The 72,089-nt window shown below is 38.1% G+C and overlaps 2 protein-coding genes across 2 annotated transcripts; both read left to right on the top strand.

Moving 5' to 3' along the window:
* Positions 1–7,168: 7,168 nt before the first annotated feature.
* LOC122006614 (2-alkenal reductase (NADP(+)-dependent)-like) lies at positions 7,169–12,515 on the top strand. Its single transcript, XM_042562181.1, has 5 exons — positions 7,169–7,488; positions 9,517–9,694; positions 10,402–10,568; positions 10,974–11,056; positions 11,916–12,515. Exons 1-5 carry the CDS (start codon positions 7,243–7,245, stop codon positions 12,292–12,294), a joined length of 1,053 nt encoding a protein of 350 aa, XP_042418115.1. The 5' UTR covers positions 7,169–7,242; the 3' UTR covers positions 12,295–12,515.
* A 52,601-nt stretch (positions 12,516–65,116) lies between these two features.
* On the top strand, positions 65,117–70,022 carry LOC122006613 (2-alkenal reductase (NADP(+)-dependent)-like). The gene is made up of 5 exons (XM_042562180.1): positions 65,117–65,480; positions 67,145–67,322; positions 68,058–68,224; positions 68,609–68,691; positions 69,433–70,022. Exons 1-5 carry the CDS (start codon positions 65,235–65,237, stop codon positions 69,809–69,811), a joined length of 1,053 nt encoding a protein of 350 aa, XP_042418114.1. The 5' UTR covers positions 65,117–65,234; the 3' UTR covers positions 69,812–70,022.
* Positions 70,023–72,089: the final 2,067 nt, after the last annotated feature.

Raw genomic sequence — 72,089 nt, 5'->3', positions numbered from 1 at the left:
TCCCGACAACAAGATGAAGCTAGGGCTTGAATCCGTAGTCACGTAGAAAGAATGGGGAAGGGCGCCGGCTCGGAGAGGAAGAACACAAGGCAATATGAGGAGATCAACAAACAATGGAATCGAGGAAAGCTCAGGAAACCTACCTTTATCGCCGACTCACGCACTCGGCTCCCGGCGAGTTCTTGGTGTCCGCGGCTAGGGCTGGCACCGGTTGAGCTCCGGCGACACTTTCCCTCCGATAACGCGACGAAGCCGAGATCGCAGTGGAAGAATGCCTCTCCGTCGGTGTCGGGTCGCCCGTGCGCGAGAGAGAAAGGGGAGGGAACTAGCGCTCGGCGTGGCTCCTCGCTCGTCGACGTTGTTGCCCGGCAACAGATCGAGTTCCCGAGAGTCAGTGGTGAGGTGAAGAAGGCGAGGATCAGGAAAAGGCAGAGGCATTCGGGATCGGGGAAGGAAAGAAGATGAAAATCGATTATATTTTAAGGCTACGTTTGGTTGGGTGTAATGTAATCGAGCTTGTAATGTAATCAAATTTGTAATGTAATGTAATCAAATTTGTAATGTAATGTAATCAAATTTGTAATGTAATGTAATCATATTTGTAATGTAATGTAATGTAATCTTGATTACATTACTACGTTTGGTAATATAATGTATGTAATCTTTGATTACAAGGGTGATTACATTCTTTTGTTTGGTATCCATTATTTTTTATAAGGAATGTAATTCATATTATTATAAAATGACAAAAATATCCTGCGATTTCTACCGACGGGTCGCTGCACCTCTGTCGGAGTTTGCGTCCAGTGACCGACGGCGGCGGCGGCGGCGACGGGCAGCGACCGGTGGGCGGGCGACGGTTGACGGGCGGTCGACTAACTAGGGGTATATTCGGCATTCAAATTTTGGTTAAACAGTGACCTCGTAATGTAATCGGATTACATAGTATTTGCTTTGTAATCCAGATTACAAAACTTTACTACCTTTTGTAATCGAGATTACATTACATTACAGGTTTAAAGTTAAAACAAACAAAATAATCAACCTTGTAATGTAATCCTGATTACATTACAAGGTAGATTACACCCTACCAAACGTAGCCTAAAGGAATAAGATTAATATCCTCTTATACTTAGGTTTAAACAAATTAAACCCTAAGTTACTTCTTTAATCAACTCCCATTTGATTTGGGTATTCCAAATAGGCCTTCACTGTACCCCGAATCCATCTCCTCAAAACGGGTCATACGGACTCCATTTAAATTTCGAAAAATTTCTAAAAATTCTCAAAAATTCCAATAAGATTTTTCGTCCAATAACATTTATTATTTAATTTTACGATATTTTACATATATAATATATTTTATCTTTGGGTATGTAATATTGTTTAATTCTTATTTGTGTAGTTAAGCACGCTTTCGGAACCCAAGCTTTATTTTGTTGTTTATGTTGGGTTATTAATGACTTAAATGTTTTATTTGAACTTGACTTGTAGCCAAGTCCGGTTTTATTGTAAACTGCTTATTGACTATTTAAAATTAAATCTAAATTCTTAGATCTTGTTGTAAATTTTTCTAACATACTTTTTAATTTATTATTTTCTATTTTTAGTGTTAAATTTTCCTCCTCAAGTGTTAGGTCTTGAGTTGGATTGGAATTTATGATTTGTTCCTTGTGGTTTTGGTTTTCCTCAAGGAGAAATTTATTTTCATTTTCTATTGTAGTTAATTTTTTATTTAAACAAGCAATAATTCTAAAAAATTTCTTATTCAAATTAAAATTTACCTCTTCGGGACCTTCAGAAACGAGTACCGACTCGTGGCTCGATTCGGGTTCGGACCCGTCTTTCGATTCGTCCTCCGATTCTTCTTCGCGGGCCATCAACGCAAGGTGACTCTGGTGCTTCTGATCTTCGTCCTCTGATTCTTCTGAGGATGAGTCGTCCCAGGTCAGTTTGAGAGTCTTCTTCTTGGATGTCTTCGACTTGTCACTCTTCAATCTTGGACACTCGTTCTTATAGTGGCCTTTCTTATTGCATCCGAAGCAGGCCACGTGCCTTGGTTCAGTCAGGGATTTATCTTCTGCAGGTCCTTTTTGTTGAAGCTCTTCTTCTTCTTGGTGAACATCTTCTTACCAGGTTCACCAGGTACTCTTCATCTTCAAAATCCTGATCCAACTCGACTACAGGTTCAAGCTTGGTCTTTGTCCTTTCCTTGGAGGAATCTGCAACAAGGCAATACCTTTCTCGGTTCCGGCGTTAGTCTGCTCGTGTAATTCTAGTTCACAGAATAATTCATCTAATTTCAATTTAGATAAATTTTTTAAAATTTTGTAGGCATCCACGATAGATCCCCACATTGAATTGCGTGAAAAAACATTTAATGCGTACTTGATTAAATCCCGATTTTCCATTTGGTGGCCTATCGCGTGGAGTCCGTTGAGAATGTCTTTGATCCTCGCATGAAGCTGACTTGCTGTTTCTCCTTCCTGCATTTTGATATTAAATAATTTATTTAACAAAAGGTCATGCTTTGTTACCTTGGTGTCGCTCGTTCCTTCGTGTAGTTCGATCAACTTGTCCCATAACTCTTTAGCATTTTAGTGTAGTCCTACTCGGTTCATCTCTTCCTTTGTCAGCCCGCATTGCAACGTGTTGAGAGCTTTGTAGTCCGTCGAGGACTTCTTTCTCATGTTCGGAGTCCACTGTTCCGGGTCTAGTTAGGGATGGCAATGAGTCGGGTTCGGGTCGGATTCTATATCCTCCGTCCCCATACTCATCGGATATAGGATCTCCGATCGGTATACCCATACCCATTAAATGATCGGATATCTTTTATAGTTATAATTTTTCTTCTTTCTTTCCAACTATTATCATTCAACAAAAATATATTAAAATTAACAACTTATTAAAATATATATATATATAATTAAAAAATAGATTAAACATCTATATAGTCTCCTCCTAATATCAACAAAAATAGTAAGTTGATTTTGAGAAAAGAAAATGTTCTTTAATATATGTATATATATATTATTTAATCGAGTATTCGGGTCAGGTATCGGGTATTGATAGTCCCTCCATACCCGCCTCCATTCGGGTCGGATGCCGGATCCTCCATCGGGTTCGGGTGAAATTGCCATCCCTAGGTCTAGTGGGTTTCCGGAGTTGTCGACTGGCACCTTGTATCCTCTGGTGACGCTGAACCACTGGTCGAAGTCGGTTTTTAAGTAAACCTCCATTCGCTTCTTCTAGTAGGGGAAGTCGTCCCTGTTGAATAGGAGGGACGTACTGTGCTGAAGTCTTTGACTTGAGACATGTTTATCTGCACACAAATAAACAAAAAGTCGAGAAATCCCAAGACTTGGTCTTGGATTAGTAGTGCGGAACAAAATTAAAGAGAAACTGAATTGGTGTTGCACCAATTCAGCTTAATTACTACGGAAAAAAATTTCAAAAAAACAACGATACCAGTTTGGATTTTTAACGAAAAACTGAAAATCGAAAAAAATAAAAACGAATTTCACCCCTTGTTTGATTGGTGGTTGCACCGAATCAGAGCGGTACCTGCTCTGATACCACTTGTTGGATCGTGAAAATTAATAGAGGGGGTGAATATCGACCGGAAAAAATTATCGTAGAGTAAGCAGCAGAAAAGTAGAAAAATAAAATGCTAACACGAACCATTTTACTTGGTTCGGAGCCTTGGTCGACTCCTACTCCAAGGCCCACACTCATCGAGTGTTTTCGTTGGGCAATCCACTAGCAATCCGAAAAGATGATTACAGAATTTGAAGTACAGAGATGCGAAAATGAAATAAGTACCAACAACTAATAAAGAAAAAGAAATCAGCGCATTGTCGAAAAAGCTTCGTCGTAGGAGCACAGCGCAGGATCACAAGCCTTATAAGACGTAGTCGTGAGTTGATTCTTTGCTCCAGGGTGCATCCTCCTTATATAGGAGGCTCCGGGCGCTTGGATCCTTTCCGGGCGCCTGGAATGTGACGTAGCTCGTCAAAACATGAAACTCCACGTGGCGACGCGGCGAAGGGATAAAGTTTGCATCTCGGGCGCCTGAATCCCTTCCGGGCGCCCGGACCTTTGTTTTCCACCAACCTGCAAAAAACATTAGTCCGAGGCAAAATACAAAACTACCCTACAAAATGAAGTGTTAGCATAGTACAGTTATAATAGTAATAAACGTAGTAATTAGATTCCGTCTCCTCGAGACCGGAATCTAGTCACGATCTCAACTTAGATTTCTGAAATGGATCTAAATTGGATCGACGCCTAATGTTCCCTTCTTGGAACGCGTCCTCACAGTCACTCCCCTCCAGTAACTTACCTTCACTTACCTGCCAGACGTCCGACCAACCCTTTGACTCGTCTGGACTTCGTGCCAGCTATCAGGTCAGCCCATAGACCTAGCTGGACTTTGTGTCAGACGTCAGGTCAGCCCGTCGATCCTTCTGGACTTCGTGCCAGCTATCAGGTCAGCCCATCGACCTAGCTGGACTTCGTGCCAAATGACAAGTCAGCCTGTCAACCCGTCTGGACTTCTCCTGCACACTTCATAGAAGTGTTAGATCAATATGAAACTAACTTAACCTACTTTGTCATTCATCAAAACTTGAGTTAGACTGTTAGTGCCACCAACAAAAAGTCTACTGAGTGATTAGTTCTAACTGGAGGATAGGCAAGGAGGAAGTCCTGGTGAGTGAAGTCAGACTCTAGTGAGTGAAGCTAGGTGGTGGAAGTCCTGGTGAGTGAAGCCAGACCCTAGTGAGTGAAGCTAGGTAGTGAAAGTCCTAGTGAGTGAAAGTCCTAGTGAGTGAAGCTAGGTGGTGGAAGTCCTAGTGAGTGAAGCCAGACCCTAATGAATGAAGCTAGGTGGTAGAAGTCCTAGTGAGTGAAGCGGGGCCCTAGTGAGTGAAGCTAGGTGGAGGAAGTCCTAGTGAGTGAAGCCAGGCAATGGAAATCCTAGTGAGTGAAGCTAGGCAACCCTAGGGGGAGATAACCCTAGGTTATACTTGAATTCTGTTAACACTGTTTTGCCTTATCTATTATGCTAACTCAGTGTTGTAGGGGAGTTCAGCTAGGTCGACGGGCTGACCAGGTAGCTGGCATAAGGTCCAGACAGGTCGACGGACTGACCGAATGTCTGGCAGGTAAGTTAAGGTAAGTCACTGGAGGGGAGTGACTTGGTGAGGGTGCGTTCCTCGTTCGAGGGAATAGTAGGTATCGATCCAACTTAGAACTATTTCAGGAATCTAAGTTGAGATCGTGACTAGATTCTGGTCTCGGGGAGAGAGAATATAATTACTATCATTTTTAATATAATTGTACTAACACTTTGTTTTACAGGGTAGTATAATTTTTATTTTACCTCAGACTAACATTTTCTTGCAGGAAAATGAATTTTTGAAAAATGATGGTCTGGGCGTCCGGAAGGGATCTGGGCGCCCAGAGTTAGTCCAGGTGTCCGGAAGGCAAAAGTCTATCTCGTTGCAAACGTGGAGTGTGCTGATTGGTCTGATCGACATCACGGTCCGAGCGCTCGGAAGAGATCCGGATGTCCGGAGCACTTCTATAAAAGGAGCCTTCCTCCAGAGCTACAGACAACAACTTCTTTCCACGACTGCTCTGTTGCGCCCTGCATGCTCTTGCGATGTTGCGAAACTTTTCTGGTAACCCGCGGCTCAAGTTTTTTTTAATTGTTGTCGATATTTTTTTTAAGAATTCCTGTACTTATCTTTGTATTTTTTTTTGCGAACTGCCAGTGAATTGCCAACGAAAGCACTCGACAAATGCGGGCCTTGGAGTAGGAGTCGAAAAAGACTCCGAACCAAGTAAAATTGGTTTGTGTTAGCATTGTGCCTTTTACTTTTCGACTGCGTACTCGATTTAATAACGATTTGTTTAACGATTGTTATTCCCCCCTCCTCCTCCCTCTAGCGAACTCTACGATAAAAAAAAAATAAATGAATCTATTTGGTTAGAGAGTGGGAAAGTATTTTTTTTCTAATTCGAGGACTCATAAGGAAGTTGAAATTATTATTAGGGATTGAAGGACAACTTGTCCAAGAAAAAAAATGTAAACACATGAAATAAAATACATGAGCAAGTGATAAAAAGGAACTTTAGCTACCATACAACTAACTAGATATAACTAAAATATTATTATTCACCATTTCCTCGAATTACAAAAGTCTACTTTACTAAGTGCCCCGAGAGCTGATTAGTTGATTACATAGGACATTAATTAATCCTATATAATTAATTTGCTTACGTCATGAATGACATTTGATTTGAATTTTGTTAAAAATGGTCTGTCATGATTAATTAATTGAGATAAAATAACAAATGCAAATTTTGTAGGTAGTATGTCAATTTCAGAACCAAGTCAGGCGTCAATCCCACTATCACAAACGTCCAATTCATCGACATGAAAATAATAATAAAAAAAAGGTGGTAAAATTTTATTTTTTATTTTCCTCCTTCGTTTCTAATGTTGTGGTGTAAAACAAGCGAGCGTCGATTTCACAATAATTCATCACAGCGTTTATTTCGTCTCTCTCTAGAAGCATCTAATTTCAATCAAGACTTTGTATGATTGATTTTTTTTTCTTGACCAACAAACGTGCGACACAGATTTTAAAAAAAAAAAAAATCAAATCACACCTCACTTCTTTTCTAAAATACCCTTCAATCCATCACACTTATTTGAACGAAATCGTATTGGATTAAAAAAGTAAAACTTTAATTATTCCAATTAATAATTTTATTTTTTTTTATATTTTAAAATTAAAGTGTTAAATGAAATAATTAAAATTTTATTTTATTTTAATTATTTTAATTTAATTATTCAAATAAAAATGATTATATATTATTATTTTTACTTTGATTTAAGATTGTAATAGATAGAAGGGCATTTTAGGGTTAATAACTTAATACGATTCTACCGGACAGTAGTGTGCTAATGCAAATCTAAAAAAAATAATCCGATTTAAATTTTTTTTATTTAATATTATAATTCAACATTTGAATTTTTTTTATGTGTTTAATATTATAACCTAATTTCTACACGTCAAATCTAAGAATTAAAAAATAATAATAAAAAACTACTGCGCGCGACTGCTCACAGTCTCGCACGGTAAGTAGGATCGAATTAACCGTATTTTATTGACAGGCGCAGGAAAGGGAGGGAGAGAGAGTGTAGAGAGAGAGCGGTTGGTGAGCAGGGCGATGGCATCGGCGGAGGATGTGGTGGTAGTGAACAAGCAGGTGTTGCTGAAGCACTTCATCCCGGAAGGGGCGCCCAAGGAGACGGACATGGAGCTGGTGACGACGGGCACCATCCGGCTGCGGGTGCCGGAGGGTTCCAACGCCGTGCTCCTCAAGAACCTCTACCTCTCCTGCGACCCTTACATGCGAATGCGCATGACTAAGCACGAGGAAGCAAGCTACGTAGATGACTTCGTCCCCGGCGCGGTATACAACCGCTCACGCCACTCAACAATCACTCCATTTATTTAAAATTCTACTAAAAAGGAGTTTTTGGAGATCTTGCAAAGTGTTTCCCCCTTTTTTTTATTATTTATAAAGAGAAGGACCTCTATTGGAAAGACTGTAGAGATGGAACGCTTTAGGTGAAGAGTTCCATGATTCTTATTTCTTGTGACTAGAGACACTTGATTCATGTGACAGGGATACGTTACTTTAGTCCGAGGGAAAAGGGAGAAAAAAAAAGTATTTTTATAATTTTTAAAAGAGTATGTGCATGGAAGATACTATTGATTCATAGGAATTAGAAGTATCTTACATTAGCCTGCACATGTCTCAGGAACCTTGCCAAGGGAATGAAGATAATGAGTGGGGAGTAAAGAAAGGGCTTTTTAGTTTTATCTGATCTTCGTCGAGGACAGAGCTGTTGGATTCTTAGTAAATAGTGTATGCTTTCATCTTGCATAGAGTGTTATTTTTTAGCTTTGAAAAGTTTGGAATTTTGGATTGTCAGTAGGATGAGCGATTGCTAGATCTTGAAAAATTAGTGATTCAACCAGCCTGATGCTCTTATTGTGGAAGTGAGTACAAAATGAATTGAGAAGGATAACATACTGCAAAGAGAATAAGGGATAGTTTCGATTGGCTACTACATGTGGCCTAAATTTTGAAAATCTCTCTCACAAGGATACCAGTGTTTATTTCGAGTTTCACAAATTTGATGGCCTTTTAATTTGGCTTGTTTGATGTCCCAGACTAACTGATCCTTTTGTGATTTTACTAAGAAATTACAGACATATTCTTTATCGTCAGAGTTTACTGAGAGTATGCATCTGTCATAGTCAATATTAGTCCCCTGATCTCTTTTCTAAAATTAACTTTATATGAAAATAGAACTCAAAGAAATAGCGAAGCCTTGGATAGCTAGATCCAGTCAGATCTATGTGAATTTAGCTGTACAAATATAATTTTTCAAGGCTTGACAATAGTTTGTGTAAAGAAGTGAAACTTGAGCAAAATCGATGAACTGACAAGGCAAACATTCCAGGAATTCTCTATCTGGAACACTTACACAGCTAATGTCCTGAATCGACTGGTTGTCTCTCTTTAATAAGACAAAAAAAAATATTTACATGTTCTTCCGGTTTCAAGATCATGGGTTGACAATGTCTTAGTAGTCCCACTCTAACTTAATGGTAATTCATTTGCTTTAGGGACTTGATAAGATGTGAAGGCAAAAAGTAAGTATGGATTGAAGGTAATCATAGGCTTTCATGTCAGAAGCATCAGCTTATGAACATTCTAAGTCATACTTCAGGTGTAACGATAAGCATAAATGATATAGTCATACAAAACATTGATTCAATTTTAAAATGTGTTTCTGTACCTTAGAAGTTTCCCTTGAACAATGCAATGGTGACAATGTAAAAGCAGTTACACATGTTGGCATGGGTTGCCAGCTACAACTAAAATTCATTTGAATACTAGAAGATTTAGTTCATAAATGACAGGAGCAGCGGTCACTTAGACAAGTCTATTTTAAGCTTTCATATAAAGCTTCACTGTATCATTTCTACATGCTTCAATTTTGTTTTATCCTGATAGTACTAAATTTTCCATCATTGCTTGCATTCATTATCCTCCAGTCAATGCATATCCCTCTTCCCCACATTTGTTTTTTTTATTTTTATTTTTATTTTTCCTCATTCATACTATAGATTCCTTGGGACAAGAAGTGCTCGGTTTAATTGAGTACATTTAACACAGAGCTTCTTCACAACTAGCCATTTCGTTGTAGTGTAGTTGCAAAGCTTTAATTTTGAAAGGCTGTGCTCTACTAGCTTTGTTATTTTCATTAGTAATTCATTACTCAAGAGAATCAATTACAGAATAATTCTCTTTTAGATACTGTAATAACAACAATACAGGTGAGTGATAATTGTAATAATACTAATATGCCTTAGTTTTGGTTAGTTTTCATATCTGGATTTTGATGTCATTTTTGTTCTTGTACAGCCTATAACTGGCTTCGGTGTTGGAAAAGTTGTGGACTCCAGCCACCCTGATTTTAAAACTGGTGACTATGTGTGGGGCCTCATTGGTTGGGAAGAATATAGTCTCATTACAAAGCCACAAGGACTTTTCAAAATTCATCACACTGAAATTCCACTTTCTTACTATACTGGTATTCTTGGTGAGTGCTATTTTCTGTATAATTTTAATGAATATCGTGCATTCTGTCCTTTCTAATGTGATAACCGCATGTTAATTTGTCTGCAAAATGATTATTTAGTAGCAGTCATATTGAGATAAAAAACTAGTTGATTACTTTCTAGTTCAATCAAACTGATACTAGTCAACCAAAAATACACTAATATTAATGTTTCCTTTGTGGCTGTACTTCTTTTTAGATTGATTTTTCACTGAAGAAAGAATAGACAAACAATATGAAGTGATAGAGAACAGTTTCGGTATCCATGCTTGTGCCTCCATTTCAAGCTTGGGCTAAAGTGCAGAACATTGTTTCTTTTTCAAATTTCATAAAGCATCAAGTTTACTAATATTAATCACACCTGTTATCTTTTATGTGACATTAATCACATGCATGAACACCATGTTAGTCCTATACTAGAAGTTTTAGTTGGCAAACTTAAAAGTCGGCTCTTAGTTTGTTGTTATGCAGATACTTTAGTCAACAGATTCATACTCTAATAATAATTTTGTGGTATATACTTACTTTGTGTTGGGCAACAAATCCATACTCTAATATTAATTTTGCAGTATGAGTTTACTTAAAGGCGAACAACAACGATGTCACTTCAAAACGAACTACCATTTTCTGAATTGAGATGAACTATCATTTTCTCACTCTAATAACAGTTCTACTGTTGTAATCTGTAGGTATGGTAGGTCTTACAGCTTATGTTGGATTTTACGACATTTGCTCTCCAAAGAAGGGGGAGCGCGTTTTTGTATCTGCAGCAGCAGGTGCTGTTGGCCAAATTGTGGGACAATTTGCCAAACAATTTGGCTGTTATGTTGTCGGAAGTGCTGGTTCTGACGAAAAGGTTTGACAAGCTGTGAATTGGTGTTTACTTCCATGAATAAATTAGTTTGTGGCATACTCATTCAAAGCAATTATTAAAAATTGAATGCATATTCAGATCAAAATACTGTGTCGAGTCAGATTAGGAAGGCTATTACAAATCACTTTTTTACAATAAAAACTGAATGCAAAGACAAAGGCTTTGTGTTTACATGGATAGATCATAGATGAATGAAGTACTCATATTTATTTGATTATCGTTAGAGAATTTTAATCTTTACTTTCTAGCATCCAACATTTAATACATTGACATTTGGCAAAATGGAAAATACTAGTATAACATACTATTGTATAGTAAACTTACAAAGACACATCAACTTATATTATTTGTAAATTGTTTAATGTTCCTTTTCTTATTGTTCATTAGGTAAATCTTCTGAAGACTAAGTTTGGCTTCGACGAGGCTTTTAACTATAAGAAGGAACCTGATCTGACTAAAGCTTTGAAGAGGTTGGTCACTTGTCTGAATATGATTTTCTGTTTTGAATGTCATGCAGCTGTTTGCATAATGCATGCTCTGTTATAGATGATACTGACTCCTGAGACCATTTAAAAGGTATGTGAGAATGGAAACTAAAACTAATATTCTGTTTTTTGATGCTTCTGAGCCAAACAGGGTGTTTATTATGAAAAGTAGAACAACATAAGAGCCTTCTATGATTATCCACAAAATTGATACTTTCTAGAATAAGCATTTTATTCAAAGAGTCATGTTTGTTAGATTTGAAGGGGAGCTTGGTGTGTGACCTAAAAGGTCACGGGTTCGAGTCTCGAAAATCGCCTCTTGCAAAACGTGTATGGCTGTATACAATAACTCTTCTTCAGGACCCCATATTGGCTGAAGCTTCGTTTGTTAGTTTGTATGTCATACAAAATGGATGAATTTAGCTTTAAAATAGAATGTTGTTTTAGCAATGCTAGTAGTGTCTACATCATCTTGTAAAGGGTTGCCTGTGGCTCAATGTAAGGTTGCTTCATTGCATTATCGACAATGAGATTCGGTTCACAACTAGTCTCTTTACAATGCAAGGGTAAGATTAGTTACATTGAACTTTCCTTAGGTGGAATTTGTTGCATTTGGAAAACCTTCCTAGTCTATAAAATGATGATGGGCTACCAAAAGTATTTCGTAGAACTCTTTTTGCGGTGACTTATGGTTCAATCTTACGAGGTTTGGTTATGGCATCTCACGGACTTGTAAAAATACACTAAATTTTCAATTATACATTTCAGTTTCTTTTTTTTTTTAATCTTTGCTAGTTAAAAGAGCTCTCTAATTTGTATGTTATTAATAAAATCTATTCTGCAGGTACTTCCCAGAAGGCATTGATATCTACTTTGAGAATGTAGGTGGTCCAATGCTTGAAGCTGTTCTTCATAACATGAGAATCAAAGGTCGAATTGCGGCTTGTGGGATGATTTCTCAGTACAACCTTGAGAAACCTGAAGGGGTGCACAACTTGTTCCTCATTGTTGGCAAGCGCATCCGCCTTGAAGGGTTCTTGGTATTTGATCACTATGGCAGCTATCCAGAGTTTGAAGAGAAGGTTGTGCAATTGATAAAGGAAGAGAAAATTAAGTATTTGGAAGACATAGTTGAAGGCCTTGAGAATGCCCCTGCAGCACTTATAGGCCTCTTTGAAGGGCGAAATGTCGGAAAACAGGTGGTTGTAGTCTCCCGCGAGTAACCAATTGGGAAAATTCGCATTGAGCCAATAAAATTGAGGATTGTAGAACAACAAGAAGTTTGTGGTGGTTATTAGTATATTCAAACCTTGTTTCTTTATGAAACTTTAATGGAAGAAGAGGATATTCTCTTCATATATGACTTATGCATCTTTAGTTGCGGTTTGTGGATCTTGTGGCAAATAATAAATAAAATTTGCAACTTGGTTTTGTTTTTTTTGTTTCTAGTTGCTTCGTCAATAGTTTTTAATGGGTATCAAACTAGCTAAGTAGATTTATCATACTGATGCTTGGATTGAGGTAAGTTCTTTTTTTATTATTTTTCCCCTTAAGAAAATCTACCTACAAGAGTAAATAATAAGTTTGAATTTCTCACTTTTAATTTTGACAAAAAAAATATATAAAACTCATAAAGAAACTGTTGGTGCAACGGGATCCGCAAGAGGAGGTGAATTGCCTGAAAAATCAAAGTATATCCTCCTCAAGACTTTCAACTCAAAAATGCAACACTAAGCAAATAAAATAAGCAGAAATAAAAAGGAGACCAGAAATTAACTTGGTTACAACCAAGACGGTTGTTAATCCAGTTGAACAGCTCTACTAGAATATCTCATTCACGGTAGGCAGAGAAGCCTTTTTACACACTTAAAAGAGCTCACAAGTTGCTAGGAATTGATTGCTTGAATGATTGATTATTTCCTAACTCCAGGGGTCTTTAAATAGCTCCTGGAAATCCTATCTCGATGGTCCAAGGCGTCTCCAACAAGGTCCAAAGCGCCTCCAACCAAGTCAAGCGAATAAAACTTTATCCGCGCTCAAACGGTCGAATTGACCTGGGCTGAGGCGCCTCAAACAAGATTGAAGGCGCCTCCAGTGTGGAGGCGCCTCCAATGTTGAGGCGCCTCCAATATCTGATGAAGGCGCCTTGAGCTGCATTTCCAGCATCCTTTCTCTTTTGTTTTGACTTCCGAAGTTTCATGAGTTTGGGTGATTCCGACCAACCGAAATAGGACTCGCCCGAACTCAATTTTTGGCCTTCTCCTCGAGCAGGCTTTCGTCCGGCTTCTCATCCCTCGAATGCCGTGCACGTTTTTCTCGTCTACCGGAGTACTGTTCCGCGGCTCTCTCGTCCTTCGGACGTATCGAGCCCGTCGGCTCCCTTCCGTGTCGTCCTTCTCGCTAGCCGTGTCTTCCGCTCCACTTCCTGCGCTCTTAAGTTCCTGCACACTTAGACACAGGGATCAAATAACAAGCAGGACCTAACTAACTTGGTTGATCACATCAAAATAACTACGGGGTCCAACAATCTCCCCCTTTTTGATATGCATTAACCCAAGTTCAAGTTAGGGTCAAACAGACAAGTTGTAATTTTAAGGAAATTACCAAACTAACATTTTTAGGCACAAAAATTGCAATAATGTGATTTGCAACATAAGTTTGAAAAAATTAAAGAAAATTTTTAACTCCCCCTCAACTTGTACCTAACTCTCCCCCTTTGATCACAGCAAAAACGGGGTATAAAACATGTTTAAAGAAAATTCTAGGTCTTTTTAAAACAATTTGTTTTGAGACTTAAGTAAGAAAAACTAAATTCTAAGGCAAAACAATTTAAGAATTTTCTAAGTTAAAACTTAGGTAAGAAAAAAATTTCTAATTTAGTTCTAATTTTAGAAGAAATTTTAACTTAAGCAAAAAATATTATTTTAGAATTTTCCTAAATAAAAATTTTATGCAAGAAATATTTTTCTAACTTAAAAAAATATTTTGTTGAAAAAAATGTTAAAGAAAAAACTTTCTAAAGCATTATTTAATTCCAATTTTAATGCTTTTCCAAAAAGTTAATTAAACATTTTATTTCAATATTTTGGCTTCCAGGTCGTGGCGAGGCACTAGACCTTCTTGGTTATTGGAACAACAACCACTTCCTTAGACAAAGCCTCATAAAGAAACTAATTGTTTAATTTTCTCGCTGTAAGCTCTAACTTAAGAAAAATTTAGTCTAGAAATGATTTTAGAACCCAGTAAAGGTTCATTCCTACTGGATTAATTAAGAACTGAAGGGGTACAGAGTTTCTAGAAACTTTTCTAAGTTGTCCCTGATGCTTTTTAATGTACCAATTTAATTTTCCATAAACTCTAAGTTTTGATTTTGGAAATTTAATTAAGCATGCATGATTATTTTTAATTTTTGAATTTCAATTTTCATTTTCTCATTTTCTAATTTTAAATTGTTAAATAATTCTAATGGGCATGAATTTAATAGTTTCAATTTTAATTCAGTATTTTCTTTTTCTAATTTTGCTAGATCTTTCCTAAGCACTTTGATAAACTGAAAAGATTGAGTAGGGGTGAGATCACATACCTTACTTACCTCACTTGGTGATGCTCCCCCTTCGTCGCAGCTTTCTTCTGATTCTCCCCCTTGATCTATGCTCACCTCTGAGTCCTAATCATCTTCAAAGAGATGGTTGGCCATCAACGCTAGTCCCGAGAATTCTTCGACTTCATATTCGGAGGACGTCGAATCGTCCCAAGTGGCCTTTAGGATTTTGTGCTTGGAGGAATTTGACTTGTACTTTACCTTCTCCTTGTCTTTTGTCTTTAGCTTTATCTTTGGGCAGTCATCCTTGATGTGCCCTTTTTCGTTGCAATTGTAGCACCGGACCGTCCTTCTATTGCGTGGATGCTTCCTCGACTGCGATTTAAATTTATTAGTTTTAAGAAATTTATTGAAACGTCTTACCAATAGTGCTGCTTCGGTTTCGTCGATCGACGCTTCGGAATCAGGATCGTCCTTTTCGGCTTGTAGGGTAATGTTGAGGTTCGACTTCTCTACTTGTTTAGGCTCTGCAAGTCTAGACTCGTGAAGTTCGAAGGTAGAAAATAAACTTTCTAAACTACTTACCTCAAAGTCCTTAGAGATGTAGTAAGCATATACTAAGGGCGCCCACTCTAGAGTCCTTGGGAAGGCGTTTAGTGCATACCAGATGGAATCTCGGTTTGTTACCGTTTCACCGAGATTTGTCAGTTGCGTTATCAGCTCCTTGATCCTCGCTTGAAGTTACACAACCTTCTCGTCGTTGTTCATCCGGAGATTTGTTAGTTGTGTCCGGAGGATGTCGCGCCTTGCTAGCTTCGCTTCTGAGGTGCCCTCGTGGAGCTCCAGGAATTTATCCCAAAGGTCTTTGGCGGAGTCGTAGCTTCTGATCCGACTTACCTCCTAGGGCGGCAGAACACTGAGCAGGTGAAATTCTGCCTTTCCTTGGCCACGCAATCGGCCTGCTCCTTCTTCGTCCAGTTGCATTCTTCTTTGTCTTTTGGCGTTATATATCCATATTTTATTATTAAAAGAATATCGAATTCGGTCTTAAAAAATACCTCCATTTTGCGTTTCCAGGTAGCAAAGTCTTCGTCGAACTTTGTGGGATGAATGTTCGCTCCGGCCATTGTCCTGATCTTTGTGCTTCAGTTGGCGGTTAGTCCTTCTGAGGCGGTCGGACTCTGATACCACTTGTTGGTGCAGCAGGGCCGGCAAGAGGGGGGTGAATTGTCTGAAAAATCAAAGTATACCCTCCTCAAGACTTTCAACTCAAAAATGCAACACTAAGCAAATAAAATAAGCATAAATAAAAAGGAGACCAGAAATTAACTTGGTTACAACCAAGACGGTTGTTAATCCACGGCAGTTGAACAACTCTACTAGAATGTCTCCTTCACTGTAGGTGGAGAAGCCTTTTTACACACTTAAAAGAGTTCACAAGTTGCTAGGAATTGATTGCTTGAATGATTGATTATTTTCTAGCTCCAGGGGCCTTTAAATAACTCCTGGAAATCCTATCTCGAAGGTCTAAGGTGCCTCCAACCAAGTCAAGCGGATAAAACTCTATCCACGCTCAAACGGCTGAATTGACCCGGGCTGAGGCGCCTCAAACAAGATTGAAGGCGCCTCCAGTGTGGAGGTGCCTCCAATGCTGATTGAGGTGCCTCCAATGTTGAGGCGCCTCCAATATCTGATGAAGGCGCCTTGAGCTGCATTTTCAGCATCCTTTCTCCTTTGTTTTGACTTCCGAAGCTTCATGAGTTTGGGTGATTCCGGCCAACTGAAATAGGGCTCACCCGAACTCAATTTCTGGCCTTCTCGTCGAGCAGGCTTCCGTCCGGCCTCTCGTCCCTCGAACGCCGCGCACATTCTTCTCGTCCACCGGAGTACTCTTCCTCAGTTCTCTCGTCCTTCGGACGTACCAAGCCCGTCGGCTCCCTTCCCGTGCCGTCCTTCTCGCTAGCTGCATCTTCCGCTCGACTTCCTGCGCTCTTAAGTTCCTGCACACTTAGACACATGGATTAAATAACAAGCAGGACCTAACTAACTTAGTTGATCATATCAAAACAACCACGTGGTCTTACAGAAACAATCGAATGTTTTAGATATGCTCACAATTATCTTAATTCACATAAGGTGATTCTTATGATAAACAGAAGAATGTAATCATGTCATTGTTAAAAAAAGCATCTAAAAATATGGGCCACTAAGAATCAAAAGAAAGAAGTTTATGGCAATTACTATAAATTTAATAAACAAAATAAATAAGGACTTGAAGCAACCTCAACAAATGTGCATGCCAAATGGCCCAAAATATGAAAAGCTAGTGGACCCATTCAGTCGATCATATTGATGAGATTAGCTTTGACAAAGTCAACAAATCCTTATTGAAATGGAATGTGAGTTGTTACCAGGTTGACCATAAGACAACCTCCGATCAGCAACGCCTATTAGGCAAAGAGAGAGAGAGAGAGAGAGAGAGAGAGAGAGAGAGAGAGAGAGAGAGGAGAAGGAACGTTAGGAGGATATCTAGGGGATGCCTAGTCGCGGTCACTCCGATGTTTAAATCAGTGAGGAAGATGAAATAAATAAATAGTAATGGAAGAATGAGTGTGCGTATATAAAAAAGCATATCTGTGCTCGTAGAAGCGGGCTCCTTTTATAATGTCAGTAAGATGACAATCTCTTTTCATTAATGAGATATCCTGTTACCATAAAAGAAACATTACATCATTGTATATTTGTTGTATCAATCAGTTCTATCACTCATATCCTATATCTATATAATTATACCGTCCCCTGTGCTTTGACACTCCACGTGTAGTATTTATTGTGATATTAGCCCATGAAACACAAACATGTTGGGCCTCCGGGGTCTAGTACAATTAAGAGGCGTCGAATGATGGGGGCCTTGGTAGAACAAAATAGGATGTAAGAAAAGAGGGGCAGAGAGCCCCTAGAGTCGAGCGAGCAATTTGATTGAATGCATGTTCATCTTTGAGCAAGGGAGAGCAGAGCCCCTAGGGTCGACAGAGTCCGACTGGCTGGGCACATTTGATCTGATTGAGTCGGCACCGAGTCGAGGGAGCTATGCCCCTAGGGTTCGAATAAGATGACCGGCTAAATGTATCTGGACTGACTAAATGTCCATCTTAAGGGACCTAAGACTAGGGTCGGGATAAGCCAACTAGGTGAATGTTTCTGAGCTAGTTAAGCAGAGAATGATCAAGGGAGCAGAGCCCTTTGAGTAGAGTGGATTGATTAGCACTGACTAAGCAAAGTGGGATGGAATCTGGGGAGCTGAGCCCCTGGAGTCAGGAGCATCCGATCGACTGAACGTATATGGACTAACTAAGTGTCTATCTTAGAGAGAGAAACCTTGGGAGAGCCCAGCAAAGCTAGCTGCCCCAGCGGTGACCCTAACTGGAACTAATCGGGGAGTTGTCTCGGATGTCCTAATTGGATCTTACTAACCCTCTTGTCATGAGCAAACCAACCAAGAATCAAATAAGTTGACCTATCATGGCTTTGACCTTCAGCTATGCGAGAAAAATAACTTTTCCAGCTTATATGTAAGCTTCCGATATTTTTCATATCACAAGTATTTCCTTCAAGTCTAGTCGAAAGAGACTCAACCTGACTGCTAGACAAGGTGTGACTAGGTCTACCCCCTGACTCAACCTGACTGCTAGACAAGGTGTGACGAGGTCTACCCCCGACTCAGCTTCTAGGGCTAACATGTAAAGGACTGTTGTTCATTCGTGTGCCTTGTGAGTCAAGCGCCATAAATATTGGTGATACACGTGTAGGAGTATCTGAATGATGATTGTGTTGGTTAGTCCTAGGAAAATGTATCGGTTCCACTGTACAAAATTTTTTTGTACAAGTGTCGAACCTTTCCTTAAATAACCTATTGTATTCTTTAGAAATTAAATTAGGAATCATAGACGGAACTTAACATCATTGATTCCAAATTTAACTTATCTGTTCTTAATGGTTTAGATTTAAATCGCAAGCGGAACTTAACACTATTGATTCAAATCTACCTAAGTTATTAATTCCATAAATATTAATTTCCAAAATGGGCTTCCAGGACTGCATGGCGAGGCACATGGCCTTCTTGGATATGGGAGCAACCACCACCGCCTAGGCAAAGCCTTTTAAGGAAAGCTAATATTTATTTCCTTAAATAACTCTAGGTTAACCAAAAAGAACAATCGAATCATAAATTTGAAAAAGAAGAAAACACAAACTCGAAAAAACTATTTCGAAAACTCTAGAATCATATGCCTCTTGTGTTTGGTATTTTCATAAATAACTATACAAAGAAAACTAGTATGATGCGGAAAACAATTACTAGTTATACCTTTCTTTATAAGTAAAAATAACCTCTTGATCTTCTACCGTATTCCTCTTCTAATCTCGGACGTTGTGTGGGCAACGATCTTCCGAGACGAGAACCACCAAGCTCCTTCTTCTCCAAGCTAGATTCGACCACCATAATTCTCCAAGAGAAGTAGAGGTCCGACCACCACCACCAAGCTCCAAGGGATGCTTCGTTTCTCTCCTTCTTCTCCAAGCTAGAATCCGGTCACCTTCAAGCTCCATGAGATGATGAGGTTCGGCCAATGAAGAAGAAAGAAAAGGAAGAAGAGAAAACCAATATAGTCGGCCACCACCAAGGAAGAAAAGAGAGGAAGAAAAATAAATAGAGTCGTTCACCTTGAAGGCACCTCTACCTCCTCTTTTATATTCCTTAGTATTGGCAAATAAGGAAATATAATTAAAAACTTCCTTAATTCTTTTGTCATGAAAAGGAAAATTTTATTTAATTAAAAACAATTTTCCTTTTCATTATTACATGGCCGACCACTTATTTCCCCAAAACAAGGAGAGTTTTAATTAAAACAAAAATTAAAACTTAATAATTTGTTTCCGGAAATTTATAAAAAAATTCACCAATAATTTTTCCCTTCATGGTGGATTATAAAAAGGAAATTTTATAAATTAAAATCTTTCTTTTAAACATGTGGATAATTTTCAAAAAGGAAAGTTATCTCTAAAAATTAAAATATCTTTTCAATCTACAAATAAGGAAAGATATCAAATCTTTTCTTAATCTTTTGTAGAAACTAATAAAAGAGAATTTTTAATTTTTAATTTTTAAAACTCTCTTTTAAATTATGATCATGGTTAAAAAGGAAAGTTTTCTCAAAATTAAAATCTCCTTTCAATCTACAAATAAAGAAAGATTTCAAATCTTTTCTTAATCTTTTGTAAAAAGCTATAAAAGGAAAGATTTAAATTTTAAACTCTCTTTTAAAACCATGACATCCACATAAGAAATAATTTTAATAAAAATCCTTTTTAATATTCTAGTGGCCGACCACCTAAGCTTGGGACCCAAGCTTTGGCAGGCCACCAACTTGGCTCATCCACTTGGTCTTGGCCGGCCCTAGCTTGGGTTCCAAGCTAGCTTGGCCGCGCCGGCCCCATTAGGATGGGTAAGGGTGGGTATGTGGTGGGTATAAATCTCTATATACAAGAGGCTACGATAGGGACCGAGAGGAGGAATTGATTTTGGACTCCGATGAAATTAAGCATCCCGTGTTTGTTGGAACCCCAAGGTGTTTTGATGTGATCAACCAAGTTAAGTTAGATCCTGCGTTTGTTTAACCCTTGTGTCTAAGTGTGCAGGAGCTTAGGAACACAGGAAGTTGAGCGGAAGACGCGACTAGCGAGAAGGACGGCACGGGGAGAGAGCCGACGGGCTCGGTGCGTCCGAGGGATGAGGTGACCGCGGAAGAGTACACCGGTGGACGAGAAGAACGTGTGCGGCGTTCGAGGGACGAGAAATCGGAAAGGAAGGCTGCTCGAGGAGAAGGCTGGAACTTGGGTTCGGGTGAGCCCTATTCCGGATGGCCGAGATCACCCAAGCTAGCGGAGCCGGAGCGAACAAGACCCGGACCGAGACGAGCTGAACCGGAGGTGAAAAAGTCAACGTTGTTGACTTTGGGCTCCGGGGCGCCCGGAGCCCTCCAGGGCGCCCGGAACCCTCCGGGGCGCCCTGAGCAGTGAAATTGACCTGATCGAGTTTTGACTCGATCTGAACGTTGGAGGATAAGTTTTATCCCCCCTAGGGCGCCCGGAACCCTTCCAGGCGCCCCGACCAAGGCTATAAATATAGCCTTGGTCCAGAATCTTTGGAATGAACTCACTGATTGTAAATCAAGTGCTTGCACGCTCTCTTTTAGTCTAAGCTTCTGTTTTCTGCGCTACATTGCTGTACGAGGCTTCTCCGCCTGAAGGAGATTTTTATTTGAGCTTAATCTTCCTTGGATTAACAACCACATCGGTTGTAACCAAGTAAATACTTTTGCCTCGCTTTTTCTTTATGCTTTTAATTTACTGCTTAGTTTATTTATGCAAGTGTTAGCTTAAAGAGTTCGAGGAGGGTTTGTTTTTCTTTTGTGTTAGCAGGATATCCAACAACCCCTTCCTAGCCGGCCCAACGGTCCTACAAGTGGTATCAGAGCCGAGACGCCTCAGAAGGACTAACCGCCGTCTGAAGCAACAAAACAATGGCCGGAGCTAGCGACTACCCACCAACATTCGAGGGGGAGCTTGCTTCTTGGAAGCAACAAATGACGGTATTTCTTAACTCTGATATTGGTATTTCTCTAATAATGAAAACAGGTTATGAAGCACCAAAGACAACGAATGGAGAAGAACTTGATCTACGCCTATGGAACAAGAAGCAACGTGACGAGTCAATGGCAAACGTTTTAACAACAATACCAAACGAAGACTTTGATAGAGTTGGCGAATACAACAGCGCAAAAGAACTTTGGGAAAAGTTCTTAAAACTCTACGAAGAACCGATTGAAGTCGTCCCCTCAATAGACATCGAGCCGTCATCAGAAGAATCCGAGACGGAAGAAATTACCGAGACAGCCCCAACAGCCGAAGTACATCCCGAGATCAAGGAAGGGGGAGAATCTTCGGAAGAAGTTAATTCAACAGGGGGAGAACCAACGGCCAACGAGGTAAGTAAGGTATGGTCTCTACCTTCTGAACAACCGGTTAATTCAATAGAAAAATTGTCTGAAGATTTTTGCGATTTAAAAATTGAATTACCGAAAAAGTTTTTAAATTAGAAAATCAATTGTCAAATTTGTCTTGCAAATTAGAAATATTATCAAAAGAAATTTGCATATTTAAAAATATTTTGACAAAAGACTTATGCAAATTAGAAGAATTTTTCGAATTACAAATTACTCTCTCGAAAGAATTTTGCGATTTAGAAATTGAGTCACCGAAAAGGTGTTTCGGATTAAGAAATCTATTGTTAATAGATTCCTGTAAATTAGAATTTTTGTTGTTAAAAAATTCTTGCAAATTACAAAATATTCTTTCGAACGAATTTTGCACATTGCCGAAAGAATTTTTTATATTGTCGAAAAATTTTATCAAGTTAGAATCTATGCTATTTGAATATTTTTGTGAAGTTGCAATTCAAAAAATAATAGAAATTAACATGATACAAATTATTGCATGTTTAATATCTGTGACTTTAAATTTGAAAAAGTGTAATTTGAGAAGTTATGAAAAATTGAAATGGAAATTTAAAACTTGCTGATATAAGTATCAGTATAAAATAAATAAATAAATGCATAGAAATTTTTTTTTAATGCTATCAATTTTGTTAAATATTCCTGCATAAATTTTTGGGCTTAGAAAGTTTTATTTCTGGTGAAAACTTAGAAATTTTTCAAGAGTTATTCTTTGACTTAGAAATTTTGTTTAACTTGGAAATATTTTTTTTCTCCGAAAAACATTGAAATAGATTTCTATAATTTTTCTAAGTGTCAAACCTTAGATTTTTTTTTTGAAGCCCCATTTTTATTGTGATCAAAGGGGGAGAAGTATGTTAAGTCTAGGGGGAGGTAATATAATTTTTCATTTGAAAAATATTTGGACTTATTTGAATATAAATTATTTTTATTGCATATGGTTACCCTAACTTAACTTGGGTTGCTCACATCAAAAAGGGGGAGATTGTTGGAACCCCAAGGTGTTTTGATGTGATCAACCAAGTTAAGTTAGGTCCTGCGTTTGTTTAACCCTTGTGTCTAAGTGTGCAGAAGCTTAGGAACACAGGAAGTCGAGCATAAGACGCGGCTAGCGAGAAGGACGGCACGGGGAGAGAGCCGACGGGCTCGGTGCGTCCGAGGGACGAGGTGACCGCGGAAGAGTACACCGGTGGACGAGAAGAACGTGCGCGGCGTTCGAGGGATGAGAAACCGGGAAGGAAGGCTGCTCGAGGAGAAGGCTGGAACTTGGGTTCGGGTGAGCCCTATTCCGGATGGCCGAGATCACCCAAGCTAGCGGAGCCGGAGCGAACAAGACCCGAACCGAGACGAGCTGAACCGGAGGTGAAAAAGTCAACGTTGTTGACTTTGGGCTCCGGGGCGTCCGGAGCAGTCCGAGGCGCCCGGAACCCTTCGGGGCGCCCTGAGCAGTGAAATTGACCAGATCGAATTTTGACTCGATCTGAACGTTGGGGGATAAGTTTTATCCCCCCTAGGGCGCCCGGAACCCTTCCAGGCGCTCCGACCAAGGCTATAAATATAGCCTTGGTCTAGAAGCTTTGGAATGAACTCACTGATTGTAAATCCAGTGCTTGCACGCTCTCTTTTAGTCTAAGCTTCTGTTTTCTGCGCTACATTGTTGTACGAGGCTTCTCCGCCTGAAGGAGATTTTTATTTGAGCTTAATCTTCCTTGGATTAACAACCACATCGGTTGTAACCAATTAAATACTTTTGCCTCGCTTTTTCTTTATGCTTTTAATTTACTGCTTAGTTTATTTATGCAAGTGTTAGCTTAAAGAGTTCGAGGAGGGTTTGTTTTTCTTTTGTGTTAGCAGGATATCCAACAACCCCCTCCTAGCCGGCCCAACGGTCCTACAGTGTTCGCCCCGAACACATAACTTAATTTCATCAATAATAATTCATTCCACTAAAGAACTATTATTGAACTACCGCACCAATCCCAAATTATATTTTAGGCTTCTTCTTATTATGAGTGTGATAGTCTCCCTGTGTTTAAGATAATGAATGTCCACTAATTAAATGAGTTACTGACAACTCACTTAAGTAATATCTTAGTTCAAGAGTAGTACCACTCAACCTTATCGTCATGTCGGACTAAGTCCACCTGCAGGGTTTAACATGACAATCCTTATGAGCTCCTCTTGGGGTCATTCTCAACATAGATTACTAGGACACAGTTTCCTTCTATAATCAACAACACACACTATAAGTAATATCATTTCCCAACTTATCGGGCTTATTGATTTATCGAACTAAATCTCACCCATTGATAAATTAAAGAAATAAACATCAAATATATGTGCTTGTTATTATATTACGATTAAGAGCACACACTTCCATAATAACTGAGTTCTTTGTTCCTTTATAAAGTCAGTATAAAAAGAAACGACCTCTAATGGTCCTACGTAATACACTCTAAGTGTACTAGTGTAATTATATAGTTAAGATAAACTAATACCTAATTACACTACAACCTTCCAATGGTTTGTTCCTTTCCATCTTGGTCGTGAGCTACTGTTTATAATTTATAAGGTACTGATAACATGATCCTCTGTGTGTGACTCCACACACCATGTTATCTACAATATAAATTAATTGAACAACTACATTTATCATAAATGTAGACATTTGACCAATGTGATTCTTATTTCTAGATAAATGTTTATACCAAAAGCTAGGCTTTTAGTATACATCCTAACAGATTGGCCTATCAAATCCTTCATAAATAAGGGTGTATAGGAAGTTGCCATGTGACACCGCCACTCTGAGGTTGTCTCTTCGAGGCAACTGTCAAGATTTTGTCGATTCGGCTGCTTGATCGTACTACTATGGTGATTAACCCACCTTTTCTCCTTCCGGATAGGACGGTTGACATTCAAGGAGTTAGGGTTTATTAAGACCAACGAAGGGAGAATGCAGACGCATTAACCTTCATTCCCTAACCTCAGTAGTAGCATTTCCGGCAACGTCTCATATGTTTCATAGCTTTCCTACTATAAGTTTCACCTGTTCCATTTCGTTTCTTTCATATTGTTCACATCCTCCTCCTTGACAACCTACCCTTCATTCCTTCTCTTTCTTTCTTCCCTGAACTTACCTCCATGTCCACTAACACCCCCACCCTTTGTTACACCTCTACAGGGTCAAATATCAATGGAGGAGATATAGGCTAAATTAGGTTAACATTTAAGATCTCTATCAACCACAGGATAATAATCTCGAACACCCTCGATCAACTGCACCTTCCACCGGCTGAGTTCATTACCTTTTTAAAGGACAAACTTTTGGACAGTATCTGATTCCCTATCTATAGCTTTTACACGGAGATATCTCAGTACTTTTGTACTCATATTCAACAGCTGTCTTTTAACTCCTTCTGATTAGCTCTTAACTCCTTGATTGCTCTGCAAAGTGGTTATTATCATCCACTTGTACCATATTCTCTTTATACTCTGAGTCTTCCATTACTTTTTCTACCCAAATAAGATGGACACCGGTGTCTTTTTCTTCCAGGCTCATCCATGATGTAGCTTCTTTGACGAAATGTCATCCTCCAATAAAAGCTGGAAGTCTCATATGTTTTCATCAAACTCCTACCACCCTTTGTATGGTCGATTGGGTGATATATGGAATTACCCAAGGCGCCAAGCCTGCACAACCATAAATCAAAGCCTACCTTTATAGCAATGTCTGAGAGCCTATCTAACCTAAATTTTGACGTCAAGCTTCTTCTTAATGAAGGCCTTCTTCTTTGCTTTAGACTAAGTCTGATTGAAGCTAGATTGCAATTTACCTTTGGTAAGAATTCTATCTCTAACTTATATAATGGATATAAGAGGTTTCTTCTCTTTTTCGTGTAGCCCAAACCATGTTGAAGGTTTCCATTAACAAGACCTTGACATTGGACAAGACTGAACTGACGAGACGAGGTAACACTGAGCTAGAAAGGTGTGATGTATAACCGATTAGCTCAGTGGGTGATACTACAGCTAGCAACATCTCTACTGGTGAGGTTGCAGCTAAGGATGCTACAACTAGTAAGGGGAGTTGTCACCGCCTCGATCCTCGATACAGTTAGTGTAAGTATCTTCAAAGGAATCTGGAGAACCCTTGAGAATCTCCCAGAAGAGACACTGATCATAAGAAACACCAACTGAACTTACATTGTCTTGCATATCTCCTGAAACTCCGTCATCCTCCTTAGTGGAAATTTTGACAATTGCCCAGGGCGAGCAACCAGTGGAGGAGCTAACCATTCAATCAACGAGCCCATCTTCAACCCCTCGCTAGCTCGATATGAGCTCCTCTCACCAACCTAAAACTCCCAGCCCTCCGACCGTTTCGCTGGGAGTACCTTCTCATCATGAAGGTCCGTCATTATCTCGAGGACAAGCCTTTCCTTCCGAACTCATCCATACTATAAGGTTGACTGGCAAACTTGACCAAGAATGGGTCGATGCTACAAAAAGAACCAATCGTCGAACTCTTCCCGGTCGGGTGGATGCCTTCGCTCAAGATCTGACTGTGGTAATAATTTATCTACAAGCTACGTACCATTATAGAGCAAATAAGTCGTTATCTAAGCTCAACTATTTTTTGTAGTTTTGGACCGAGGGTACGAATTTACGCCATAGTTTCATTGATTTCCTACACTCGAATCGAGATATGGAGGTTCGCCTAAATCAGCTAGGAGTCACTCAGGCCCAACTAAGTCACGAATTGGAGGAGGCGTGTGCTGAAGTGGTGAAGCTAAAAGAAGATACCTCAGACTGAGAGGGGCAATTATGTCATGCGACCTAGGACTTGGATGAGACAAAGAAGAAGATCGCCACCCAAACAACCTCCTTAGAGAAGCAAAAGTTTGATCTCTAGACCAGCTTGAAGATAGACGAGTCATGACTCTCTTTTGAGAAAAAGTGAAGGCAAGAAAACACTTACCAAACTGGAGCGCCAAGACCTCCAAAGCAGAGGCTCTTAAGGCTGAGTTGGAGGAGAAAGCACGGAATCATGAAGTTAAGCTAGCGGGGAAAGCGAGCTAATGGCCAAGGAGGTGGCGATGGAAAATCAGTGAGCAAGTTGGAGGCCCTGAAAGCTAAATTAGAAGCTACAGAGAGGGGGAATCCGAATGCTAGGAGGCTAAGAGAACTAAATACTTGCAGTCGGTGGAGTTTTGTGACCTCCTTAGCAACTGAACTGTGAAGATGTTATCTTATGGAGTCGAAGGAGCCATAAAAGAACTCTAAGAGGTGGGGCACCTGAGAGACGAGCTCCCTGATCTATGTGGACATTCTGGATGATGCATTCCCGAACTTTATATAATCGTTGTAATTTTTTTAATTTTAGTTTTAGAGACTTTTGTGTTGTTATTGTGTATCTTTTTTTAATTCTAATGAAATGTCTACCTCATTTCAAGTCTATGTTTTGCTAAGTTAAATTTATGAGTGAGCCATCCTATTTTCTTGATGATCTTGGCGAGAAGTTATGTCTGAATTGTTATTGATTCCAAGGGGAAATTAGTAAAATTCCTTTCAGTAAGTCAGTAAGGAGGACCAAGTGGAGTTGATGCGAGGAGTCTGACTAAAGCCTACAAAGATTTTCTATGAGACAAGAGATGTTGTAATTTTAGCCGAATAGTTAAAGTTGAGTCTCAGTCATGGCTCGGCGAAACCTAGCTGTCTTTGCTCGAGGAAACCAGATGGTCTTTGAGTGTGTGGCAACACATTGATCTTGGCTCGGGAGAATTTGATTGTCTTTGTGTGTGGCAACACGCTTGTCTTTACTCGAGAGAACTCGATTGTCTTTGTGGTGGCAACACACTTGTCTTTGTGTGTGGCAATACATTGGTCTTTGCTTGGAGGAACCCGATTGTCTTTGTATGTAGCAACACGCTTGTCTTTACTCGGGGGGACCTAATTATCTTTATGTGCGTGGCAACATTCTGATCTTGGCTTGGGAGAACCTTATCAGTCTTTGTGTGTGGCAACACACTTATCTTTGTGCATGGCAACATGCTTGTCCTTGCTCAAGGGAACTCGATTGTCTTTGTGTGTGACAATACACTAGTCTTTGTGTATGGTAATATGTTGGTCCTTGCGTAGGGGAACCCGATTATGGCAACATGCTTGTCTTGGTACATGGTAACACACTTGTCTTTGCTCAAGGGAACCTGATTATCTTTATGTGTTTGGCAACACGTTGATCTTAGCTCAGGGGAACCCAATTGTCTTTGTGTGTAGTAATACATTTGCCTATATGCATGACAACACGTTTGTCTTTGCTTGAGGAAACCCGATTGTCGTTATGTGTGGTAACACGCTCGTCGTTATGTGTGGAAACACACTTATCTTTGCCCAGGAAAATCCAATGGTCTTTTATGTGTGGTAACACGTGTAAACACGCCGTGGTAGTTTTGATGTGGTCAACCAAGTTAAATTAGATTCTGTTTGTGTTTATGTCTTGTGTCTAAGTGTGCAAAAACTTAGGTGCACAAGAAGTCGAGAGGAAGACGTAGCTAGCGAGAAGGATGTGATAGGAAGCAAGTCGACAGACTTAGTATATCCGAGAGATGAGGTGGTGTGGAAGAATATACTGATAGACGAGAAGGACATGCACGACGCTCGAGGGATGAAAAGTTGGAGAAAAAGTCTGCTCGAAGAGAAGGTCAGAGTTGAGTTCAGGTGAGCTCAACTCTGGATAACCGACGCATCATCCACGTGAAGAAGACCAGTTTGATCCTAATCTACCATGTGGAAGGCACATCCAATGACCTTGAAGACGCCCTCAATGCCTCATGCAAGGCGCCTTCAAGCCTGTTGAAGGCGTGTTCAATACCCGTTAGCCAAAGATAAAGTTTTATTTTAGTATATAAAACTTGTCTTATTGAAAATGCCTTGGACCTACTTGAAGGCATCTCCAAGCTACCGATAGGTTTTTCCATGGGCTATAAAAAGACCCTTGAAGTTTGGAATTCAATAACAACTTGAACAACAACTACTATAATCATTTTTACTCTTTTTCTTGAGCTGTTAATGTCTGTAAGAGACTATTCCATCTTCAATGAATGAGTATTTCTAATAGAACTTTTTAACATCTTGGATTAATAATCACCTAGATTGTAACCAAGTAAATCCAGTCTTCTTACTTTTCTTCTTTAGTTGTTCATTTTTATACACTTCATTTTTGTTTAGATTAATTGTGTATCCTTGCTAAGCAAAGAAAGAGGCTTTTTTTAACTTTTATTTTAGGTAATTCACCACCCTCTTGTTGACCTACCGAGACCAACAACACGCTGCCTTTATGCATGGGAACACGCTTATCTTTGCTCGGGGGAACCCGATCGTCTTTGTGTGCATGACAACACATTGATCTTGGCTTGGGGAATCTGATTGTCTTTGTGTGGCAACACATATATTTTTATGTGTGGTAACACACTTATCTTTGCACGAGGGAATCTTATTATCTTTGTATGTAGCAACACGCTCGTCTTTGTGCATGACAACATGTTGGTCTTTGCTCGGGGGAATCCAATTATCTTTGTGCTTGGCAACAAGCTTGTCTTTGTATGTGGCAACATGCTTGTCTTTGCTCAAGGGGATATGATTTTCTTTGTGTACGTGGCAACATATTGATCTTGGCTCATTGGAACCCAATTATCTTTGTGTGTGTGACAAAATGCTTGTCTTTGTGCGTGACAACACATTTGTCTTTGCTCAAGGAAACATGCTTGTATTTGTGCATGGCAACACGCTCATCTTTGTGCGTGACAACATGTTGGTCTTTACTCAAGGGAATCCGATTGTGTTTGTGCGTGGCAACATACTAAGGCTAAGGCAAAGTTGTTGTTTGGGGCTACAAGGCAGACTAAGATGACATCTGATGCCGAGGTGGAGTCAAAGACTGAGATGGAGCTTGATGTCGAGATGGAATCCGAGACTGAGGTGGAGTTTGAGACTGAGATGGAGCTTGACGCTGAGATGGAATCTGAGACTGATATGGAATCCAAAATCGAGATGAAACCTGAGACAAAGATGGCATTGAGACCAAGATGGAATTTGGGATTAAGATGGCATCTAGGATTGATTCCTTGGTCTGACCTACTCTATAGAGAGGAGTATGCGGAACCTTATTTGAGCTAAGTTGATTACCTTCTAGATTAAGTCTAACTTAGCTTGACTTTAACGATCAAATCAGCCTAGATATTAACCCAAAGGACACGTAGGTGCTAAAAAGAGATCTCTACATCACAAGCTTCCCCTTCAAATATAGTCGAAAAAAGTGTAGTCTGAATGAATGGACTATGAGAAGTTGTTATTTGCTCTTCGAGATCATTCACTTAGGGTGCTCTAGTGAAACAACTATCTTTAACTGAAACAAAGGTTGATTTTTGAGAAGAAGGAATCATCGCATTTAAGAGACGTGATACGCAAGATCACGTATCATTTCGATGATTGGTACCTTGTGCTATGGTATTAGAAAATGAAACAATTTATTGGCGTCAGGGCTTCGTGGGCACGTTACCGCAATAAATGTAGCAATGTGCGGTGATGTCATCTTGGATCAGACAATGGAAGTGGAGAGCTCGATGGATGCGTGCATAAAATACATTTCACAAAATGCACGGGGAAAGTAAAAATAATAAACTAATTTATTACATCACACACATCTCATGCATACAGGACACAACACACTAGACATAATCATATAATAACATTTTATAACAACTAAATTATACGTACAAATTCATCATCAAACCTTATAGATAATATTTGCTAGCCTCGCAAGGTTAGCCTCCATCGGAATCAACTAGTAAGCCTAACGAAGCTTGCCTTTACTCATATCCGTGCCGAGTTATCCTCAAGGCGACTTCGCTAAGTCACGAGTTGTGTATCCACTTTGGTACTAGCCGAAAGTGGGAGATAAAGTGATCCGAGAGAGGAATCATGACTCGTTTCGATATCCGATGGCCCAAGGCAACACGACAGTACGAAACAAGTTGGATAACAGACATACAATTGCTATTTGGAGGCTGGAATGCCTCTGCCCAAAAGAGGGCAACATGTTCTACGGTGGCTAAATAGATTTAGTCTCGCCGTCACAACCCTTGGCTAGGTTGAGCAGGCCTTACCGATGACAAGGGAAACGAGTTCAGCTATGGTGGAGTTCCAGCAGCAATCCTTGCTTGCCGGAACAATACTTGGGATGCGGGAACAGGGATCACAGCGGCTAGAAATAACAACAATTGTTTTTCGTTGATGAAAACAACAATAGTTGTTGTTTTCGATATGAAACATCAGCAGCCCTTGTTGTCGAAGATTGGAAAGTCCGTTGCCAGAGAGGGACATCATGTCCAGTGATAGTGGTATTCCGACAGAAACAATTGCTCACTTAAATAGGAGCTTTGGTGGTAGAAAACTGCTACTGATGGCAAATCTTGATGTCAGAAGTGATTCAATCTGTTATCCAACGGGATACTAGGTGTGGGGCAGCGACAAGGATAGCCGAAGTAGTAATTAATCCTAGCGGGAGGGGGGAGTCTCCTCCTTTGACTGGTAGTGGACATCCTCATCTTGGTTTCTGATCGATGGCTAGAAGGGAGAGGAGAAGAGAAGAGAGTGAAAACAAAACCTAACTATTAGGTTTTGATTCACATGGTCAAATTTTTCTCACTACGAGTTTGAATAGAAAATTCAAATCTGTATCCGCTAACCCATAATCCAAATCATTAGCCTTAAGTTTCATTTAAAACCAAATCATGTTGGTTCAAAACTGAAACCCCTTTGTTTAAAACAAATCAACTTAGTTTATTACTAAATCAAAGATGGTCTAATTTATCTTCAAAAGATGTGGTGTATCCGTGTTTCCGTTGCGTCAAACTCATTATATAGTAGCCCTTTATTTGGTTCAACCAAACTCAAACTCTTTTCATATTAGTCCTTCGTCTGATCAAACCAGACTCAAACTCTCTCAATCTGAAAATCAAATTCTCAAACTCATTTTATATATTTTGGATAAACTCATAGTGCGTGTAACCTCATAGGTTCCCGATTTATGTTGAGCATCCATAATTAACCATTAATTATAGATCGAACATGAATGATACCTAGTAGTACATCATGATTCTCAATTAATTAAAAAATCATAGTTGATTTCAGAATCACTTATGAACCCTTCAGCAGCTACATTAAATCGTTTCTTATTCCTTTTACTCGTCTTATACCCATTTGGTTGAAGACATAGTCTATGTGTCAGTTTTCACTAGGCCGACTACGTTACACCTAGCCTAAATTTTACTTTCTAGTTCTGTGGATTCAAAGTATTCATAAATATGTCCAAGAGTATACTCTTGACATGTAATGCTTTGGCCAAAGAGTTAGAGTAATAATTCTAACAAGCAGTCGTAGGGTATACATCTCCTTTTATAAGGAGCAGTGAATCCTTTATTAGCTATATAAACACATTCAGGTTTCAGGTACTTTGACTTATATCTAATCATCCTGGGTCCACACTTTTAAGAAGATGATTGCTTAAGATAAGAAAGTATAAGTCGACATGATCAATGTGACTTGAATACCTCAATTCTAAGGAAACTCACATTTAAGATGCAATGAGATATTCATTAACATATTCATATATATAGAAAACTATATGAAGTCTACAATGAGTACAATATGTATGTTAGGAACTAGGGCGCTAAACACACGAAAGGGCAGCGGAAAACATCTAGTTCCTTTCCAGAAGATCCATGCGAAAGGAAATCATATACTAAGTACTAATTCTTCTACATGAGAAAGTTATACCTTTGCTGCGTGCCCTTCACAATCCCGACATCAACGTTTCTTTAGATATGGATCTCAGCACGATCAGTACATCCACTCCTCTACGGTATCCATACGAACACGTTCTCCGTCCGTCTCTCAAACTCACAACTTGGAGAAGAAACAACCTTCGTTGTGCTAGCAACTCTACAAGGTTATTTTTGGCCAAGAGAAGAAAAGGAAGAAGAGCAAAACCAAGAAAAGCACACTCACCCAAAAGGTCACTTCATCTATATAAGGTGACTTCACAAAAGGGTTACTTTACCAAATACGTTACTTCACCAAAAGGTTATTTTACCAAAAAGGTTATTTCACCTAAAGGTTACTTTTACAAATGACTTTTGTATTCATCCAATGAATACGAAATACTTTTGTCTCTTGATATTCCTTTTGATTAATGATATATTAATCTCTATTAATATTAATTAATCTTAATGGGTTGGATTTAGAATATTGGATTAACCATTAACCCAATAAGTCATTAACCCAATAAACCAATGAGTCTAACCCATTACTCAATAAGTCTAATCCGAATTCATTCGAGTCTAACTCAATGTGTATAATTCGGATTAAACTTAACCCCATAATCCATCTCCAAGTGAGCGTGTTCTTTGTGTGTGACCCAATAGGCTCTCGTAACATTGGTAATGTATCTAAAACCATTTAGATATATAAGCAATGAGTGACATCTAGCAAGGCATCATTGCTACCCAAGTGACGAGAAGGTCAAGATTTGACCTAACCTGTCCGTGGCTATTATCTTGTATGACTTGGTTCCTCTATCCATAATATCTAGGTTGATCAATGAGGCATAGACCGTGTCATCCTCTTATCAACCTTTGTGTTTCTTGATCTCTAAGTAGACACACTCAATAAAATAAGCTCAATATCTCATATTGACTCATTTGTGCATGGTCATGCTTTCTTATGTCCTACTAATCAAGGGGCCCACAGATATCGTTTCCGTCATATGGAAGGGATAGATCTCATCTACATCACTCACATCCCTCCGCATAATTCATTGCATACTCAGTGATCGACTTTATTATCCACCTTGTTACAGGTGATGTTTGTCGATACCAAAGTACACAACTCCTTATGTAAGACACTGTAGTGAGTTCAGGTCAAAAGACTATTCATACCAATAGTCACATGAGAATGTTTATGACACTTATACAAAGATCCATGAAATATTCTCATGGTGGGTCATTCAGTATATATTCTCTAATATATATTCATGTGTCAACCTGATATCTCATATTCATGACTTGTGAGATCAAGTCATCCGTTGACCTACATGCTAGTCTCAACGCATTAATATTGTCCTTTGTATATTAATGCTTGACTAGGAATAGTTAAGAGTAGTGTTCTCTACAATATCTCACTATCAATTCAACTAATTGATATATTGTAGATAAGAACCTACTATTCAAAGACATTATTATACTTATTCAATTGACACTGAACTGAAATAAATATAATAACCAACTTTACCTTTTATTAATAAGGATATATGATATAATAATGTGCACTTTACAATCATCTCATAATTGGTACTAGGGATAATACTAACAATGCAAGTGAAATAAAGTATACCGACAATAAAGATTAAACGTAGGTTGTCAGAAGCCTCCTGACGTCATAGTAGTCATGGCTTGCAAAACACTGAATGAGCATAGTAGAAAATCAGAAGACGAAAGTTGTTACTAGTTCAGAGCTCAAGGGATTCTTTTATAGGTCTTGATCCATCAATTGATAAGAGGTTTCATTGACTAAACCGATCCGTCGACTGATCACTTTATCCGTCGACTGATCCTCTATTCCTTCCTTGTTTATTGTGATCTGATATGTTTGATCATGAAAATCTCATTGTTCCGTCGATGAATCAAGATCTTTCCGCCGACTGAACAAATTTTGGCCATTTGTACTCTGATTCGAATCTTAAATAATTCTGGAAATATATTGATCCGTCGACTGAACACTCTTTTCCGTCGACGGAACTGAAAACTCCATTTGCATTCTGGATCGAATCTTGCTATTCTAGTTTTTCAAGGATCCATCAACTGAACACTCTTTTCTGTCGATGAAACGATCTTGTAAAAAAAATATTAGAAAATTTATCTTGCAAAACAGAGTTAGAGTATAAACCTGCAAAACAGGATTAGTACAAATATAGTATACATGATTAAGATAGTTAGGACTGTCTTGATCTCAACTTTGAAAGCTCCGTTGATTTCTTCAGTTGGATCATCACCTTAGGTTTATCTCTACTAGGACACGACCTCACTGCACTACTACTAGTAGTTTACCTCAACTCACCTGTAAAATATCTGGTCCTCCAGACCTATTTGGACTTTCACTGCTCGGTGTCTGATTGCCTGATCCACTAAGACTTTTCCTGTAATATTAAATTAGCACAATATTAATAATAGTAATGTAAAATAGTGTTGGTAAAACTATAATTAGGTTTATCAAAATCTGTTGGTCCGGTCGAACGCGTGTCTAGTCACATATGACTTCTCACTACCTAGGTTACCTCCCTTAAGTACCTAGGATTACCTTCCCCTAGGGTTTCATTGTCTGGTTTCACTTACTAGGACGTTTACCACCTAGTTTCACTCACTATGACCTAACTTGACTCACTAGGACTTTCACTTTTCTTAGAGTTCACTCCTCTAACACTTCTCATTACCTAAGGTTACCTCCCCTTAGATACTTAGGGTTACCTCCCCCTACATATCTAGGGTTACCATCCTTTAGGATTTTCCTCTTTACCTAGGGTTATCTCCCCTAGAATTTTTCTCATGCCAAGCATTAGGTCACTTTGACCTACTTGAACTTGCTAGCCACTCAATAGATTACTCACCATTGCAGTCACTTTGTAGATTACTTACCACTTGTAGTCACTCAATAAACTATTCACCACTTGCAGTCATCAAGTCAACCTTGACCTGACTAGACTTCTCACTTGACTAGCTCACCTGCACCAACAGAGACTATTTAAGAGTCTATGTCTAAGACTATGATAGTCTGACATTGAGAATATTTGAGAGTCTATAGTAGAGATTATGAGAATATGACCTTGAAACTATTGGAGAGTCTGTGGCTGAGACGATCTTGCATAGAGACTATTTGAGAGTCTGAGGCCGAGACTACGAGAATTTATGTTGAGACTATTGGAGATTTTATGGTCGAGATGGTCTGGCGTTGAGACTATTTGAGAGTCTTTAGCCAAGACTACAGGAGTCTGGCTTTAAGACTATTTAAGAGTCTGTAGCAGAGACTACGGGAATCTAGTGTTGAGACTATTTGAGAGTCTATAGCAGAGACTACGGGAGTCTGATGTTGAGATTATTAGAAAGTCTGTGGTTGAGATGGTCTGACGTTGAGATGTAGAGTCTATGGCAAAGACAGTCGAGCGTTGAGACTATTTGAGAGTTTGTGGTTTGATGATCTCACATTGAGATGTAGAGTCTATGGCTGAGACGGTCGGGAATTGAGAATATTTAAGAGTATGTGGTCAAGATAGTCTGGCGTTGAGATATAGAGTTTGTGGCTGAGACAATCGACCATTGAGATCATTTGAGAGTATGTGGCAAAGACTACGAGAGTCTGCATTAAGACTATTTGAGAGTCTATAGCTGAGATGGTCTAGCATTGAGATGTAGAGTCTGTGGCTAAGACAGTTAAGCGCTAAGACTTTTGATACTTCTCTTGTTGATAATATCTCATCCTCCTCAAATAGAGGAACACTTTTATCAACATCACTTCTGGTTGAGAATTTTATTTCTAGAAAAGTCACATCTCTCGAATCTATTTAGGAGATGGTTCCATCTAGTTGCTCACCTATGAAAACATAACCTTTGGAGGTCTCATGATATCTAATAAAGATATATTTTTAACCCCTATGTCCTAATTTTCCATACTTGTGAGAACTATCATGAACATAAGCAGCTAACCCCCAAGGTTTCAAATTACTCAAATCCAATTTTGTATGTCTAACGTCTACATGGGGTAGATGGAACTAACTTTGAAGGTAATTTGTTAAGTATATAGGTCACAATTAATAATATATCTCCCCAATAGGAGATCGACAAATTAGCATACACCATCATAGACCTAACTATTTCAAGAAGAGTCTTATTTCTTCTTTCAGCTATCCCATTTTATTGTGGAGTTCTAAGGATTTTCTACGGTATAATAATCCTTCTATCATTGCATATTATCTTGAACATATCAGACAAATATTTCCCTCCATGGCCAGTGCGTAAAATCTTAACTTTACGTTTTGTTTAATTCTCAACTTCATTGATATAACAAATGAAGCAATCCAATGCTTTAGATTTATAAGAAATCAAATACACATGACCGAAATAAGAGAAATCATCTATAAATGTAATGAAATATGAACCTCCATGTCTAGCCTTCACATTCACTAGACCACAACTATCTGAATGAATTAATTATAATGGCGACTCAGCTCTAATAGCAGTACCAAATGATTTCTTAGTTATTTTTTCAATAAGACAATGCTCACATATAGATAAGTGAATCTTAGCTCGAGTGCTCAATAGACCCTCTCTAGCCAACCAATTCATACATTCTTGTCCTATGTGTCCTAATCTAGCATGTCAAACTTCATTAGTTATACCTGCATCACTAGTTAAAGCAATATTTGAAAAGCAACCCTCAATAACATAATTAACATTTGGCTCTACATCAAGAACCATAAAACCATTTGTTAAAAAATGATATTCAATTGATACTGAATCAATCTTAAGTTTAATACACTAGCTGTAAAAATTAATATAATACCCTAAATTAAGAAGACATGTAACAAAAACAAGATTTTGTCGAGTTTTGGGAGCATACAGGACATCATGTAGTAACAAAATACTACCACCATGGAGGTTGAGTTTGCAAGTGTCAACTCTTTTGACTTACACTTTTGTATTATTTTCCACATAGATCTATTTGTTGCCAGCTGGTACCCGATTGTACTCTATAAATATAACTCACTCATGAGATACATGGTTGGTTGCTTCCAAATCTATAATCCACAAAGGATAAGAATAAACTAACAACATTGAACTAGTAAAAAAAATGCTCAAGAAAAGAAGACACACTTGAATTTACCTTTTTGGCTCAGTGCACTCCCGAGCGAAGTAACCCTTCTTGTCGCAGTTAAAGCATGTCAACTTACTTTTATATTTCACTCCAGTCTTCTTTTCTTTTTTCTTGATTGGGCCCTTCCCAACAGTAGCAACTTCTTTCTTCTTTTTCTTCCCCTTCTTGAACTATTTCTTTTTCTTTGATCTAGATGGATCTAATTGAACCGACAGTCATATAAGTTAGTCCAGAAATCCTTACGAATTTAACTCTCTCCTACTCCAATTCTACTTGGTGTGAGACGTCAATAAAAGTCTTGATACTCTCACTGTAAGTTAGGGTCTGCTTCATGATTTTCTAAGAATCTAGAAGATCACGAATAACTGCCTGAATCTATTATTTATCAGTCAACTCATGACCAACGTTTTAAGCTCCTGAATCATATTCGACATCTCCCCGATGTGTTGAACCATCGAAACATTCAGATGCTTCTTATAGCTGTTAAACTTGATTATCCGCTGTACATTCTATTAGCTATAGTTGGGTGAGGAGTGAACGAGAGTGACGCAGAGCTAGGCAGATCCATTTAGACTCACATTGCATCCTAAGACTGCAAAGGGTTTGGTTAAGATATGCCAAATTACACCAAGTATACAAATGACACCCAACCATACATGTGAGTCTAAATGGATCTAACTAGCTCTATATCACTCTCATTTCCCAAGAAATACGTGCAGTGAAAGATCCTAAATTTGAAACTTCCTACACCAAAAATATTCTCTTAAACGAAGGTATTCGTTCTTGAATGATGGCTCAGAATCAGCCTCATGAAAACCTTATATTCCCTGAAGAGGTTCTACCACGTGGAAATGCTCTTTAATGGAACTTTAACTGGTCGTGACCAAGAAATCACAGGTTTCACTTTGGTGCGCCGGAATGCTAGACTTATTAATAGGGGTGAGTATTAGGTTAATTCAGTATATAAATTAACCGAATTAACCTAAAATCAATTTAATGTTGGTTAACAGAATCGAATTAAAATTTTGTTAAAATCAAATTAATCGAATTAAATTAAAAATAGATTATATTGGTTAACACTGAATTAACCAAATTTGTTTTAAAAAATAATAATAATAATTTATACAAAATTAATTGAATACTCACCCCTACTTATTAAATGACTAGTCACTATTCGTGGGAGAACACACAAATATATGATTGACATATAGCAAGCACATAACCAATACTGACTGTAGGAGAACGCTCTACCACGGATGGTCCCGTGGGTAGTCAGGTTAATGACTAATCACTATCCGTGGGAGAACGCTCTACCACAGATGATCCCGTGAGCGGACAAGATAAATAACTAGTCACTGTCTACCACTGATGGTCCCGTGGGCAGACAATGTATATACCAATAGTCACTAACGATTCTCTCAACCACGCAGAGGAGACTGGATATAATAACCGTCACTGATGACTCTCTCAACCACGATCGGGAGATAATGGTCGATAAAATATACCAACTGTTGTTGACGACTCTCTTAACCACGAATGGGAGACAATGGTCGATAGGATATATCAACGGTTGCTGACAACTTTCTCAACCACGAATGAGAGACAATGGTTGACAGGATATAACAATCAAGGGTCTAGTAGGATCCACGAAATACTACGCCATAGTATAATTCTACTAATGTATACGCATGAGTCTATATAACAAGTAAGGGTCTACTAGGATACTTGGTACAATATAGTACGATATGATCCTACTAGTATATAGGCAGAAAATAGATAATCACGTCCCTAAGTTACTAGTCACCTAGTATTAATGTATCGACTAATTCCATGGAATCATCTTAAATATAATAAATAACGGAATCAAGATCAAATAATCCTAGGGGTTGATTCAGAGGGGGAAGGCTAATGAAATACACTACCCTTTTGCTTGGGAGTGATTTCCATCAAGCATAGGTCAATATAATCTCATTAACATATATGCTCTCATACCAGTATATAACTATACTACTTATAATATCAGTAACCTATAGGCATGAGTCTAAGTTTATAACCATACTATAATATAAACTCAAGAACATAGGCAATAGGCCTAAATAACAACAAGGATTTATTAGGATACTCAATTATCCTATACTACAGTAAGAAATAATAAACAAAGGTTTAGCAAGATGTTCGATATTCTATACTACGATATGATTATCTTAACAATAAACACAGAGTCAAATTATATACTAAGGGGTCTAGCAGAATATCTAATGTCTTACACTACGGTATGATAATATCATGCATATTCATAAACACAATCATAAATATTCAACATAACTGTATAACTATCAACAATAGGTTAACATATAAGGACAAACAATAAAGTATCAAACTCAAAAGTGATATAAGACAGACTTAAGATAAACAAGAAACTACGACCTCATCAAAACATAGCAGTAACCAATCATGCACTATAATTAAAGCTATCAAAAAGATAAGCAAGATCTACCCACCTCTCAAAGTAGAATATATTTTCATGCCCTCAAATCAACGAGCATGTCTCTAGCTCGAATCTACGTGTAAGGTATACCATAAATTAATCCGTTAATCAACCTATTTACTAACTAATTAAGCAATCCATTAATTAGTTAATCCATCAATCTATTCCTTAATTGATTAAGCATTACTATGTTAATTTAATCAAATAACCTCAATTAATCAATAAATATCTAATCCATCTATTAATCTCACTTAATCAACCGTTTAATCCTTCTAATCAATTCAATTAGTTCATCATGTAAGTACGTAACTCATAACTAAATTATAAATAATTCATTTAAACCAAACCTTCAATTAACCCTACATAAATTTTTAATTAATCTAATTAAATCAAAAGCATAAATTCGAATTTTAGTTAAAACCACGCGCGTTTTGGAAATTCCTTAATCCGCTAGATAATCCACAAACTTTAATCAAATGTATAATTGCATTAATTACATCTTTGCCTTAATTAACTCATCGTTGTTACCTTTCGTTTCGCTTCCTTCTTCTCCGACAGCGTAACATGCATCCCACGGGAAGTCGGCGATGGCAGGAGGTGCGCTGCAGCGGCATCTTAACACGGTTGCGCAGGATCGTGCGATGGCGCGGCATTAGTTCTCGTGGCGTGGGGTCGAACGGAGTTGCACTATGGTTGGACAGCACCACTGCCAACGAGGATGAGCGAATAGGGAGACTCGGAGGTTGTTATGATCGGTCAGATAGGACCGGACGCCAGAAACTCTGGTTGGGAGGAAAGCAGTGTCACGTTGTGGCCGTCAGGTCATGGCGGAACGCCGGTGGGGCCTCTATCGGACATGATCGGACCTCTGCCTGGACACCGATAGTTTTCCCAATGAGGCAGTCGCGACATTCTGTTGGCGCACAGGGGTTACGCGAGTGTGAAGGAGGGTGCGGCGACAGACTCTCTATCGAGCGTGGCGGCAGACTCACTGTCGTTCACGGCGGCGGACGCGCTGACGAGTGCATTGATGGAGAGGAGGAGAGGGAGGGATGCCGGGGCAGTGGAACCATCTATAGGTTCTACTATAACCTGATTTATAACTTTCAGAACTTCTTGTTCCTCAAGTACATGCTGTATCCTGAGGTGCCAAATTTTATAGTTTTCTCCATTGAATTTTTCTCCCTTGTTGAGTTCAGCTATAATGTTTTTTGTTGCTATAATCTACTATAAATAAATAAATTATTTAGATATTCAATGTATATTATATATATGTAATATCTTATCAACTCAATATAAATCTAATTTAGTTTACAAAATCAAGTGATAACTATGTTTCTACTCATCATTTGTATCTTCCAATTTGATCGACATTGATAGATTATATTACATACACCCGATTGAGTGAACTACATCATTGTTCACCTTTTTCTTTAATTAAATGAATTAATCATTTAATAAAATAAACTAATCATTTATAATTATACTCAGAATGAACTAATCAAAGAGTATCTACATTGATCATTTATTATGCATCATGTAGAGTAATCAACATAAATAAACATATGAATGAACATATCATTAACATAAACATGTTGCATATTGTTAACATATAACAAACTCAAGTGACCTAAACGAACTAATACTATTCATATACAATGACAGTAACAATAACAGAACTCTAACAAACTAAATAGGCTAACACGACTCATACTGGGACATACATTAATGTAGTGGTCAACATAAACCCTTTCAACCTGAACTCATTTGAGGAAATCTTAGGTAAGACAGCTTTAGAATTTTCCGTTGGATCCATAATCCATAATCAGATCCTCTTTAGAATTTCCTTAAACTCTTCAGGATTCTCTTCGGACTCTTCAGAATCCTCTTCATCCATATGGTGAAGTAGTTCCTCACATAACTTTGAATATGTGACGTATTCTTCATGGCGCCCTCATACATAGTCTACTATCACCTTGGAATACACCGACAATGAACACATCAAAGCCTAGATACTGTAATTATCTAGGATTGGAAACTCTTCCTGCTCAAATTTTTAGAATAATCTATCGAGCCATCCAATGTGTCCATTGACGCCATAAACAGGGTTATACTCTATCTCCTTCCTCGCTTAGCAAGTTCCATCTCACTTCGCAATGAGTCAAGGTGATAATCGGTCATGTCATTTGTAAATTGAAATTAAATAAGTCAGTACAAAACACAAAACCGACATAATTTAATTTATACAAGCATAGAACCAATATTATTAATCAAAAAATAAATCTTTTCAATTTTCAGGAGTCTAAGTCGACTGACCCATTGGATCGGTCGATTGAGAATCCAGATCCTAAGCTTAATCTATTGTCCTTGTTAGAATTAATCTAATTGGACAGAGATCTTCTGTAACTATATTTTGTTATTGTTTAATCTCAGACTTATTTATAAAACTCAGGTCTATTTTATCAAACCAATGTCCATTAGATCAAGTCTGATCCATTAGAACAAATTTAATCCATTTGATCAAATTTGACCCGATATAATAAATCTGATCATTTGATCATATTTGATCCAAACCCAAGCGCTGCTTGAAGGGTTTCTCGGCATTGTATAGGAAATCATACATCATGAGGAAGCATAAAATAAGTATAGTTTAGGTCTACAACTTTCTCTAGGCCCCTTTTCTTTCCTTGGCCGAAACCTAAAGGTAAGGTTTCTAGGTTTTTCATGCAACTTAAGACATGAAAATTCAATCTAACATTGTATAGAAAATCATACATCATGAGGAAGCATAAAACAAGTATACTCTATTATCTCTAATGCCACTTGGTAGTTGGTAGTTGTGAGAGCAAAAGTGAAATGGACTCTATTATCTCTAATGCCACTTGGGAGTTGGTAGATTTACCTCCTGGGTGTAACACTATAGGATGTAAATGGGTGTTTAAAAGAAAACTAAAACCTGATGGGTCAGTAGATAAATTCAAAGCCCGCCTAGTTGCTAAGGGATTCAAACAGAAAGAAGGGATTGACTATTTTGACACTTATTCTCCTGTTACAAGAATTACTACAATCCGAGTGTTAATAGCATTGGAGTCCATATATCATCTTGAGATCCATCAAATGGATGTCAAAACGGCATTCCTTAATGGAGATCTTGAAGAAGAGATATATATGGATCAACCTGAGGGATATGTAGTTTCTGGAAATGAGAACAAAGTTTGTAGGTTAGTCAAATCTCTTTATGGTTTGAAGCAAGCCCCAAAGCAGTGACACGAAAAATTTGATAGAGCTATGCTATCATTTGGCTTTGAAGTGAATGACTCTGATAAATGTGTATATGCTAAAATGAAAGGTGATAATTGTATTATCCTATGCTTATATGTAGATGATATTCTACTATTTGGAACTAACCTTTCTATTATAAAAGAGACTAAGGCCCTCTTAAGTGGTAAGTTTGATATGAAGGATATGGGTTGTGCTGATATGATTTTAGGGCTGAAGTTGACTCGATCAACTGATGGAATAGCAATTTATCAGTCACTCTATGTTGAGAAAGTATTAGAGAAATATGGCTATAGCCAAGTTAAATCTGTTGTCACACCATATGACCCTTCAAAAACTCTCCACAAGAATAATAGTGGTGTGGCAGTGTCTCAATTAAGATACTCACAAATAATAGGTAGTCTAATGTATTTAGCTAATTGTTCTAGACCTGATATTTCTTTTGTTATAACGAAATTGAGCAGGTTTACCAGCTGTCCGGACAGAACGCATTGGGATGCATTAGACAGAGTACTCAGATATCTGAAAGTCACTATATCCTTGGGCTTGTGGTATGGGAGATTCCCTGTAGTCCTGGAGGGATATAGTGATGCTAGTTGGATAGCTGACACTGCTGAGTATAAAGGTGTTACTGGTTATGTCTTTACACTTGGAGGCGGTGCAGTTGCTTGGAGGTCTGTTAAACAGGCAATTATAACCCGGTTTACATCTGAGGCAGAATTGTGTGCTTTGGATACATAGTAACTGAAGCTGATTGGCTTAAGGGTCTTCTTTCTGAAATTCCCTTGATGATGAAGCCAATACCTTCTATTTCAGTGCACTGTGATAATCAAACAACAATAGCTCAGATTAGAAGCTCCAAGTATAACTAGAAACAAAAGAGACATGTACGAATAAGATTGAAGTCTATTCGTGAGCTAGTGTCTCTTGGAGTGGTGTCATTGGACTTTGTAAGTTCAAAAGACAATATTGCTGATCCACTCACTAAAGGACTTGATTCTGAGAAAATCAAGATATCCAGTAAGGGAATGGGGCTAAGGCCTGTCCTGGTTTCATCTATAGCGGCAACCCAACCTATCTGATTGGAGATCCCAAAAAATAGGTTCAATGTGGTACAAACAAGCTATAAGGGTGAAACGTAAGCATCAAATTGATTGAGATGTAATCTCATAGTCTCTTCCCTGGATAGATGCTTGACTGCTAGTAAGGATGAGCTTAGGAGCTCTTAATGAGTTCAAGGTCTTAATGACAGGATGCTTGCAGTACATCCTTGGAGAACTCACCTATGTAAGTGTAACTGTGAGACCGCAGTGTGGGGGGTCTAGGCAACTCTCCTTAGCACTTATTAAACAAGATTCGGTGACATGGCCGTAATGCACCAACCCAAAAGGATTCAACCGTCGCCAGTGATGAGTTGTTACCAATTGATCTTCACATATAAAAGGTTTAAAATCAAGACTCTGTTATCTTCAAACCTATGTGAATAAGATTGGTGTACTTAGGTGAAAATTCAAACCGGAAGGTATTTTCACTGAAAGCTCATTGCAACCAAGCCTCAGAACATATCTTTGTTTTTGACTAAAATAATTTGAATTAGTGGGGGATTGTTGGGATTTTTAATTCAATTCCCTTTAGTCCCACATTGCTAAGCTAAAGAAGCTTAGAAGCCTTTATATGGGGAAGGCTTCCATGCTAGCTTAGTCAAGTTAAGGAGGACCTACACGCATGCGCGGGCTAAGCCCAAATCAGGTGATTTCAGAGGGTTCAAACCGGAAATCCATAAACCAGGCGCGACGCACGCGATCATCGCGCGCAGGGGGGGTGCAAATCCCCAGCTCGTGGGCCTTGCACTTACGGGCGGCCCGGTTCGTTTTTGCCAGTCCGGTTTGGTTCACACCTGGTTTGGTCCGCGTGAGGAAGCGAAGCAGTGCTTCGGTTCTGTCCGCGTCGCGTGAGGATGCGAAGCAACGCATCCAGTGCATCTGCACGTGAGAAGAGGAAGCATAAGCAAAGTGTGCGTCTCTTCCTCTGCACTGCTTCAAGTGTATAAATACACTTCCTCACTTCCTTCTCAACTCACTCCAGAAAGCAAAGCATTCCTTCTTCCTTGCTTTCTACTTCTTCTTCCTTCTTTCCGAATTGTTCTGAGGCTTGGTTCGCGATCTGAGGTTGAGTCCGAGTGCGGTGCTCGTTTTGGAGTGCACCTACGAGCGACGTGAGCGGTTGTCGGATCTTGGGAGGATTTTGCCGGAGAGCCTCTGCACCGTGGGCGGCAATAAATTCTCTAAAGACAGTCGGCACGTCCGACGCTTTGACCGGAGATACACAATTTCTTAACCTTTACTGTTATTAACGTTTATTGCATGCTCGTCATTTATTGGTGCAATTATAGATTATTGTATTAGCGTAATTAGTTCTATTAGATGTGGTCACTATCCACGACAACCAATCACAGGCCTACTAGGGTGGTCGTCAGTCCTTTCCGGTGTCGGACGTTGGTTGCCCTTGGCCCGACGACGTCACCGTTTGCCGTTCAACCAAAAAACTGTGATTTTTAGCGTGCCCCGGCCACTGCCTCATCACCGGCTAGACGGGAAACCTTCGCTGATTCAGAATGTCGTCGTCAGCATACCTCCGCGAAGCGAGCCTAGTTCCGGTCATGATTTCCCTGCCCGACACAGCATGTTGCTCTGCAACGATGCTGTCATCAGTGAGCGCCTCGGCCACTTACCTGCGACCCTATTGCCAGTTTTGGAGGAAATTTCCATGTGTGTTAGTTGCTTCGTTCAGGGCCCGGCAAAGGTCGCATATCACAATGCGTCATGGTTTCACCCAGTGAAATATTGTGATTTTAACAGTGCAGAAAAGAATTTTCAAATACAGAGAAATCATGCATTCCAATTTAATGCTATGATACCAATGTAGATTGAAATCTATGAAATACTAAAATATGAAAATTGTAAAACTTACAATAATTTGTAAGGATGAATCTTGTTCTTCATACTTGTCGCCGGAAGATTCTTTCTCACCGTCAAAAGAGCAATTACAAAATGAGGAGCACTTCAATGGTCACAAACCAAATCCCAATAGTGTACTTGGATGTTCCTCTTTTAAAGATAAGTAAGATCAGATCTCTATTGCTCGTTTCTTCCACTTGGACACAACCTCTCATAAGAAACAAGTGAACTATGTGGGTTATATAGATACAAGTGAGGTATGTGGACATTTTTTGTAACTGCCCACACCTCCCACTTCTCCCATGTCCAACAATGCTACCATAAGAATCCGAGGACAGATCTTTCAGTAATTCACGTCAAAGGTCTGAATAGTCTACTACAACTAAAAGATATTTTTTTTGCTAAGGCCCTGTTGAGAAACGACCTACAATGTCTATTCCCCATTGATTAAAAGGGCAAAAACTGTGAAGGTCTTCAATAAATTCGTGGGTCGATGAGGTACATGTTGGTGTTTCTAAAACAATTACGGCAGGTTCCCACCAGTCAAGCAACATCTACTTGCAGTGTCGACCAAAAGTATCTTGTTAGGAGGATCTTCCGTGCTAAGGTTCATCCACCCATATGATTTCCTCAGTTGTCCTGGTGAATTTCCTACATGACATAACAAGCTTCCTCTGGACAAAGACATTTGGGAAGAGGGCGTGAAAATGTCTGCCTATATAAGACATCTCCTACCATAGTGAATTGTGAAGCTTGCCTCTTGATAATTTAAGTGTACTTAGAGTCCTCTTGCAAAACTACATGCCTCTCAAGAATGAAATGAGAAGATTTCTCCAATCATTCTAGCCATTTGGATGAAACTCATGATCGATGTGAGAGACCACTTGATCTATGGGTGCTTCCTTATCCCAAGTGGCTAAGGTGCTAGCCATCATAGCAAGTTCATCCGCCTTCTGGTTCTCGGCTCAGGGTACTTGTTGTAATATGACCTCTTAGAAGTCCCTCTATCTTTTCAAAAGCTTTAGTGTATCGCCTGAGCTAGTCGTTGCGGATTTTGAATTTACCTTCCAATTGTTGTGCTACTAATTGTGAATTCGAATGAATGAGGACTCGAGTGGCCGTGAGATGCTTAGTTGCTTGAAGGCCGGCAAGCATGATTTTATATTCAACTATGTTATTCAAGGCTTCAAAATGAAGCTTTATTGCAAAGGCTTGTGCCTTTTGGCGGTCAAGAAATCCCATGGCTTGTGCCTTTATGACAGTCCTTGGTTGATATTAGACATCATATTCATTAAGTTCAATAGTCCATTTGATCAAGCACCCTGACATTTTTGGGTTTGTCAACACCCGATTCAGGGTGCTGTTGGTGAGCTAGTCTATGATAAAATGTGAGAAAAAGTAGAGTTGAAGCCGATGAACAGTCAGCACAAGAGCCAAAGCTAGCTTCTCTAACATGGTGCAGTGAGTTTAGGCATCCTTTAATAAATGACTGGTGAAGTAGATTAATTGTTGTGTGTTACCATCTTGTTGCTTTGAGACTGAACTAAGGGCTCCTTCTGACGCTAACAAATGCATTCACCCATTACAAATTTGGACAGGATGGGAATGTTAGCCAAATAAACCTTCAATTCTATGAAGGTTTGTTTGCACTTCTCAACGCATGAGAACCATATACCTTTATGCAATACTTTGAAAAATGAGAGATTTTGTCATCTGACTGGGAGATGAACTAAGAAATGCATTGATTCGTCCAACCAATCTTTGTACTTCTTTGGCGTTTCTTGGAGATGTCATGTTCTGCAAGACTTGAACCTTCTTTGGATTGACTTCTATACCATGCACAGTAACAAGATATCTGAGGAAATGACCACTCACTACAAGAAAATTAGGATTCTACAACACTTAAAATATAACGTTTTTTTAAAAAGCGTTGTCTTTTTTTTTTAACAACGCTTTTAGTAAAACGCGTTGTATATTTCATTATTTTCTTATTAATAGACAACGCTTTTTAAAAAACCGTTGTCTATTAGTGATTTTTATGGGTCAAAGACAACGCTTCTTAAAAAGTGTTGTCTATTAGCATTTTTTTAGTGTCTATGACAACAATTTTTAAAACGTGTTGTTTATTGTCAAGCCCTCATCTAAATCTAGATTAATATAAATCGTTGGATCAAGTAAGGAGTAGAAAACCCCTAGTTTCACTCGCCCACCTATCTTCCGATCGAATCCCTCCCGAACCCTTCTTCCAACTCCTCCTCTCACGCCCTAGTTCTCGTCTAAATCTCACGCCGACCTTCTCCATCCAACTCCTCCTCTCAAGCGGCAGATCCCGGTGCTGAGGCGATCGACCATGACAGATCGATCCCACCGCACCTACCTCTTCCCCTCCCTCCCCTCCTGCCCCTCCCGCCTCCGGGCTCTTCTTCTGCGCTCAATCTTCAACTGATTCTTTTCCGCAGGGATGCCGCAGTCGGTGGGATTTTAGGGTATGAGATTAATTTTCCATGGTGTTGTTTGTTCCAGCTCTTAGATTTCTGGTAGAATGTGGATGATCGAATTGTTCTGTGGCTTTAGTTCTTTTGATTTTATGGTTTATTGTTTCTTTGTCTGATTTCAGCTTGAGGGGAGCACTCTCCGGATGATTCCGTAAGGCGCATTACCCGAGGGTTTCTTTGTTTTATAAATAATCTGAAAGTTTCCTTCTTGGAGACAAAACTATTTATAAACGAGGTGGAGATGATTCCATCGCGAAATGAAATTTTGTTCACAATTCCATTAATTTGGATCAACCTTTTTTGATGTTCTTTTCTATCCTTTATTGCCCCTATAACAATGAAAAGCTGAGGCTTGTATAAATTATCTCTTAAGTAGGATAATTTTTTCAGTTTAGGATCGTCTTCCATCGTAATTTGATTCCGCCTGTCATTTCATTGTTCTACAATCATTATTTGAATTGCCTTTCAGACGATATTATTCAAGAACAATGCAAATTTTGTTCTTTGTGGTATTAGTTTGGAATTCACATAGAGAAGTACTCTTGTCCTTCTTATGCTAGGAAATAAATTGTGCAATCCTCTTCAAAAATTATTTGTTCACCACTCCTGTTTATTTTGGAAAGTGTCTTGCACACCTCATTTTGCCTACTTTAGGAGTCAATTTTTTAGGCAACATACATTATGCTTATGATATTTATGTTGATAAATTTTGTAAGTTATATTCTCTTATTCCCTAGCTTGCTAAAGAATGATTAGATGGTTGTTTTTATTTTTGTTATATGTTGTTATTTGCTGTTTTCTTTTGTTGTTGATATTCTAAAATATTTGCAATTAATATTTGTTGTTATTTTTTATTTTTGTTTTTTGTTATCTACCTTTCCTTTGTTATATGTTGTTTTTAAACTTGTGTTTGTGTTAATATTTTGTATAATATTTACAACTATTTTGAAGATGTTAGCTCATTGTTGGTTATTTAGTTGTTATAAGAATGGACAAAAAATGGATGTCAAAAGATAGACTATCATGTGAATATGAGTTTGGAGTAGAGTCTTTCTTGCAATGACAATGATAATGATCGTAACGCAATACCTTGCCCATGTGCAAAATGTGGTAATTTAAAGAAGAGAAATGTATAAACTGTCAGAGCACATATGTATTGTAATGGTATAAATTTGACATATTATACATGGATATGGCACGGTGAAAGAGCTACGATAGGGAACTCAAAGAATGATAGTGATCAAGTAGGGTCAGATGAACAAAAATATGTTGCTGAGGACCCAATAGATATGATACATGCTGCATTTGATAGTTATGCCGAGAATCCAACCCAATTCAATAAGCTACTTGAAGATGCCGAGAAACCTTTATATCCTGGATGCATTAAATTTACAAGGTTATCTGTAGTTGTGAAATTATTCAACTTGAAGGCCAAATATAGTTGGAGTGATAAAAGTTTCACTAACTTACTTAGTTTGTTAGGAGAAATCCTTCCAGATGACAATGAATTGTCTTTATCTTCTTATGATGCAAAGAAAAGCTTATGTGCATTGGGGATGAATTACCTAAAAATTCATGCTTTCCCTAATGATTGTATCTTATATCGGAAGGAGTATGAGGATTTTATCAATTGTCCTACTTGCGGGATGTCAAGGTGGAAGTTGGGCCAAACAAATACGATAAAGGAAGGAGTTCCTGTAAAGGTTCTATGGTACTTCCCCCATATTCCAAGATTTCAAAGAATGTTTCGAAATAAGGAGATATCTAAGGAGTTGACTTGGCATGCTAATAAAAGATTTCGTGATGGATACTTACGTCATCCAGCTGATGCACCATCTTGGAAAATAGTTGATCACAAGTGGCCAGATTTTGCTACTGAGGTAAGAAATCTTAGATTGGCCATATCAGCTGATGGAATAAATCCCCATGGTTCGATGAGTTCTGCATATAGTTGTTGACCAATTTTAATGATCACTTATAATCTTCCTCCATGGTTGTGTATGAAGAGAAAATTTATGATGCTCACATTGTTGATATCTGGTCCCAAACAACCGGGAAATGATATTAATGTTTATTTAGCACCTCTAATTGATGACTTAAAATGCTTATGGGATATAGGCGTTGAAACATATGATGCATATCGACAAGAAACTTTCTCACTTAGAGCTGTCTTACTATGGACTATTAATGACTTCCCTGCATATGGGAACATGTCAGGATGTATTGTAAAAGGATATCATGCATGCCCTATTGTGGTGAAGAAACCTATTCACAAAGGTTGAAGCATAGTAAGAAAATGTCATATACATGCCATAGAAGGTTTCTACCTGCAACTCATCCTTATCGAAGGCAAAGGAAGGCATTTAATGGAAACCAAGAGTTTACCCCTGCACCTAAACCATTGAGTGGCGATGAAGTTTTTGAAAGAGTTGAAAGAATTAATTGTCATTGGGGAAAAATCAGTGGGAATATTCTGTAACGCCCGCCCCTCCCATGCTAGTACTACTCTAAGAAGGGACGGGTGTTACTTGGACTAGGTGACATACATATGCATATGAATTCATGGCAGCGAAAGGTGTATTTAAAATTTTCTAATTTATCATATGCATTGTACTAAACATGGCATGTGAGTAATATAACCATATAACATGATGGATATGCTACATACTAGTATTCATGTATAATACTTGAACATGATTCATAATTCCATAACTTAAGCATAGGCATACCAACATGAAATCAAAACATGGTTCACATGCAAGTTTAGACATATATAGGTTCTAAAACATAAATGGATCTATTCCACCATGCCACTTCCACACACATCATCATTGTCTTTCCTGTTGCTCCCCTTAGTTTAGCCATTCTTTACCCTTTTCTGCAGTACAAGGAAATATAAACTATAAGCACATAGGCTTAGTAAGTTCCTTTCCTACTCACAAAATCCATAAATCATAAATATAGCATATGGCAAATCATAAATAGAACATGTGAGAACATAAGGTAAATCATAGCATATCATGTGAGAGCATAAGGTAAATCATATCATAATATGTGAGAGCATAAGACATATCATAGCATAACATGTTGGAGCATAAGCATAAAATAGTAGCATGTACATCATGTACATCATAATCATATCTCAAGGGCATCTTTCTAAGCATAAATATCACATAACATGAAAATATATCTATAGAGCATTTTTCTAAAGCATAAGGAATCATATAGCATGAGATGTGTGGATGCAAGATGCTCTTTTGAAAACATGTACATATAGAATGAAATGAGAATATGCAAGATGTTCTTTTGAAAATATATATCATATAGGTACTTAAACATAATATCAACATGAGGGCCCGACTTTGTACCACATACATACATACATAAATGCGCGCATCCTAAGTAGATCCAAGGTAGCTAATCTTGAACATATTAGGAACTAGGCCCGTTTCATAGACCATCAACCTAGGGGCAACTTAGGAGCTCATCCCTTTTACTAGGCCCGTTTCATTGACCATCGACCTAGGGGCACTTAGGAGTCCATCCCTGGTACAAGCCATACAAAGTAAAATAGCATGTCATATCATGTCATATCATAACATATCATGTTCTTGTCATATCATAACATTTCATGTTCTTGTCATATCATGAAGAGTGCTCTTGATCCCAACTTAAGGGAAGCATCTCTTAGGCTTTTCATCTTACATAAGCCTTGCATAAACATAGCATGATGGCACCAAGTGCACATAACATATAACATATCATAAAAAACATAACATGATGACATGAAGTGCACATTATATAGCATCTCATAAAAAAACATAACATGATAACATGAAGTGCACATAACATATAACATCTCATAGGAATTCATAACATGATGACATAAGTGCATATATCAATTAATATGGTGACATAAAATTCATATTATATCATAAGAGTCCACATCATGCATGGTTAAGGTTTTGAAACTTCTTACAAGCCCTAAATCATGCTTGGCCGAAACATATAAACATACATCATAGATTTTCAAACAATATGGAGACATGAAATCAACTACCTAAGTCCTCATAATCATTAATCATAACATGTAAGACCTTAGGAACCCTAGGTAGCTTCTTAACCTCATTCTTCTTATCTTGGCCGAAACATGAAGGCATGTTTAAATTTTTCTTTAATCAATTTAAAGCATGAAACTTTTGCAACCTACATAGCATAGCAAGTGAGTCTCTTGGTAACCATAAGTGAGGTTCTAATTCTAATATTCAACCTTGGCCGAAAACTCAAGGTAGGATTTCTAGGTTTTTCATGCAACATAAGACATGGAAATTTAACCTAACATTGTATAGGAAATCATACATCATGAGGAAGCATAAAATAAGTATAGTTTAGGTCTACAACTTTCTCTAGGCCCCTTTTCTTTCCTTGGCCGAAACCTAAAGGTAAGGTTTCTAGGTTTTTCATGCAACCTAAGACATGGAAATTCAATCTAACATTGTATAGAAAATCATACATCATGAGGAAGCATAAAACAAGTATAGTTTAGGTCTACAACTTTCTCTAGGCCCCTTTTCTTTCCTTGGCCGAAACCTAAAGGTAAGGTTTCTAGGTTTTTGAGGCAACATAAGACATGAAAATTTAACCTAACATGGTATAGGAAATCATACATCATGTGGAAGCATAAAACAAGCGTAGTTAGGTTTAAAACTTTCTCTAGTTCCTTTTTCTTTCCTTGGCCGAAACCTAAGGATAAGCTTCTAGGTTTTTGAGGCAACATAAAACATGGAAATTTAACCTAACATGGTATAGAAAATCATACATCATGTGGACGCATAAAACAAGCATAAATTAGGTTTAAAACTTTCTCTAGTTCCTTTTTCTTTCCTTGGCCGAAACCTAAGGATAAGCTTCTAGGTTTTTGAGGCAACATAAGACATGGAAATTTAACCTAACATGGTATAGAAAATCATACATCATATGGAAGCATAAAACAAGCATAGATAGGTTTCAAACTTTTCTCTAGACCTCTTGTCACATCTTGGCCGAAACCCTAAATGAGTAGGATTCCAAATTTTCAACAACATGAAGCATAAAAACTTTTAACGTCCATAGATAGTCCCTTAACCTCATCATGGCCGAAACTCATATGGCAAGATCTTAGTTTTCAAGTAACCTATAAGCATAGAAATGTCTTAAACTACTTGTACTACAGGTGAGGGGATACTTACATCCTTTCGCTTGGTTTACAATGAAAAGAAACCTTGCTTGTGAAGTTCTCCTAGGAAGAAGACCTCTTGTTTGATTTCGGCAATGAGGAAGAGGAGGCTTGGGATTTCGGTGGGAGAAGGAAGGAGGAAGAGAGGGAAAAATGAAATTCCCTTTCTCTTTTTCCTATTTATGCTAAATGAAGGAAGAAGGCAAAACCATCTTCTCATGGAAGGTAGTAGAAGAAAACTCCAACTTTTCCTTCTAAGTGGAGGGAGCCTTTCCTTACCTTTAATTATCATGTCCCTCTCTTTCATAACAGCACTCCCTTGCTGGGACTACTGGTTAACACATACATGCATCTACTAAGAGGTCCAAGGTTCAAACTTTGGTCATGCCTCTTTTTAGTTCTATTTTCTTTTATTTTTGGAAAAATCCACATAAGGCCTATTTTAATCATGCATAAAATTCATATGGCATTATTAGAGATTCTATGGGTGTTACATATTCAGTCGAAGAAGGATGATGTAAAATCACGCTGGAAAAAGAAATCAATATTCTTTGAACTTCAGTATTGGAAATAGCTACATGTTCGATATGTTCTTGATGTGATGCATATTGAAAAGAACGTCTGTGAAAGTCTCATCAGTACGTTACTTGATATTCCAAGAAAAACAAATTAAGGATGGAGTAGCATCGAGATTAGACCTTTTGGAAATGAATGAAATGATAGATTTGGCACCAAGGATGGGGGAGAAGAGAACGTTTTTACCAGCAGCCTGTCATACACTTAGTAAGGATGAGAAAAGAAAGATTTTGAATTCTTTGTTTAGAATACAACTTCCGACATGTTACTCATCCAATTTTAAAAATCTTGTGTCGATGAAAGATTTGAAACTTATTGGCCTTAAGTCACATGACTACCACACTTTAATGCAACAATTGCTTCCAGTGGCCATCCGTGGTGTCTTGCCCAAACATGTCAGACACACTATCACTCGCTTGTGTTTCTTCTTCAATGGGTTATGCAATAAAGTGATAGATGTCTCAAAGTTGGATGATATGCAAAGAGAGATTGTGACGATATTATGTTTACTTGAAAAGTATTTTCCCCCATCATTTTTTGATATAATGATTCATTTAACTATTCATCTTGTACAAGAGGTGAAATTATGTGGACCAGTTTGGTATATGTATATGTACCCATTTGAAAGATACATGAAGATTTTGAAAGGTTATGTGTGAAATCACAATCGGCCTGAAGGGTGTATAGATGAATGTTATATTGCTGAAGAGGTTGTTGAATTTTGCTCAGATTATCTTTGTAGTGTGCACACAATTGGGATCCCATTAAGTCATCGACAAATAGAACTTACTAAGCCATTATCGGGTGCTGTGGTGCACTCCACTAGTCACGATGAGTTGCATCAAGCACATCATTATATATTGGCAAATGATGCGGAGATTGATTTCTATATTGAGTAATTTCTCCAACTTATTAATACTTTCATTTGGTTAGCTTACATTCTATTGGTTTATTTATTCATAATAATTTTATTAGGGAACACATGGCATATTTGAATGCAAGATTTCGTCAAAGGGCTAAGTCCAAGAAGTGGTTACAAGATGAGCATAACCGAACGTTTGCTACTTGGTTACATGATCGTGTAAGTTCCTTTAGTATTACGTATTGACATACATTCATTATCATATTTACGCATAATTAACAATTTATCACATAAAAAATATAGGTTGCACGTGTAGACCATTCCACTCATCAAGTATCAGAAAGATTGAAATGGATAACGCGCGGACCTAACAAGCAAATCTTAAAGTACTCTAGCTATTTGATTGATGGGGTTACTTATGCTACAAAAGAGCATGATGATATACGAGTTGTACAAAACTTCAGAGTCAGCTTAGTCGCAAAGACAATGCAAATTGTTAGTGCAAAGGATAAAAAACCTATTGTGTCAAATATGATTTTTTATGGAGTTATAGAAGAAATATGGGTAGTTGATTACACCAAATTTCAAATTTCCATGTTCAAATGTAATTGGGTGGAGAATAATAACAGTATTAAAGTTGATGATCTTGGTTTCACATTGGTAAACCTCAATAGAATTGGATTCAAATCCGACTCTTTTATCTTGGCTAGTCAAGCAAAGCAAGTATTTTACATCGAAGATCTTGAAGATCCTTTATGGAGTGTTGTAATTGCAACTCCAAGCAGAGAGTACTTTGAATACATAAATGGTATAGAGTTTGAAGAAACTGCAATCCACTATCAATGTTTTAGCAGAGGGTTACCACCAATGGATGTTGACGAAGAAGATGATAATGAACCACCATGCGTTCATGATGATTGTGATGGGAATTGGGTTGACAATATTTAACTGCTGAACTTTTTACTTTTCAAGATGAGTTTGTAAACAATTTAAACTGATATGTTATTTACCTTTGAATAATGATATGTTGTGGACAATATTGATATGTTTTGTTTCTCATGTTGCGGTTAGTTGTTATCACTTTATCTATTTACTTTTTCTATGATTATTTTTATCATGTTGTTGTGATCAGCAGAAGGTGTGGACTCCATGGAAGTCTCTAGAAAGCCTGCAAAAAAAGGTAAGGGTAAGGAAAAAATTGAAACTCCAGCCACTACCGAGAGTTGGGATGGTAACACAAAGTTGGATTCTATAAACACCCAAACCACAAGAATGTCTAGAGGTCGTACACACCTAGATAAGCTAGCTAAGCAAAAGATTCAAGGAGTTAGAAAGGATGTTGCATTCAATAAACTTGGATAGCCAATAGGAGAAGCAACTATTGCAATGCAAAGTTATATTGGTGTGTTGGCTCGAGAAAAGGTTCAAATTAGTTACAAGACTTGGAAATATGTTCCAAGTGATGTTAAAGAACTTATCTGGGAATCAGTTAATGTAAGTAAATTAGCATGTTTTATCAATTATTATAATATATTTACTGTTTGTATTAATTTTTTTTTAACATATTTCCATTTTTGTGATTCATAGTTGATATACAATGTTGACCCAAAGTGGAAGAATGGTTGTTTGAAATCAGCAAACAATAAGTGGCGTCAATACAAAAGTTATCTCACTAAGACGTTCATTTTAAGTAAGTTTGATAAACCCGAGGAGTTGGATGAGCCGCCTATTGGTTATGGTATTACAAGAGATACTTGGAAGTCGTTTGTGATTAGTCGCATGTCTGACGACTTCATGGTAAGATTTGACGACTTCACTACGATCTATAGTAATGTTTTCTTGCTTATGCCTACAACAAGAAAATTCCAATAACATATGTGAAATAATTTTATGTTAATAAATTGGAGGGTTCATAAGGAAATATGTTAAAAAAAAATACTTACTATTTCTTTCGCAAATCGTGCATATCCTTTACATGAAAGCCGATGAGGATACGTGTTGTTTTCTTCTTTCTTTTTGTTGATCACTTAATTTCTAGTTATTTCAAACTTGAATATAAATAAACTAGTTTTAAAAGAAAAGCACAAATCTTACCATGAAGTCGTCAGACATGCGACTAATCACAAACGACCTCCAAGTATCAATATTGTCCACAACATATCATTCTTCAAAGGTAAATAACATATCAATTTAAATTGTTTACAAACTCATCTTGAAAAGTAAAAAGTTCATCAGTTAAATATTGCCAACCCAATTCCCATCACAGTCATCCCGAATGCATGGTGGTTCATTATCATCTTCTCCGTCAACATCCATTGGGGGTAACCCTCTGCTAAAACATTGATAGTGGATTGCAGTTTCTTCAAACTCTATACCATTTATGTATTCAAAGTACTCTCTGCTTGGAGTTGCAAGTACAACACTCCATAAAGGATCTTTAGGATCTTCGATGTAAAATACTTGCTTTGCTTGACTAGCCAAGATAAAAAAGTCGGATTTAAATCCAATTCGATTGAGGTTTACCAATGTGAAACCAAGATCATCAACTTTAATACTGTTATTATTCTCCACCCAATTACATTTGAACATTGGAATTTAAAATTTGGTGTAATCAACTACCCATATTTCTTCTATAACTCCATAAAAAACCATATGACACAATAGGTTTTTTATCCTGTGCATTAGCAATTTGTATTGTCTTTGCGACTAAGCTGACTCCGAAGTTTGGTACAACTCGTATATCATCATGCTATTTTGTAGCATAAGTAACCCCATCAATCAAATAGCTAGAGTACTTTAAGATTTGCTTGTTAGGTCCGCGCGCTATCCATTTCAATCTTTCTGATACTTGATAAGTGGAATGGTCTACACGTGCAACCTATATTTTTTATGTGATAAATTGTTAATTATGCGTAAATATGATAATGAATGTATGTCAATACGTAATACTAAAGGAACTTACACGATCATGTAACCAAGTAGCAAACGTTCGGTTATGCTCATCTTGTAACTACTTCTTGGACTTAGCCCTTTGAGGAAATCTTGCATTCAAATATGCCATGTGTTCCCTAATAAAATTATTAGGAATAAATAAACCAATAGAATGTAAGCTAACCAAATGAAAGTATTAATAAGTTGGAGAAATTACTCGATATAGAAATCAATCTCCGCATCATTTTCCAATATATAATGATGTGCTTGATGCAACTCATCGTGACTAGTGGAGTGCACCACAACACCCGATAATGGCTTAGTAATTTCTATTTGTCGATGACTTAATGGGATCCCAATTGTGTGCACACTACAAAGATAATCTGAGCAAAATTCAACAGCCTCTTCAACAATTTAACATTCAGCTATACACCCTTCAGGTCGATTGTGATTTCACACATAACCTTTCAAAATCTTCATGTATCTTTCAAATGGGTACATATACCTATACCAAACTAGTCCACATAATTTCACCTCTCGTACAAGATGAATAGTTAAATGAATCATTATATCAAAAAATGATGGGGGAAAATACTTTTCAAGTAAACATAATATTGTCACAATCTCTCGTTGCATATCAGCCAACTTTGAGATATCTATCACTTTATTGCATAACCCATTGAAGAAGAAACACAAGCGAGTGATAATGTGTCTGACATGTTTGGGCAAGACACCACGGATGGCCACTGGAAGCAATTGTTGCATTAAAGTGTGGTAGTCATGTGACTTAAGGCCAATAAATTTCAAATCTTTCATAGACACAAGATTTTTAAAATTGGATGAGTAACATGTCGGAAGTTGTATTACAAACAAAGAATTCAAAATCTTTCTTTTCTCATCCTTACTAAGTGTATAACAGGCTGCTAGTAAAAACGTTCTCTTCTCCCCCATCCTTGGTGCCAAATCTATCCTCACATTCATTTTCAAAAGGTCTAATCTCGATGCTACTTCATCTTTTATTTTTCCTGGAATATCAAGTAATGTACTGATGAGACTTTCACAGATGTTCTTTTCAGTATGCATCACATCAAGAACATGTCGAACATGTAGATGTTTTCAATACTGAAGTTCAAAGAATATTGATTTCCTTTTCCAGCATGATTTTACATAATCCTTCTTCTACTGAATATTCCCACTGATTTTTCCCCAATGACAATTAATTCTTTCAACTCTTTCAAAAACTTCATCGCCACTCAATGGTTTAGGTGCAGGGGTAAACTCTTGGTTTCCATTAAATGCCTTCCTTTGCCTTTGATAAGGATGAGTTGCAAGTAGAAACCTTCTATGGCCTGCATATGACATTTTCCTACTATGCTTCAACCTTTGTGAATAAGTTTCTTCACCACAATAGGGCATGCATGATATCCTTTTACAATACATCCTGACATGTTCCATATGCAGGGAAGTCATTAATAGTCCATAGTAAGACAGCTCTAAGCGAGAAAGTTTCTTGTCGATATGCATCATATGTTTCAACACCTATATCTCATAAGCATTTTAAGTCATCAATTAGAGGTGCTAAGTAAACATCAATATCATTTCCCGATTGTTTGGGACAAGATATCAACAATATGAGCATTATAAATTTTCTCTTCATACACAACCATAGAGGAAGATTATAAGTAATTATTAAAATTGGCCAACAACTATATGCAGAACTCATCGAACCATGGGGATTCATCCCGTCAGCTGATATGGCCAATCTAAGATTTCTTACCTCAGTAGCAAAATCTGGCCACTTGTGATCAACTATTTTCCAAGATGGTGCATCAGCTGGATGACGTAAGTATCCATCACGAAATCTTTTATTAGCATGCCAAGTCAACTCCTTAGATATCTCCTTATTTCGAAACATTCTTTGAAATCTTGGAATATGGGGGAAGTACCATAGAACCTTTACAGGAACTCCTTCCTTTATCGTATTTGTTTGGCCCAACTTCCACCTTGACATCCCGCAAGTAGGACAATTGATAAAATCCTCATACTCCTTCCGATATAAGATACAATCATTAGGGCAAGCATGAATTTTTAGGTAATTCATCCCCAATGCACATAAGCTTTTCTTTGCATCATAAGAAGATAAAGGCAATTCATTGTCATCTGGAAGGATTTCTCCTAACAAACTAAGTAAGTTAGTGAAACTTTTATCACTCCAACTATATTTGGCCTTCAAGTTGAATAATTTCACAACTGCAGATAACCTTGTAAATTTAGTGCATCCAAGATATAAAGGTTTCTCGGCATCTTCAAGTAGTTTATTGAATTGGGTTGGATTCTCGACATAACTATCAAATGTTGCATGTACCATATCTATTGGGTCCTCAGCAACATATTTTTGTTCATCTGGCCCTACTTGATCACTATCATTCTTTGAGTTCCCTATCGTAGCTCTTTCACCGTGTCATATCCATGTATGATATGTCAAATCTATACCATTACAATACATATGTGCTCTGATAGTTTGTACATTTCTCTTCTTTAAATTACCACATTTTGCACATGGGCCAGGTATTGCGTTACGATCATTAGCATTTGTCATTGCAAATTGCAACAAAGACTCTACTCCAAACTCATATTCATGTGATAGTCTATCCTTTAACATCCATTCTTTGTCCATTCTTATAACAACTAAATAACCAACAATGAGCTAACACCTTCAAAATAGTTATAAATAATCTACAAAATATTAACACAAACACAAGTTTAAAAATAACAGATAACAAAGGAAAGGTAGATAACAAAAAACAAAAATAAAAAATAACAACAGATATTAATTGCAAATATTTTAGAATATCAACAACAAAAGAAAACAGCAAATAGCAGCATATAACAAAAATAAAAACAACCATTTGATCATTCTGTAGCGAGCTAGGGAATAAGAGAATATAACTTACAAAATTTATCAACATAAATATCATAAGCATAATGTATATTGCCTAAAAAATTGACTCCTAAAGTAGGCAAAATGAGGTGAGCAAGACACTTTCCAAAATAAATAGGAGTGGTGAACAAATAATTTTTGAAGAGGATTGCACAATTTATTTCCTAGCATAAGAAGGACAAGAGTACTTCTCTATTGTGAATTCCAAACTAATACCACAAAGAACAAAATTTGCATTATTCTTGAATAATATCGTCTGAAAGGCAATTCAAATAATGATTGTAGAATAGTAAAATGACAGGCGGAATCAAATTACGATGGAAAACGATCCTAAACTGAAAAAAATATCCTACTTAAGAGACAATTTATACAAGTCTCAGCTTTTCATTGTTATAGGGGCAATAAAGGATAGAAAAGAACATCAAAAAAAGGTTGATCCAAATGAATGGAATTGTGAACAAAATTTCATTTTGCGATGGAATCATCTCCACCTCGTTTATAAATAGTTTTGTCTCCAAGAAGGAAACTTTCAGATTATTTATAAAAACAAAGAAACCCTCGGGTAATGCGCCTTACAGAATCATCCGGAGAGTACTCCCCTCAAGTCGAAATCAGACAAAGAAACAATAAACCATAAAATCAAAAGAACCAAAGCCAGAGAATAATTCGATCATCCGCATTCTACCAGAAATCTAAGAGCTGGAACAAACAACACCACGGAAAAATAATCTCATACCCTAAAATCCCACCAGCTGTGGCATCCTTGCAGAAAAGAATCGGTCGGAGACTGAGCGCAGAAGAAGAGCCCGGAGGCGGGAGGGCGGGAGGGGAGGGTGGGGAAGAGGTAGGTGTGGTGGGATCGATATGTCGTGGTCAATCACCTCAGCACCGGGATCTGCCGCTTGAGAGGAGGAGTTGGATGGAGAAGGTCGGCGTGAGATTTAGACGAGAACTAGGGCGTGAGAGGAGGAGTTGGGAGAAGGGTTCGGGAGGGATTCGATCGGAAGATAGGTGGGCGAGTGAAACTAGGGGTTTTCTACTCCTTACTTGATCCAACGGTTTATATTAATCTAGATTTAGATGAGGGCTTGACAATAGACAATGCTTTTTAAAAATTATTGTCATAGACACTAAAAAAATGCTAATAGACAACGCTTTTTAAGAAGCGTTATCTTTGACACATAAAAATCACTAATAGACAACGGTTTTTTAAAAATCGTTGTCTATTAATAAGAAAATAATGAAATAGACAACGCGTTTCACTAAAAGCGTTATTAAAAAAAAAGACAACACTTTTTTAAAAAAAAACGTTGTCTTTTAAGTGTTGTAAAATCCTAATTTTCTTGTAGTGTAGGAGTTTGGTGACCTCTACCCGGATTACTCTATCTTGCTCGAAGTGAAAGTTCATTTCTTTTGTTAGATAGACAAAGACTCTGGGATAACATTGAGTCAGTGTTCCATCAATGCACGCGACACCCTTGTGATTTCATGTAGCAACAAGAAAAAATGTCGACACCCTTGTGATTTCATGTAGCAACAAGAAAAAATGTCATGGTTCCAGATGAGACAAGCTATCAATCTCTCCTTTAATTTGAGTGTTAAGTCAGCTACTATTTAGGTGACTTGGCTAGGCAGATCAGGAATAATGGAAATTTCTTCCTTTTCTCCAACTAGCTATAATATAGATACTTCTTGTAAGGAATGTAGCCCTTTATTTTGAGTTCTCTAGATTTTATTGAGGTTAGTGTAAACTATATCCACATAACAACTATCGACAGTTCTTTGGTCTCCACTGACTGAGCCCATTTGATCAGCCACTGGCCGTGTGACAAATCCCGAAGTCACTCCGATGCTCAAGTTAGGATTTTCTTTGAGATGATGCATAGAAAGTGAACTAGGAGAAAGGAGATAGAACCTAGTGGAATTTCTGAAAAAAAAAAAAAAATCACCCTCCCTCTTGTTTTTTTTCCTTTATGAGTGCTTATATGCTCTTTTAAAGAGCATCTTCACATCATCCTAAATATCATCATCGTAGGGGCCAAAGAGGAGACTAGAGCCAACCTTTGTTGGTCGCCCCCACTCACACAGTGCCACATGTTAGCTAAGTTAGCATCTGGGGGACCGAGTTTGACAACTTTGTAACTGCCAGAGCATTCTCAGGATGCCACGTGTCTGAGAATATTGTCCCGCCATTCTCAAGATGGCACACATATGAGAATATTCACCGTTTCAGCTAGTGATTTCATACAGAAGGCAAACATATTTCAAGGATAGAGAAAGAGACGTTAGTATGGAGTGACTTTAAAGAAGTTGATGTATCACTTCACCGGAGAAGGAAGATGTTAGCAACTGAGGCTAAAGCAAATTCGTCGCTTGGGACTACGGGGTAGATTGAGATTGTGTCTTATGGCAAGGTGGAGTTTGAGACTAAGATGGAGCTTGATGTTAAGATGGAATATGAGACTGAGGTGGAGTCTGAGACTAAAATGAAGCCTGATGTTGAGATGGAATCTGAGACTGAGATGGAACCCGAGACAGAGATGATGTCTGAGATCAAGATGGAATCTGAGACTGAGATAGCATCTAGGACTATTTCCTTGGTCAGACATAGTTGGCAGCGAGGAACATGCTGGATCTTGTTTCAGCTAAGTTGACTGCCTTCCAGATTAAGTTTGACCCATTTTGACTTTGACAAATAGATCAATCTGTGAATTCGGGTGCTCAGGAGTGGTTCTGACCCCCGGATTCATAAAGAGTTGCTCATGAGTCGTGTGTGTATATATATATATATTCATAAAGAGTCGTGAATGTTACCTTACTTTATAGTATTCATCTTGCGAGCATCAAATATATTCTTTTTTAGATTTTAGGATTTAGAATTTAAAATTTAAGATTTAGATTATATATATATATATATATATATATATAGCTGATGATTTTAAATTATAGAATCGCCCATATGAAACCCCTCCCCCGATCGAACTGTCTCCTCAATAATTCATGACAGCGTTTATTTATTCTCTCTCTCTAGAAGCATCTAACTTCAATCAGCTCCGCCCCCTAATTATCGTACATTTAATCTCTTAAGTATGATAATTTAATTTTCAATTATGTATCGTACGATCTTTTTTTATTAGTGGGGTGCTAAATTTGAGATAGATTAATGTGTCCCAAAGACCGTTAACGATGCTAACTAAAAAAAATCAGCTTCCAGCTGCAATCCATGTTGATTTATCAATCATTTATTCAGGCGTTTTTTTTATCCAAATCTAACAGAACGATGCAATGATTGAAGGACTTCCATAATTGATTAGTTTTCTTCTCCTGAAAAACGTGCAACACACCTTTCAAAGTAAATATCTTATTATACGCACGATTTATATTTTAAAAAACTTTAAATCACACATCACTTCTTTTCTAAAATGAAAAAAAATCTAATATCTATATTTATTTTATTCTTTTAACTTTTGCGTTTTTAATAACTAATTACAAGATTTTTTTTTTGAGATTCATATTTTTTTTCTTTTTTAATTAAGAGATATTTTTAATTAAAGTACTTATTAAATAATTAAAATTTTATTTTTTACCTTAATTTAATTCGATATGATTCAAATAAAATAAAATTTTACTTTGATTTGAGATTTTAATAGATAGAAGGGCATTTTGCAAAAGTATTGTGCCTTTTATAAAATATAAAACATATGGAGTTTGATTTGAAAATCGCCCATACCCGTATTTTATCTGCCGACGGGCGACGGTGAGTGAGGGAGGGAGAGAGAGAGAGCAGAGGGTTGCGAGAGAGAGAGCGGTTGGTGAGCAGCTCGATGGCATCGGTGGAGGATGTGGTGGTAGGGAACAAGCAGGTGTTGCTGAAGCACTTCATCCCGGAAGGGGCGCCCAAGGAGACGGACATGGAGCTGGTGACGACGGGCACCATCCGGCTGCGGGTGCCGGAGGGCTCCAACGCCGTGCTCCTCAAGAACCTCTACCTGTCCTGCGACCCTTACATGCGGCCGCGCATGACCAAGCACGAGGATTCAAGCTACGTAGATGACTTCATCCCCGGCGCGGTATACAACCACGCGCCTCATGCCACTAACCCTAGATGATAATCATTCCATTTATTTAAAATTCTTCTAAAGAGGAGTTTTTGGAGATCTTGCAAAGTGTTTCTCTTTATTATTTATAAAGAGAAGGACGTCTGTAGGAAAAAAAAACCGTAGAGATGGATGTTCCATGATTCTTATGGCTAGAGACACTTGATTCATGTGACAGGGATTTGTTACTTTAGCTTGAGGGGAAAGACTAAGGGAGAAAAAAAAATAGTATTTTAATAATTTTTAAAAGAGTATGTGCATGGAAGATACTGGTGATTCATAGGGAATTAGTATCATGCCTCAGCCTGAACAGATCTCAGGAACCTTGCCAAGAGAAAGAAGGTAATGAGTGGGGAGTTAAAAAGGGCTTTTTAGTTTTATGACTTTTAGAGAAACTGATATTCGTGGAGGACAAAGCTGTTGGATTCATAGCAAATAGTGTATGCTTTCAGCTTGCATAGAGTGTTGTCTTTGCTTTGGAAAGTTTGAAATTTTGGATTGTTAATGGTGGAATAAAATAGCAGTAAGTAGGATGAGGGTTTGCTAGATCTTGAAAATTTGGTGATTCAACAGGCCTGATGCTCCTATTATGGAAGTGAGTACAAAATGAACTGAGAAGGATAATATACCGCAAAGAGAAGGAGGGATGGTTTCGATTGGCTACTGCATGTGGCCTAAATTTTGAAATTCTCTCTCACAAGGATACCAGTGTTTATTTTGAGTTTTACACCTTTGATGGCCATTTAATTTGGCTTGTTTGATGTCCTGGACTGACTGATCCTTTTGTGCTTTTACTAAGAATTTGCAGACATATGCTTTATAGTCAGAGTTTACTGAGAGTATGTATCTGTCATAGTCGATATTAGTCCCCTGATCTCTTTGCTAAAATTAACTTTATATGAAAAAGAATTCAAAGAAATAATGAAGCCTTGGATAGCTAGATCCAGTCAAATCTATGTGAATTTAGCTGTACAGATTTAATTTTTCGAGGTTTGACAGTAGTTTGTGTAAAGAAGTGAAACTTGATGAGGCAAACATTCCAGGTATTCTCTATTTGGAACAGTTATGCAACTAATGTCCTGAATCTACTGGTTGTCTCTGTTCAGTAAGACCAAAAAAAAAAAATTACAGGTTCTTCCGGTTTCAAGATCATGGGTTGATAATGTCTTACTAGTGCTGCTCTAACTTAATGGTAAATCATTTGCTTTATGGACTTGTTAAGATGTGAAGGCAAAAAGTAAGGTATGGATTGAAGGTAATCATAGGCTTTCATTTCAGAAGCATCAGCTTATGAACATTCTAAGTCATATTTCAAGAGTAACGATATGCATAAATGATATAGTCATACAAAACACTGATTCAATTTTAAAAAGTGTTTCTGTATCTTACAAGTTTCCCTTGAACAATGCAATGGTGATAATGTAAAACCAGTTATACATGTTGGCATGGGTTGCTAACTACAACTAAAATCCATTTGAATACTAGAAGATATAGTTCATAAAGGACAGGAGCAGCGGTTAGACAAATATAGTTCATACTAAATTTTCCATCATTGCTTGTATTCATTATACTCCAGTCAATGCATATCCCTCTTCCCCACATTTGTTTATCTTGATGTCATTTTTGTTCTTGTACAGCCAATAACTGGTTTCGGTGTTGGAAAAGTTGTGGACTCCAGCTACCCTGATTTTAGAACTGGTGACTATGTGTGGGGCCAAATTGGTTGGGAAGAGTATAGCCTCATCACAAAGCCACAAGGACTTTTCAAAATTCATCACCCTGAAATTCCACTTTCTTACTATATTGGTATTCTTGGTGAGTGTTGTTTTCTGCATAATTTTAATGAATATCGTGCATTCTGTCCTTTCTAATATGATAGCTGCACGTTAATCTGTCTACAACATGATAATTTAGTAGCAGCCATATTGAGACAAATTCTAGTTCAATCAAAGTGATACTAGTCGACCAAATATTCACTAACATTAATGTTTCCTTTTAGTGGCTGTACTGCTTTTTAGATTGATTTTTCACTAAACATAGAATGGACAAACCATATGAAGTGATAGAGAACAGTTGCAGTATTCATTCTTGTGCCTCAATTTCAAGATTGGGCTAAAGTGCAGAACATTATTTTTTCCTTCTTTCGGTAGGACCTTACTTTTCTTTTCCATAAAGTAGCAACTTTGCAGATATAAAGCACGCCCATTATCTTTTTCAAATTTCATAAAGCAGCAAGTTTACTAATATTAATCATATCTGTTATCTTTTATGTGACATTAATCACATCCATGAAGACCATGTTAGTCCTATGCTAGAAGTTTTAGTTAACAAACTTAAAAGTCACTTCTTAGTCAACAGATTCATACTCTAATAATAATTGGTGGCATATACTTTGTTTTGGGCAACAAATTCAACTCAAATTTTAATTTTGTAGTATGAGTTTACTAAGGCAAACAACGATGTCACTTCAAGACGAACTGCTATTTTCTGAGTTGAGATTAGCTATCATTTTTCTCACTCTTATAACAGTTCTACTGTTGTAATCTGTAGGTATGGTAGGTCTTACAGCTTATGTTGGATTTTATGACATTTGCTCTCCAAAGAAGGGGGAGCGTGTATTTGTATCTGCAGCAGCAGGTGCTGTTGGCCAAATTGTGGGACAATTTGCCAAACAATTTGGCTGTTATGTTGTCGGAAGTGCTGGTTCTGAGGAAAAGGTTTGACAAGCTTTGAATTGTTGTTTACTTCCACAAGTAAATTAGTTTGTGGCATGCTTACTTAAAGCATCTATTAAAAACAATGCGTATTTGGATCAAAATACTGCATCGAGTCAGATTAGGAAGGCTATTACAAATCACTTTTCTACAATAAAAACTGAATGCAAAGTCAAAGGCCTTATGTTTACATGGATAGATGTATGAAGTATTCATATTTATTTGATTATTGTTTCAAAGGCCTTATGTTGTAGAGTATCCAACATTTAATACATTGACATTTGGCAAAATGGAAAAGACTCTGACATATTATTGTAAACTTACAAAGACACATCAACTTATATTATCTGTAAATTGTTTAATATTCCTTTTCTTATTGTTCATTAGGTAAATCTTTTGAAGACTAAGTTTGGCTTCGACGAGGCTTTTAACTATAAGAAGGAACCTGATCTGACTAAAGCTTTGAAGAGGTTTTTCACTTGTCTGAATATGATTTATTGTTTTGAATGTCATGCAGCTGTTTTGCATAATGCATGCTCTGTTTTAAGTGACACTGCCTCCTGAGACCATTTAAAAGGTATGCGAGAATGGAAACTAATATTCTGTTTCTTGATGCTTCTGAGCCTAACAGAGTGTTTATATGAAAAGTAGGACAACATAAGAGCCTTCTATGATTATCCACAAAATTGATTCTTTCTGGACTAAGCATTTTATTCAAAGAATCATGTTTGTTAGATTTATATGTCATACAAAATGGATGAATTTAGCTTTAAAATAGAATGCTGTTTTAGCAATGTACTCTCAGTCAGAATCTACAGTAAGTCTGCATCATCTTGTAAAGGGTTGTCTTTGACCCAACAAATGGCTGCTTCATTGCATTATCCGCAAATGAGATTCGTTTCACAACTAGTCTCTTTTCTATGCAAGGGTAAGGTTAGGTACATTGAACTTTCCTAGATCCAACATTAGGTGGAGTTTGTTGCATTTGGAAAATCTTCCTAGTCTATAAAATGAGGATGGGCTACCAAAAGTATTTCATGGAACTCCTTTTGCAGTAACTTATGGTTCAAGCTTACAAGGTTTGGTTATTGGCACAGCACAAACTTGTAAAAAATACACTAGATTTTCAATTATACATTTCAGTTAATTTTTCATCTTTGCGCTAAAAGAGCTCTCTAATTTGTATGTTGTTAATATTCTCTATTTTGCAGGTACTTCCCTGAAGGCATTGATATCTACTTTGAGAATGTAGGTGGTTCAATGCTTGAAGCTGTTCTTCAAAACATGAGAATCAAAGGTCGAATTGCGGCTTGTGGGATGATTTCTCAGTACAACCTTGAAAAACCTGAAGGGGTGCACAACTTGTTTCTCATTGTTAGCAAGCGCATCCGGCTCGAAGGGTTCGTGATATTTGATCACTTTGGCAGCTATCCAGAGTTTGAAGAGAAGGTGGTGCAATTGATAAAGGAAGAGAAAATTAAGTATTTGGAAGACATAGTTGAAGGCCTTGAGAATGCCCCTGCAGCACTTATAGGTCTCTTCGAAGGGCGAAATGTCGGAAAACAGGTGGTTGTAGTCTCCCGCGAGTGACCCGGTTGTGAAAATTCGCATTAGCCAATAAATCAAGGATTGTAGAACGGCAACAAGTTTGTGATTGTTATTAGTATATTCAAACCTTGTTCCTGTGTGAAACTTTAATGGAAGAGAGAATATTCTCTTCCTATATGACTTGTGCATCTTTAGTTGCGGTTTGTGGATCTTGTGGCAAATAATAAATAAAATGTGCAACTTCGTTTTGTTATTTTTATATCTAATTGCTTTGGTAATAGTTTTTAATGGATATCAAACTAGCTAAGTAGATTTATCATGCTGAAGTTTAGATTGAAGCAAGTCATTTTTTTTCTGATTGTTTTTTCTCTCCTAAGAAAATCTACATACAGGGTAAATAATAAGTGATGTGTAAGGGGGGAGGCCCCACCCCGTCGCCATGGTGGAGGTCAGTGCCATGGTGGAGGTCAGAGTCAAGGTGGTCAAACGTTCCTATAACACCGGCCGATCAGGTAGCACACTCGCCCGATCGGGATAAGGAAGACCTGATCCGACATCATAACAGCTCGACAAGGTTCCTAGCTTCCGACGCTCAGAAAGACTGCTAGGTATCCGCAAGGGCACGCCGAGCGGCTTCCCCGCTCGACCTTATATAGAGCTACAAGAACAGAGAAGATTTGCAACCGAGCTATGCAAAAATAGAAAGGTGGTCGAGCGGCTTTCTCAAGACAGCGGAAGCACCGGTCGAGCGGCCTCCCTGCTCGGCCAGATAACACACTCATCTGAGTCCAGCGGCTATCCCGCTCGGCCCAATAAAAGACACTACTAGTTGGATATTATCTTTTTGGGAGCATGTGCCACTGACAGGTGGCATGGTCGGCGGCTAGTTCAGACTGAAGATCGTATGGCAGAAGCTTCCACTGTCACTTCAAAGATATGCTCGGCTCGTTAAGATATTGTGTTAGTGACACTTTACCGATACATCTTTTCAGGAAAAGCTTCGAGAAGCGTGAACACCTTGGGAAGCGTGCACGCGCGCTACAGGAGCCCTATATAAAGGGGGTCCAAGTTGCAGCGAAGGTATGTGATAATCTACTGTTGCTGCTACTATTCGCTACTTTGCTCTGCTTCCACACATTGCTGGTGACTGACTTGAGGTTCGAAGGGCCATCGCCGGGGACCCCTTCCTTAGCTCGGCACTAACGCAGCTATGGTTGCAGGGTCTCGAGGAGCTAATACACAATCAACCGGAGTGCCACGTCCCTAGCTTCTGTCACCTCGACTATCGGACATGATTAAATTTGGTGTCGTCTGTGGGAACGCAACCTGCATCTAAGTCGAGAGGATGGAAGATGCTGGACGACTTCACACAGTGATGCTCACTCAAGAAGAACTCGACCTACTCGTGAAAGCCCGAGCATAGAAAATAGTCGAGCAGCAATAGCAGAAGGCGCTAGCCGATCGGCAAGTGCAGCAAGCAATGTTCGCAGCAGGAGGCCGAGCAGCACAGGAGGACCGCCCGGAGCAACTCTCTATCTGGGGGCAGAATAGGTTGCCGACCGGCATGCATGGCGCGGTGCCACCCGCACCCATACCTTTTCATCAGACACTGATCCAAACACCCTCGGAGATAGCTCAAGCCAACCAAGAGCGGGGATCTTCTTCGGACGAAGCGCCCGTTCGGGACGCACGAAAGTGTTGGGATTTTCGGGCCGCAAAAACCACTTTTGCGTTGCGGAAACCCCGAATCCCATGCCACCAGATCCGTGCGAAGTTATAAAATTTCGTAAAAACTTCGTGTACATGTTTTCTAGCCTAGATCTACACTAGATCTACAAGGAAGAGACTTATACCTTTGTAGCGAAGCCCTTCGCGTATCCCGCTCGTCCAAGGTTCGCCAAATCTCAAGGTTGTCAAGTGTACAACCCTCTATGCGTATCCACACGAACAAATCGATGGAGAGAACCTCTAAAGATGTGCTAGCAACCTTAGAGGATCAGCAATGGTGGAGGAGAGGGAGAGAAGAAAGGTAGAGAGGAAGAAGAAAGAGGTTACACACACAAAATGAAACTCCCACAATGACATAAAGTGGCCGGCCACATTGAAATGAGGTTATATACCTCCATGGGATATCAAGAGTCACAACTCTTGATCTCCCTCATGATGTGACACACACATAAGCCAACCTTGATGATGTGGAACATCATCATTGGCCCACTTAATGTCAACTCACAAATGAGGTGGCAATGGTCAAGTCAAACTTGACCTTTCATCTTCCTCTCAAGTCAAGTCAAACTTGACCACTTCTCTCCCATGGTTG

This window comes from Zingiber officinale, chromosome 7B, assembly GCF_018446385.1.
Source record: "Zingiber officinale cultivar Zhangliang chromosome 7B, Zo_v1.1, whole genome shotgun sequence".
In the NCBI taxonomy this organism is placed as follows: domain Eukaryota; kingdom Viridiplantae; phylum Streptophyta; class Magnoliopsida; order Zingiberales; family Zingiberaceae; genus Zingiber; species Zingiber officinale.
This window is presented reverse-complemented; position numbering and strand designations above follow the sequence as displayed.

Excerpts from the sequence above, each read along its gene's own strand:
- LOC122006614 (XM_042562181.1), top strand. The coding sequence starts at position 7,243 with ATGGCATCGGCGGAGGATGTGGTGGTAGTGAACAAGCAGGTGTTGCTG. Across the intron at positions 7,489-9,516 it reads ATGACTTCGTCCCCGGCGCG|CCTATAACTGGCTTCGGTGT; the intron begins GTATACAACCGC and ends GTTCTTGTACAG. Across the intron at positions 9,695-10,401 it reads TTACTATACTGGTATTCTTG|GTATGGTAGGTCTTACAGCT; the intron begins GTGAGTGCTATT and ends TGTAATCTGTAG.
- LOC122006613 (XM_042562180.1), top strand. The coding sequence starts at position 65,235 with ATGGCATCGGTGGAGGATGTGGTGGTAGGGAACAAGCAGGTGTTGCTG. Across the intron at positions 67,323-68,057 it reads TTACTATATTGGTATTCTTG|GTATGGTAGGTCTTACAGCT; the intron begins GTGAGTGTTGTT and ends TGTAATCTGTAG. Across the intron at positions 68,225-68,608 it reads GTGCTGGTTCTGAGGAAAAG|GTAAATCTTTTGAAGACTAA; the intron begins GTTTGACAAGCT and ends ATTGTTCATTAG.